Source organism: Schistocerca nitens, chromosome 2, assembly GCF_023898315.1.
Source record: "Schistocerca nitens isolate TAMUIC-IGC-003100 chromosome 2, iqSchNite1.1, whole genome shotgun sequence".
NCBI lineage: Eukaryota > Metazoa > Arthropoda > Insecta > Orthoptera > Acrididae > Schistocerca > Schistocerca nitens.
The window spans coordinates 365,489,383-365,561,471 of record NC_064615.1 but is presented as its reverse complement, the minus strand read 5'-3'; the positions used below and the strand labels follow the sequence as shown (position 1 = coordinate 365,561,471).

General features: G+C 43.7%; 1 protein-coding gene and 1 pseudogene across 1 annotated transcript; both read right to left on the bottom strand.

Annotated features, from left to right (window-relative positions):
* Positions 1 to 22,757: 22,757 nt before the first annotated feature.
* Positions 22,758 to 63,323, bottom strand: LOC126235023 (calcitonin gene-related peptide type 1 receptor-like). Its single transcript, XM_049943759.1, has 7 exons — positions 63,276 to 63,323; positions 62,763 to 62,822; positions 61,669 to 61,749; positions 55,990 to 56,210; positions 47,768 to 48,056; positions 22,929 to 23,057; positions 22,758 to 22,883 (listed from the first exon to the last, which is right to left on the bottom strand). Exons 1-7 carry the CDS (start codon positions 63,321 to 63,323, stop codon positions 22,758 to 22,760), a joined length of 954 nt encoding a protein of 317 aa, XP_049799716.1.
* LOC126238405 (5S ribosomal RNA) lies at positions 48,542 to 48,659 on the bottom strand (annotated as a pseudogene).
* Positions 63,324 to 72,089: the final 8,766 nt, after the last annotated feature.

The window sequence follows — 72,089 nt, the reverse complement described above, 5'->3', positions numbered from 1 at the left end:
AGTCCCCACCTAGGCAAGTTTGGCTGCTGAGTTGCAAGTCTTTTCAATTGACGCCACATTGGGCTACTTGCGTGTCGATGACGATGAAATGATCATGAGGACAACACAACATCCAGTCTCCGAGCAGCGAAACTCTCCGATCCAGCTGGGAATCGAAGCCGGGCTCGTTGCACGCGCTGACCACTCAGCTAAGTGGGTGGACAGAGCACTTTGCTGCGAATGGGCCTCTGCAGGGCGCCTGTGTCATGCATCCATGCTGACTGCTCTTCATCGGCGACCAAGACTGGAATTTGCACGCCAGTACCGCAACTGGATGCGCACTGAGTGCGACGTGCGACCTTTTCATGTAAATCACGCTTTATGCTCCATCGGGCGAGAAGCGTCTAAAGGCAAACAACCTACAACAGTCGTCGGAAGAGGCATCAACACAAGTGTGTGTCTATCAAAAATGGCTCTGAGCACTATGGGACTTAACATCTATGGTCATCAGTCCCCTAGAACTTAGAACTACTTAAACATAACTAACCTAAGGACATCACAAGTATCAGAAAATAAGATTGTCATCACGAGGCAGAGAAAATCCCTAACCCCGCCGGGAATCGAACCTGGGAACCTGGGAACCCGGGCGCGGGAAGCGAGAACGCTACCGCACGACCACGAGCTGCGGACAGTATGTGTCTATCCTTGTGGACCTAGTCCACACCTACATGCAATTTGCTTTTCCTCGGCGCGATGGCATCCACCAGCAGAAGAATACATGTCACGTAGCTCGTAGTGTAGATGCGTGGTTCGAAGAGCACCAGGATGAGTTTATCATATGTTGTGTACATAGTTCCGCGTAGTCAGCGCGTACACAACTTTCCCACTAGAGCGCGCCCCGATAAGCACAACAGCGCAGGTGCAGCGCTCGTCCATCTCCGCACACTAAGGCGCTGTCTTAGAGACGGACCAAATTCTGCTTCCGCCGATCCGCGTATTAATATGTAACGCAGCCAATGAGATTGCTGCTAACGTAGAACCTTTTCTCCTCGCGGATCACACTCGCACAGTGATACCTGAACGAGCGAGGTATTATAACGAGTTTACAGACCTCAGTCTGCATTTATCTGCACCTATCTGTACCAGTCTGGATTAGTCTGTACCAGTCTATAGTCAAGTTTCAGTCTGCGCCTCATAACACTATATATTCCTGTACATAGCCATGAAGAGAAATGTATAGGCACTTTGTCAAGTATCAGAAAATAAGATTAACGTAGCAAGACCAAAGGAACTTCAGACTGTCAATTGTAAATAGCATGCAGAATCAAGTTATGTAAGGTTTATGCTTGTTACTATTTTAATAAATGTGTGTGAAAATTAATCAAGTTCTGTTTAAAGTTGGCCACCGTCAATCTGCTACTCTAAGCGCTCAAGTGGCATTTCTATCGTCTGACCTAACGGCAGAAGATAAACACGCCACGATAAGACCACGAAACGTATTGCTAACACTCGCCTACTTCGCTGGAGCGACAAGTCAAATAATCTGATGGTGTGTGTACCGAAGGTCTTACCGTACGCACACCACACCATACTTCCCTGGCCACCAAATTCCCTATATTTAAACTCAGTTGAGAATCTGTGGAACCACGCTGATCGCGATTTTCGCTCCACCATCAACCAAGAAATCTAGCACAGCCGGCCATGGCAAAAGGGTTCAAAATGGTTCAAATGGCTCTGAGCACTATGGGACTTAACTTCTGTGGTCATCAGTCCCCTAGAACTTAGAACTACTTAAACCTAACTTAAGGACATCACACACATCCATGCCCGAGGCAGGATTCGAACCTGCGACCGTAGCAGTCGTGCGGTTCCAGACTGCAGCGCATTTAACCGCTCGGCCACTCCGGCCGGCGGGTTCAAAATGGTTCAAATGGCTCTGAGCACTATGGGACTTAACTGCTGTGGTCATCAGTCCCCTAGAACTTTGAACTACTTAAACCTAACTAACCTAAGGACATCACACACATCCATGCCTGAGGAAGGATTCGAACTTGCGACTGTAGCACTCATGCGGTTCCGGACTGAAGTGCCTTGAACAGCTCTACCACCGTTGACGGCATGGCACTAGGGTCGACATGGTTCCACGTCACTGCCAGTACCTTCCACAACCTCACTGACACTGTTCCTGCATGTTTGACAGTGGTTCGTAATGGGACAGGTGGTTACATTAATGTGTCTGCACAGTGTTGTATAACTCTGAAAAGGGTTAAGTAAACTAAAACCTAATAATAACAGTGTAGCATTAGGAAAAATAGAGAAAATCCAACAAAGTCAGCTCCCGCGAGCAAAAAGATTTCGCGCTATAGGCACAGTGTACAATTATGTATGTAAAGCTGTGAGGTTATTGCAGAGGATTGTCAGAGGCAAAATTCAAGACGAATTTCTTGGAATAATGGAAGAGTGTTGCGCCACTGAATAATTTCGTTTTACTTGCTTAATTTTTTTTAGATGTCCTGCCCGGCGAGTGTAGAGCTGAGGAGGCTAGCTGGGGGCTGGTGTGCCGATCTGAATGTCAAGAAGACGTACTGCTAGGTAGCGGGTGGCAGAGCTCCAGGCAAGCGTTGCCACCCAACTGAGTGAGGGAAGCAGTAGGGCAAACACCGCAGTGCTACATAACGGAGTAGTATGAAGTAACACTCCAGAACTTCAGCACCAGAGCGGCACTACAATAGTCAAACGTTGCAGAAAGACCCGAACTCGGCGACACAGAATAATTACTGAACTACCACAGCGAGGTAAGAAGCGCTGACGATGCCAATAAACGAGGGCATATTCAACTATATTCTCACAGCCATCACGTCGTAGGCACATGTTCGAGCCTATAAATAACAAAACATTTGGAGCTCAAAGACATCCAGCTTTGCTGCAATTCTCTTCATGCCGCTGGAACCAGTGAATCCACGACTACCTGATCGATGATTGTCTCCCTGCTATCTGCTGGCTGAATTGAACACCAAGACAGAGCCAACTTGATGAAAATCACAGTTGTGGCATCACGGATGGTGTGCGACCAACTGTCCTTCAGTAAAGGTCAGTTCTGGATGGCTTGGAAGTTGTCATCTCCACAACATCCAGGCATGGTGCAGGCGCACAGCCACCTGGCCGACTCGTGAATGTCTGCACCAGTCTTGGTCGATCCATGGTTGATAACAAGGATCTAGTCTTCACAACAACCAAAATCCTGGACCTCACAGTCAGCTGTCCTCACGTAAGCATGCGATGGGCGGTCCGTGAGAGTGCTGAGGTTTGAAGTGCACTGCACCACAGAACGTATGGCCGAGTGACACATTTCCATCTCTACAGTACCATCATCAGAACACGCCATAATGACTCACTAACTATACCTCTGACGTCAGTACTCCTTTGCGCCTGGCGTTTACACCCAGTCTCCGCCCGACACATTGAGGCACTTTACAACTCTGTAAATTAAACCTGGAACTCAACCTCCGGGCGTGAACTGGACTGTGTGACGGTACGTCACGTAAATTGACATTTTAGGAAAAGAAAAAAAGATTTTGGCTTGTGGAACGTGTGAATTAAAAATTATTTCAAGACTGTGTACGTGTGCGCGATATATAAGAAAGATTAAAAAAGTTAGATAATACCACCAAAAATCACATACAGCGATGTGATATATAAAAAAAGAACATTCTTTTTATCTGTGTAATGAAAGTAAACATGACCAAAGACTATTGTTTTATCGAACTCTCTCTCCTGTTTTGTTTCGTCTAGCGGTAGGCCGCCATTGTAGCGCTGGATGATAATTAATGTACGTTTTTTCTGTATTTTTGCAAAATATGATAGAAATTGTTATTAGAAAGTGCGTATTATTGATTTAGATATCACCTCTCATGATCGCAACCATTAATTTTCATTAACCAAGTTTCTACAGAACTTCGTAGTGCAGGGAGCTCATCTCCCCTAGCAGGATTTAATCGGCCATTATGCTGACTGTATTATTTAATTAAAATTTCATGTCATAATATTAAATGTAAACGTGAGAGGTTTCTGTACATTGATCTTACAATAGTTTCAGAGTTAACAGAGTAAAAACAGATGTCGCTTGTTAATATTTAGAATACTGAATGAGTTCAGTATGTTTCGAGTTTGGCTGCCTAACGGCAGATGAGATTCTCTCCAGTTTTTCCTTGCAAATGTTGGACAAGAAATATTGAAAATCATTCCATTCAATAAGCTCCGCTATATCTCAGTTAATCTTTGTGAAATTTGGTACATAAATAACCAGTAGCCCCTGAGATCCATATTAATAATTACAGTTTGCGTAAGAATACGGATATTTTCTTTTCTAAATAGCGGTGCTCACGCAAACTATTTATTAGAAGGCGGTGAGTCGCGCGTTGTGTTTAAAACATATTATATCGTACGTACTTCGGGGCAGCCGATGTCCGTACGAGTGTTATGGCGGTATAAGTTAATTAAAAGTCTCATGCTAGCCAACAATATTTAAACACACCCCAACCAAAATCATCAAATATAACTATAAAAATAAAAGTATATAATTATCCCGTGATAAGTGTCATCCATATACAGTTATATCGTGATAACTGCTCTCCCACACTCAGTGCCTGGTATCCCGCATACATCACAAATCCAGCTTCTTGGTCGCAAAACTACGTCAAATAACGTAATCAGATTAATTCTCGCTAAATTGAGGGTAAGGCATTTCTTCTGCCGATTCCTTCAACTGTTGTACTTCTTAGGAGACAGTAACGTTCTACAGCTCTGGATCTAAAGGTTTTGGGTTTAATGCTGGAGAGGGGAAGGGATTTTTTCTTGTTCCAGTCTCTCCAAGATGATTCTAAGTCCACTCTACCGTATTTCATCTTCTTCGTGTGTTTAATCTTAAACAACATCTTGTGTAAGTATGTTGTCCTTTTCTACAGGTCTATATCTACCTTATATACGACCAAAAGGATTATGTCAAATTCGAATCTTAGCATTGGTACCTGTTCCACTTGCGTTTTCATTCCCCTTTCAAAATTTTCATTCACTTCCTTCACACATGCTTTGATGTACAATAGCTGCTACCTTGTCTTAAACCTTCACAGCCGGCCGGTGTGGCCGAGCGGTTCTAGGCGCTACAGTCTGGAACCGCGCGACCGCTACGGTCGCAGGTTCGAATCCTGCCTCGGGCATGGATGTGTGTGATGTCCTTAGGTTAGTTAGGTTTAAGTAGTCCTAAGTTCTAGGGGACTGATGACCTCAGAAGTTAAGTCCCATAGTGCTCAGAGCCATTTGAAGTCTTCGACTTTCAATATTCCCATGATACATATCACAGTCGATAACATAGATTTTTTTTGCTGTTGGTAATATTTTACAAGATAGCCAAGATCTCCGTGTAAGCTACGGTCATCACGCAAAAATTAAAAAAGCATAGGATAGTAGATTTTATGAAGAAAATGTATAAAATGAATTATTTTGAAATATTACTGAACATTTATCGTTAACGGTGACCCTGGTGGTCTAGTAAGTAGAGCATATGCTGTGGCTCTGGAGGTCATGGGTTCAATCCCAGATACAGAAAGGGATTTTTCCTTGTTCCAGTCTCTAAGACACGATTCTAGATCCACTCAGGTTGGTGTCAAAATAAGTACTGTGGATGTATGCCGGGAGTAAAAGGTAGCACAGGACGATGGTTCCGCCGTCTTCCCCCTCCCAGTAGCATGAAAACAGAAGCTGTACTCTATGTACAGTCAAGCCAATAGCCTGGACACTGGCTCGTACCACAGACTTTACCTTTTTTTTATCCCTAAGTTTGCCACAAATGTTGATATTCATACTATTAATTTGAATTTTTACCAAGCTAGAGATAAACGGCTTTAATATACACTCCTGGAAATGGAAAAAAGAACACATTGACACCGGTGTGTCAGACCCACCATACTTGCTCCGGACACTGCGAGAGGGCTGTACAAGCAATGATCACACGCACGGCACAGCGGACACACCAGGAACCGCGGTGTTGGCCGTCGAATGGCGCTAGCTGCGCAGCATTTGTGCACCGCCGCCGTCAGTGTCAGCCAGTTTGCCGTGGCATACGAAGCTCCATCGCAGTCTTTAACACTGGTAGCATGCCGCGACAGCGTGGACGTGAACCGTATGTGCAGTTGACGGACTTTGAGCGAGGGCGTATAGTGGGCATGCGGGAGGCCGGGTGGACGTACCGCCGAATTGCTCAACACGTGGGGCGTGAGGTCTCCACAGTACATCGATGTTGTCGCCAGTGGTCGACGGAAGGTGCACGTGCCCGTCGACCTGGGACCGGACCGCAGCGACGCACGGATGCACGCCAAGACCGTAGGATCCTACGCAGTGCCGTAGGGGACCGCACCGCCACTTCCCAGCAAATTAGGGACACTGTTGCTCCTGGGGTATCGGCGAGGACCATTCGCAACCGTCTCCATGAAGCTGGGCTACGGTCCCGCACACCGTTAGGCCGTCTTCCGCTCACGCCCCAACATCGTGCAGCCCGCCTCCAGTGGTGTCGCGACAGGCGTGAATGGAGGGACGAATGGAGACGTGTCGTCTTCAGCGATGAGAGTCGCTTCTGCCTTGGTGCCAATGATGGTCGTATGCGTGTTTGGCGACGTGCAGGTGAGCGCCACAATCAGGACTGCATACGACCGAGGCACACAGGGCCAACACCCGGCATCATGGTGTGGGGAGCGATCTCCTACACTGGCCGTACACCACTGGTGATCGTCGAGGGGACACTGAATAGTGCACGGTACATCCAAACCGTCATCGAACCCATCGTTCTACCATTCCTAGACCGGCAAGGGAACTTGCTGTTCCAACAGGACAATGCACGTCCGCGTGTATCCCGTGCCACCCAACGTGCTCTAGAAGGTGTAAGTCAACTACCCTGGCCAGCAAGATCTCCGGATCTGTCCCCCATTGAGCATGTTTGGGACTGGATGAAGCGTCGTCTCACGCGGTCTGCACGTCCAGCACGAACGCTGGTCCAACTGAGGCGCCAGGTGGAAATGGCATGGCTAGCCGTTCCACAGGACTACATCCAGCATCTCTACGATCGTATCCATGGGAGAATAGCAGCCTGCATTGCTGCGAAAGGTGGATATACACTGTACTAGTGCCGACATTGTGCATGCTCTGTTGCCTGTGTCTGTGTGCCTGTGGTTCTGTCAGTGTGATCATGTGATGTATCTGACCCCAGGAATGTGTCAATAAAGTTTCCCCTTCCTGGGACAATGAATTCACGGTGTTCTTATTTCAATTTCCAGGAGTGTAAATATGTAAATAGTCAGAGTACTGCAGTGGAAGGATATGAAAGTTATGGATAATAAATTGGATTAATAAGCAGTTATTGATATCTTCATGTCCTAATGAAATTGTACATGTGAAGGAATGAACAAATAAAAAGAAGTACTTCTTCACAGTGCGTGCTTTCATATATCTTCCACATCACATTTTTCATTTTTATTTTTATTTCATACTTACAGATTCAGGCGTGATGATTTAGCAGAAGTCGTCACTAACATCTACCTGTTGATCGTGCCTTTGAAAACTAAGATAGCGAAATTCCTTGCTGCCTCACATGCACTGACCATGTAAACAGTATTGTTCACCTACCTGGTGCCATACACTTTTCCCAAATAGCACTGACTCAACTTGTAAATGCTGTAAAGAGATACTAGTAAAGGTACTGTACTGTTGGCAAGCATGGCAAATTAAGTGGTATATATTATTGCACACATTCAGTGATTATCATCGAGCGTGCTGTGCCATAGCTGAAGAGTGGGTGATGAGGCAACTGAATATCAAACTATGGTAATCATTTACTGTATCTTGATTTGGATAATGTTCAACGACTGTGATGTGGATTACATCTCGAATCCCAGCTTGACTCTCTGCTTGTTGAATAATTATATGTATGCTACTTACCACGTTTAAAATAAGCATTACGGTAAAAACGAGTAAATTAAACAACAACTGAACACATTTAGCTGTAAGGATATGGACACGGGTGCTTACTTTGTGCTTAAGTGGTTTACATTCATTGGTTCTCAGTGATCAACCATTTATGTAGTTCTGACGTTTTATTACAACCCATCAGTAACATTTTAAGTAAGATTTGTGTGTGTGTGTGTGTGTGTGTGTGTGTGTGTGTGTGTGCATATTATGATCATTCTTATTTCAATAGTTCATCAACACTGATCTTTTACTAAAAATTGGTTGGACGATATGACACAGCTGTCATTTATTTTAAATTTAAATTGGCAGGCTATCATCACTGTCATCATAAGACAACAGTTGTTGTTTGAATTAAATTAAATTTATTTCTAGTTATTTCTTCTAAATACAGGATGATCCAAAGTTGTTACCACTCAAATGGGATCTATCAAGCATGCACCAAATATGTATGATATTCAAATTCAGTACAATAATTAAACTTTATCGCATGGGATACCAAATTATAAATGCTACTACTATAAATGTATCTCTTTCTTATACGTAAGGTTACATACTGTCTGTATGACTGACTTCAAAGACAGGAGATTTGTATCACGTTTGATGAAAGTGTATGGTTCACCAACTATAGATAGTCGAATGTTTTAGGAAGGATTTGCACGTAATCCACTAAGCCGTTTAACAGTTCGCACATTCATCAAAGGTTTGTGGAAACTGGATCAGCGTCAGACAAGTACAGGACGTCCAAGATCCTACTGTCGAGTAGCAAAGTGTAGTGCAGGGTCCTTCGAAGTCAGCCAGCCAGTGCTGTTTTCAAACTGCAGTTCTCACTCAACCGTGTGGTATATCTTGAAATATGACTTTAGATGTGGCTATGTCACTTTCAGATTGTTCAGTCACCAAAAACTGAGCAAGAACGCTTTAGAGTTCAATGCTGTCCGACTTTGGCTGAACAAACAAATATTCAGAAATGACATTTGGAAGGCACTGTATTCAATGAAGAAGCTGATTTTAATACAAGTGGATTTGTTAAGAGTGATTACACCATTTTTTTCGGGCAACGGAAATTCCTTTCAAATTCGAAAAGGTGAACGTCGCTTCCCTATGGGGAATATATGGTGTGCTATGACCGCCACTGGAGTAATAGGGAAACTTTCTCTTTTCTTGGATTCACTTACGATGAGTACAGTCGTGTACTTCATGACGTTGCCAGAGTATGCCACTGATGAAATTTAGCTGCAACTCCGACGAGTGAGTTTCTTCCAATAGATGGGGCACCACCGCATTACGCGAGCACTGTTTGTGAACATCGTGAGCAAATATTTCTCGGTAGACGGATCGGCCGTGGTGGACCAACGCGCACGACCACCGGAGTTGTAGTGTGTGTTTTTTGCTTGTGGGGAATGGTCAAGGAGCATGTGTACAAGAGGAAAATTAACATCAATGACCCCAAGAATGAAATACAAGAAGTGAGTTTATATATTCCCCGTGAAATTTGTGTACATGCTTTACGTGTTGCATTATTTTATTCACGGCTGTAACTTTTAGCAGCTGTAGTGTTATTTTTTCAGGTTAAATTTCAGTCGTCAGTTGTAAATAAATTTTATTATGCTCTACCGGTTTTGACAAATTACTATCTTCAGACGCTTAGTTTAGCATATACATAGATCTGATTCAGTTATTGTAAATTGTCAGAACAGTGTTTAAAATGAATGAAGATAGTAACTGTTCTCGAAGGAACAGATACCACTGATGACCGTACATCTTCTCTAGAATAAATGATAATTAATTAATTGAAACCCTCAGCTGCCGACAGCTGTTGTTGATATACCTCGATGGGGACAGCTGAAAATGCGTGCTCCGACCTAGACTCGAACCAGGGATCTCCTGCTTACATGCCAGACGCTCTATCCATCTGAGCCACCGAGGACACAGATGAATACCGTGACTGCAGGGTCTGGCATGTAAGAGGGAGATTCCGGGTTCGAGTCCCGGTCGGGCACACATTTTCAGCTGTCCCCATCAAGGTATTTCATCAACACTTTTCGGCAGCTGAGGGTTTCAATTAATTATCATTTATTCTAGAGAAGCTGCAAGGTCATCAATGGTATCTGTTCTTTCGAGAACAGTTACTATCTTCATATACAGGGTGTTACAAAAAGGTACGGCCAAACTTTCAGGAAACATTCCTCACACACAAAGAAAGAAAATATGTTATGTGGACATGTGTCCGGAAACGCTTACTTTCCATGTTAGAGATCATTTTATTACTTCTCTTCAAATCACATTAATCATGGAATGGAAACAGACAGCAACGGAACGTACCAGAGTGACTTCAAACACTTTGTTACAGGAAATGTTCAAAATGTCCTCCGTTAGCGATGATACATGCATCCACCCTCCGTCACATGGAATCCCTGATGCGCTGATGCAGCCCTGGAGAACGGCGTATTGTATCACAGCCGTCCACAATACGAGCACGAAGAGTCTCTACATTTGGTACCGGGGTTGCGTAGACAAGAGCTTTCAAATGCCTCCATAAATGAAAGTCAAGAGGGTTGAGGTCAAGAGAGCTTGGACACCATGGAATTGGTCCGCCTCTACCAATCCATCGGTCACCGAATCTGTTGTTGAGAAGCGTACGAACACTTCGACTGAAATGTGCAGGAGCTCCATCGTGCATGAACCACATGTTGTGTCGTACTTGTAAAGGCACATGTTCTAGCAGCACAGGTAGAGTATCCCGTATGAAATCATGATAACGTGCTCCATTGAGCGTAGGTGGAAGAACATGGGGCCCAATCAGGACATCACCAACAATGCCTGCCCAAACGTTTACAGAAAATCTGTGTTGTTGATGTGATTGCACAATTGCGTGCGGATTCTCGTCAGCCCACACATGTTGATTGTGAAAATTTACAATTTGATCACGTTGGAATGAAGCCTCATCCGTAAAGAGAAAATTTGCACTGAAATGAGGATTGACACATTGTTGGATGAACCATTCGCAGAAGTGTACCTGTGGAGGCCAATCAGCTGCTGATAGTGCGTGCCCACGCTGTACATGGTACGGAAACAACTGGTTCTCCCGTAGCACTCTCCATACAGTGACGTGGTCAACGTTACCTTGTACAGCAGCAACTTCTCTGACGCTGACATTAGGGTTATCGTCCACTGCACGAAGAATTGCCTCGTCCATTGCAGGTGTCCTCGTCGTTCTAGGTCTTCCCCAGTCGCGAGTCATAGGCTGGAATGTTCCGTGCTCCCTAAGACGCCGATCAATGGCTTCGAACGTCTTCCTGTCGGGACACCTTCGTTCTGGAAATCTGTCTCGATACAAACGTACCGCGCCACGGCTATTGCCCCGTGCTAATCCATACATCAAATGGGCATCTGCCAACTCCGCATTTGTAAACATTGCACTGACTGCAAAACCACGTTCGTGATGAACACTAACGTATTGATGCTACGTACTGATGTGCTTGATGCTAGCACTGTAGAGCAATGAGTCGCATGTCAACACAAGCACCGAAGTCAACATTACCTTCCTTCAATTGGGCCAACTGGCGGTGAATCGAGGAAGTACAGTACATATTGACGAAACTAAAATGAGCTCTAACATGGAAATTAAGCGTTTCCGGACACATGTTCACATAACATCTTTTCTTTCTTTGTGTGTGAGGAATGTTTTCTGAAAGTTTGGCCGTACCTTTTTGTAACACCCTGTATATAGTTAAGGGCAACCCAGCCATTGATCTTTGTCTGTGCGAATGTGCACAGCTTGCCAGAATCGTACGGGAATCATCACTTCAGTGTGCGCGAGTGATGAGTGAATGGTCAAAGATCTATTAAGTACATTACGTATGTAGATTGTGGACAATTGGGAATGTGGGTCTCACGGGAAGGGTGCAAGGGATAAGTCCCTGCAGTCGGGCCATTCATCTGTGTCCTCATGAATAGAAAGTCAGCTATGTAAGCAAGAGATTACGGGTTCGAGTGCGGGTCGGGGCACACATTTTCAGCTGTCCCCATCGAGGTATATGAACAACACCTGTCGGCAGCTGAGGGTTTCAGTTAAATATCAGTGTTTAAAATAATCACATACAATACGTAAATTTCTGAACATACCATGGCATTATCCTTCTATGAAGAGGATATTGAACTCGGCTAAACTAAGGCTCTGAAGGTGACAAATTAATTTGTAGAAACCGGAAAAGCATAATAAAATTTATTTACAACTGATGACTGAAACTTATCCTGACAAAATGTTAATACACTCCTGGAAATTGAAATAAGAACACCGTGAATTCATTGTCCCAGGAAGGGGAAACTTTATTGACACATTCCTGGGGTCAGATACATCACATGATCACACTGACAGAACCACAGGCACATAGACACAGGCAACAGAGCATGCACAATGTCGGCACTAGTACAGTGTATATCCACCTTTCGCAGCAATGCAGGCTGCTATTCTCCCATGGAGACGATCGTAGAGATGCTGGATGTAGTCCTGTGGAACGGCTTGCCATGCCATTTCCACCTGGCGCCTCAGTTGGACCAGCGTTCGTGCTGGACGTGCAGACCGCGTGAGACGACGCTTCATCCAGTCCCAAACATGCTCAATGGGGGACAGATCCGGAGATCTTGCTGGCCAGGGTAGTTGACTTACACCTTCTAGAGCACGTTGGGTGGCACGGGATACACGCGGACGTGCATTGTCCTGTTGGAACAGCAAGTTCCCTTGCCGGTCTAGGAATGGTAGAACGATGGGTTCGATGACGGTTTGGATGTACCGTGCACTATTCAGTGTCCCCTCGACGATCACCAGTGGTGTACGGCCAGTGTAGGAGATCGCTCCCCACACCATGATGCCGGGTGTTGGCCCTGTGTGCCTCGGTCGTATGCAGTCCTGATTGTGGCGCTCACCTGCACGTCGCCAAACACGCATACGACCATCATTGGCACCAAGGCAGAAGCGACTATCATCGCTGAAGACGACACGTCTCCATTCGTCCCTCCATTCACGCCTGTCGCGACACCACTGGAGGCGGGCTGCACGATGTTGGGGCGTGAGCGGAAGACGGCCTAACGGTGTGCGGGACCGTAGCCCAGCTTCATGGAGACGGTTGCGAATGGTCCTCGCCGATACCCCAGGAGCAACAGTGTCCCTAATTTGCTGGGAAGTGGCGGTGCGGTCCCCTACGGCACTGCGTAGGATCCTACGGTCTTGGCGTGCATCCGTGCGTCGCTGCGGTCCGGTCCCAGGTCGACGGGCACGTGCACCTTCCGTCGACCACTGGCGACAACATCGATGTACTGTGGAGACCTCACGCCCCACGTGTTGAGCAATTCGGCGGTACGTCCACCCGGCCTCCCGCATGCCCACTATACGCCCTCGCTCAAAGTCCGTCAACTGCACATACGGTTCACGTCCACACTGTCGCGGCATGCTACCAGTGTTAAAGACTGCGATGGAGCTCCGTATGCCACGGCAAACTGGCTGACACTGACGGCGGCGGTGCACAAATGCTGCGCAGCTAGCGCCATTCGACGGCCAACACCGCGGTTCCTGGTGTGTCCGCTGTGCCGTGCGTGTGATCATTGCTTGTACAGCCCTCTCGCAGTGTCCGGAGCAAGTATGGTGGGTCTGACACACCGGTGTCAATGTGTTCTTTTTTCCATTTCCAGGAGTGTAGTTGGTTTCAGTGTATTACACATGATGGCAAACAAGTTGACAACCACTATGTAAATGACAAATTATAGCAACTTTCATTTAATTCATGTAAATATAGTTTTCATTGCCAGGAATATATCTGAACCAGGAATCCCACTGCATTTAAATTTTACCAAGTAATAGCACAGAAGGTGTGGGCAAATACACTTTGAAGCTTAAATTGGAAGAAGGAAAGTTGCTGTACATTGAAGCTGTCATTTAGCCTCTGAGGCGTATCTCGATTATTCAAATAAGAGACAAGGACAAGGGCTCGATTCACAGTAGGGTGACAACGTGAAACTGACTGGGATCATTACATTTGATCAAAAAATCACTGTCTTTATTCTTTCTAAAATGTCAGCATAGCGAAGTATGGATGATACTTCTTGCCAGAAAGACAGAGCTACACCTCATTTTCTGCCTATTGTTTAAACACTTACTTGGATGAAGCATCAAATGTTTGTAATATACATTTACATTTATTTTAGACGCAATCACAGAATACGATAACAACCATTACTGTCTTCATACACACACTGGCCGTCTTCAGATTCTGTCATGGATGGCATGCGGTAAACAATGCGACAACATGTGTAGTACTTGTATAACTACTGTCTTGTACTGGATTGTATGTCATCAGCGATGGATTCTCGTTAGGAATGCATGTGTTTGTGCAGCTGAGGACGCAAGGCGAATAAATGGGTGGGATGCAACTTGTACAGCCTGAACAGTTCCAGTCAATGCCTTAGCGAAAAGACAGGAAAGGACCTTGAAAGGGATAAAAGAAAATATTTGACACAGACAAATTTTTATTATGAATTGTTTGAAATGAAATACATCCATTTAAATAGACAAATATTTTGTTTTACGTTTATTACAATGAAAACCAACACTGTAAGCGTAATTTACCCCCACTGTAGAAAATTCGTCATTGTTATTACCATGACTGTAACACAAGCAGAGAAAATAGAGAAACATGTATGTCATTTGCGGTATCCGTCTTCTACCTTTGAAAAGATTAAAGGAAGAAAACAAATAGGATAGTTTTGCTCTCCTACGAAAGAATACTACACCTTCGCCATATTTTGAGAAGGTTGGGACTAACGTCTATCTTGCTCAGTACCTGAATAATTCAAGGATAGGAAATTTGAATGTTTCCTAGGTTTTGTAGTTCACTCACAGCTTGCATTAATTTTCAGTTCAGCATCTACGTATTTTCTTCTTTCCAAAGTACACCAAACAAGGGAGGTTGTAGGCCTGATGCTGACATAAGCATCATCCATCCACATTTGCCTCTCATTATATCTGGGTGATGTTTATGAGTTCCATTACAGTTCAGTACTCACTACATTCTCTCTTAAGTACTTTTGAATATACTAATAGATCACACATCTACTATTCTGCAGATGGAGTAATAATTTCGCTATTTCATGAAAAATCAGCACACGATACATCTGGTCCAACTGATAACTAGTAGAAACTTCTAGATACAGCAACAAAATGTCACCTCATGAAATTCATCGGAAGCGTCGAATCTGAAACGATGATAGCGATATGTAAGTAAGCCTACTATATCTAATTGCAAGGACTTGTCACATTAGTTTAATATACGAGTACTAACTGAGGATTACCATTGGCACTTCAAAATCAAAATACCGTGTTAATAAGAACTCTTTGTTGTAGATGGATGTAGCTTTTCCTGTTACACAGACAAGGAGGAGGAAGGGTCGTTACGGGCGATGTGATGCAGAGGGGTGGCTGCAGACATGTTGGCGTCCTTCGTGGGTAACGAATTTTGGTGCCTCTCTCCCTCACCTAAGAGTCATCTAAATTGTAATGTTACGTAGTTTCGACGAATGATACAATAATTATTATGTACCAAAATGAAAAAGAGAAAGTATTTTTAAATGTTTACAATACTTTTAACATGTATACTGTATTTTTGAATCGGCTATTGGAAATATCCTTCTAGATGACTAGTAACAGTTACATTCAAACGATGCTCATTTACTTAAGTATGCTGTTCTTCTTTAGAACCTGGTTTCAAATTTCTTGCTCTTATCCCTGAATATTTAACTTTTTCAGAATTATTTGTCTCTCTCTTTTGAAACTGTTGAGAAGTCAACTAGTCTCTCCTAGATCATTGAACTTCAGGGCTAACTTTTAGTTAAATTCAACTTGAATGCACATGCAGTAATGTGGGAGACAAAGGCACCAAGAATGTAACGGGACGAAGAACCCGTTTCTTAAAATTTTCTAGATATCCATATAAATTTTGGTATCACCCTCTCTGTTTTTCCCCTTCTCCCATTTCCTGCGACCTACATGGTTGCCCTGGTGGCAAGAAAGAGTAACAAAGATATTACTTGGGTAATTTGCCGTCTTCTGTGAAATTCGAGGTCGTAGAACAGAGAATGGTAGGATAAGTGCGTGGAACAGTTAATCAAGGATTGCATCATCAGAGAGACACCTCACTGAAATTATTAAAGGTTAAGAGGAAGAAACACACTATATTTAAATAATCACCACAAATTCTATCGTGTTGCTTGCGTACCATGCTCGATGTTGCAATTGAAATATATCTTTTAATCAAATAATATGTAATGTTATAAAATTGAAATCTAACAGCTGGGTATTCTTATCGTTCCAGTATATTTATGCAGATAGTTATATGGCAAGAGGTACATCTACGACGGTTTACGGTATTCACATAATGCTGTGGAGACTGATGTGGTACAGTGTAGAAAAGCATATAGCGGAATCTTCCACTGACTGCTTAGCTACTTCCATACTTTGGAAACTGTTCATTAAACGTCATACGAATAACAGGATAAGCTCTATTGAATTTCAATCTCGTTAGGTTGCATTTCGAATTAAAGTCTATTAAAGACGCAGATTGCCGAAGGTAACACACCCATAAACTGACTGCAAAGTCAACGGATAACCTTCTCATACAACGCAGTGGATACCGGTGAATGTCCCCAAAAACCAGTTGTAGTCTGTGTACGAGACGAAAAAATCTGCCATACGTGTAAAGCTTCCAAAGAATGGAAAAGTTAGCTCTTGAGGTTCCTTTGGACTTCGCTTTGTTACAGTGAAGTACGGTTTCATCAGAGTGGACAAATAAGTACTCAAAAAGATGTGAATACATTTAACAGGACGTACAGCGAAAACATGGAAAATAGACTAATAAAATTAATTGGAAGTGCATATTTTAGTGCAGGACAAATGCTCGATTGGCGTGTGTATTGGTGATTTTACAGCCAAGCACCTGACTCTTTTTGACAGTAATAATATCCTGCACTGATAACAATAGAAGATTTGCACTATATATACTAATAACAATGCAAGATGTAGAGGATTTTCAGTCATTGTTCTGTCATTCCTGTGTGAAATGCAAGTCCAGCTGGTGGTGTCATTAATTTCACTACAACCTAGACTGAAAACTAATAAGATATAATCATAGAACCAACATACGTGGCTTACGTGGTCTTAAGTCGAGTTAGTTGGTTAAGGAATGACGTGTTTTAAAATTTCCTCCTGTTCCTAAGTACCGAAGCGTCGGAACTAATCTCAGTTTCTCTATAAATGTTCTTCAACTTGGTGAGCAGCGAAACGTAACGGAATCTTCTTTTTAAAAAAAATGTTTTATTCGCCTAATCTGGTCAGACCAGAGCTTCACAGTTACAGTACTTTTTTATATCATAGTTACTTAAGAAGTTACAATAATTTTAATATTTTTTGTCAGTCATGTCAAAGGAACCATAATGCATTATCTTGTACTCTGTCCAAATTTAAGATTAACTGATCAGCTATTCTATGCAGTGTTAATTCATTTTTATCGAGTTGACTATGTACTTTAATTGTCAACTAACATAGTTTTGTGAATTGCATGAAGATGCATTATTGGTATTTATAGTATAGAATGTCAGTGGATGACATCAACGCTGCTGACAGATTTTCACAGCGGAAGACTAGCCCGGCAGTTATGGAAGAAGAACGACCTAGCAAAAGTAAGCAATGAGTGATCTCACTGTAGTTGGAGACTCAACCGTAATTATAGCATGCAGCCAGATGGCCGAAGCTGTAATAAAACCATGACTGTATCAAGCTGTCCCACCCTTTTCCCTGCTGAAATTCGAACCAAGATACTAGCAATTCGCGGATAGCGCTATCCAATTTGAACCACACGGTATCTCTTTGCGGAATAATACAAAGCTTCAACTTGCCTTGCGCTTCTCCTCATCCGTCGATACTTTGCAGGGAATCGTCTAGGAAGCAATACAACAAGGAAGACAAGGATGATAAAAGGGTGTAATGTCAGGTCCATATCAAACATAGGCTCTTAACTCAGGTGGACAACTGTGCAGTGGTACCCGCCGTCGCGTTGTAGCAAAAACGTATCACAGCCCTCAATTGATTTAGGGAAGTCGTGATCACGATGCTCATGGGAAAATCTAAAATAAACTGCGCGATTTTTCCCGGAAGGCCACGCTGACAAGCCATATCATACTCTGCTAACCGCATCACTGTATGTGGTACAGGGCGACAATTATTGAACTATATGAAATAAACTCGTCATAACTTCTGAACGGTTTGCGTTAGGAGGTTCAAACTGCACCGTTGGCCGCGGGGCACGATGAGAATTAGTATGCGCTTTATGGTTTGGTTAGGCGACGAAGCCCACTTTCATTTGGATGGGTTCGTCAATAAGCAAAAGTGACGAATTTTCGGGATTAAGAATCCGCATATCACAGCCGAGAAGTCTCTTCTCTCTCAACGGGTGACTGTGTGGTCTGCAATGTCCAGTCACGGAATGATCGGTGTGACATTGCATGATGGCACAGTGGCTACCGAACGGTAGGTGAAGGTTTTGGAAGATGATTTCATACCCATTGTTCAAAGTGATCCTGATTTCGACAAGATGTGATTCATGCAAGACGGAGCTCGACCCCATCGAAGCAGGTGTGTGTTTGATATCCTGAAGAAGCACTCTGGGGACCGCATTGTGGCTCTGGGGTTCCCAGAGGCTACTGGCATTGCCCTCAATGGCCGCCTTATTCTCCGTATCTGAACACATGCGACTCCTTTTTGTGGGGCTATATTAAAGGCAAGGTGTACAGAAATAACCCCAAAATCTTTTCTGAGCTGAAAAAAGCCATTCTGAGGTCATCGACAGCATAGATGTCCCGACACTTCAGCGGGTCAAGCAGAATTTTACTATTCGTCCGCGCCGTATCATCGCTTATGATCGCAGGCATATCGAACATATCATAACTTAAAACCGAATATCTGTAGCGTAGTTTATATGTTGAATAAATTGTGTGTACGGTGTAGTTTGTAAACAATTTAAGATTTTTTCATATAGTTCAATAATTCTCATACTGTACGAACGGGCAAGTGGTCTTCTCAGATCTCTCCTAGCCGTTAATTACATCACTACTCGAGGAGCTCCTCAACTGGCCTCCTTTCCACTCACTCCACCCAGTAAGAATTACTGACAATGCTAAGAAACGAACTCGAATCCTCCTCATGGCATACAGACAAGCTCGCTTCCGGTGGCGGACGGCTCTCTACTGTGTCAAAAGACTCACATGTTGTACCTATACCGTTTGTGGAATGCGAGACGCCGTCTGCCGCAGACATCTACCGCTATATGCGTTCTGCACCCCTTGATTTCCCTTAAACGGGTCCGCCTACTTAGCTGGGTGGTAACGTGCTCGCCTCCCAAACAAGCGGGCCCGGGTTCAATTTCCGACCGGGTTGGAGATTTTCTCCGCTTAGGAATTGGGTGTTGTGTTGTCCTCATTATCATTTCATTCTCATTATCGGCGCGCAGGTCGCCCAATGTGGCGTCGACTGAAATAAGACTTGGCGGCCGAACTTCCCGGGATGGGGCCGCCCGGCCAACCATGCCATACGCTAGCTCGCTACGAAGTACGTAGGGATATTACAGTACATGTTAATCGAGTTATTCGTTTTACTTTTTGATATAAGCAAATAGCTACAGTCTGGTTAACTACCCTTACTATTTTTTTTTTACTTAGACAGTTGTGTGCCGGCTATAAATTGGTGTAAAATTGGTTTTAGAAAGATTACCATCGAATGGTAGAGAAATGGCAGAACTGGATGGCTTTTATTTGGTTGAAAAGAATTGAGGTCTGGACAGAGAGATTTCTGGAAAAAGTAGCTGACCCTACCCAGTAACGCGTGGAATGAGTCACACCGGGCATCAACACTTTTCCACCTTTTGGCGTGCTGAGATTTGTTGTTCACCGTACAATTCCACCTGTAGGTACCTTCATTGGATCGATATCGTACTTCAGTTCGCAAGACGCCATTTGTCATTACCGAGGGCGTTTTCATTGGCGATGTCTTTTGCACAAGAACATTTTTTAACAACCTTCACTTACTGACAGAAATGTAATTACTATATTGGCAGCGTATAAAACAGGCGGTATACTAGTTTCTACACGATGACACCAATGATTGGTCCTATACGGCCGAAGAACATCCATGGCTAAATCCTACAATTACTTATCACTAATCTAAAAACTCTTCAAAGTTTTTGTTGAAAGTTCAAGTTTGTGTTCTGTCTCAGGGCAGTTCTGCACATTTTTCTTGAGATTTTAGTTACATGTATTTTATGTGTTGCATTGACATGGGAAAATGATTCTGAAACCAATCTGATTAATTTTTGCTTCTGATAGAAAAACTCCGGAAAATTGCTTTTCAAAGAAACCAAAAGGCATTTATACACACACATGTTTGGTAGGCTGTTTCTGTGACTCTTTAAAGTAAAAATTTAAACACTCTGTAAGCGGTCAATATATTTTAAGTTCTTTGTTGACGACGAGTTTCGGAGTGTTTGCGCCATCATCAGGTGGAAGTTCAATTGTTGACTTAGGGTGGGTTGCTTCCGGGAACCAGCGCTATCCCAATATCTATAATTCAGGGCATCTTCATTCTGTGCTTTTCTCAAGAGCTTTGCATTTGAATTTAACACATTCGCTGTTTACGAACTCTAATGGAGCGTACTTGAAGAAAGTACACATGGAAGATACACAGGACGGCAGATATGCAGACATTGCTGGTTTGGCACAAGTATTGCAGCAGAGGTAAATACTGGAGCTGCCACATGAAGATAGAGCAAATCCTCCGAAAAAAGGTAGTAAAAAAAATTTCTGATTGCTTACGTTACGTTTTGTTAATACACCAAATGATGGCAATCCTGTTCTAAGTAAAGAAGGGAACGCTGAAGTGGCAGGAATATATAAATGATATTTTTACACGGAAAGTTGACTCCGAGACAGTATTACATAGAGAAGAGAGAGTAAATGAAGTTGGGAGGTAAGAAATTACGAGAAGAATTTGATAGAGCACTGAAACATCTCAGCCGAAACAAGGCCCATGGGGTGGACGAAATTCCCTACGCATTATTGAGTTCTTTCGGAGAGCTGGCCTTGAAAGCATGCAGGACTTACTAGACAGCCGAAATACCCTCAGACTTCAGGAAGAATGTAATGAGTCGTAATCCAGAAAGGCAGAACCTGACAAACAAGGAGTGGGAACACACATAACTTCAGTGCTATTTTCAAAAGTAAGGGGAAGTGTAAATAACGCAAATGCAGCGTAAGAAAAAGTGCAAAAAGGCAAAAACTGCCCAGTGTGTATGTGTAACGAAGTTTCTTTCGCCATCAGTCTCTGCTAACTAAGAGGGAAGAAGCTATGGTTTGGTAAATATGTAAAAAAGAGGCAGAAACACCATTGACCACAGAAGATGCTTTGTAAACAAAAGCGAAAAACGTCTGGTGTAAAATTCTCTTTACTTAATTGCGGCAACCTTACGACGGAGGAACCCATAATAATTGAAGTCAGTTTTCAATCTGTAAGTGACTCGACTGAGTTTATGACGAAATAAGGCCAGTCAGCGAAGATTAAAAAAAATCGAATTAATCTGTGCAATCGCAAAATTTTGTACAGTGGTAGGAAGGAGTGCCATGAACTACATACTAGATATCATGACTGATGAAGTCTGAGTGTTGGAGCGGCGGTGCGTTTGAAGGTTACTTTTGTACGTTTTTCTTGGATAAATAGAATACTACGGCCTCTAGAGAAAACGTGTCACAGTACAAAATTTAAATATATAAAATTCCCTACAAAAAGGTTCCGTTCATTTTTCTGTATGATGAACAGTTTGCGTGTAGCAAGCGAGAGAATATGACTGTCTTTAGTGTGGTTTTGAAGGCCAGATATAACATTGCGGGTTGCGTAAAACGACATCAGTAGCGGCAGCTGAATCACCTTCTATAAATGTCACCATAATTTGAAAAGCCAATTTGGATAGTGTTAGAAATTTACATATTCACAATCTAACTGATACAAAAAGAGGATTATATCATTTTTTAGCTCTGAGCATCGTTTCAGAGGTCGTTCTTTTTTACAGCCATTGGAAGACTACAGCATTCCTAAAACTAGTTTCTTCCAGATGATTAAGTGATTCCTGAAGACTGACGCGATCCCGCTGCGGTCGCGGCCCCTAATTTGACGATACTGGACGTACACAACAGCGAGACTGTCTAAGACTTTCATAAATTGTCTTGAGGTCTGGGTGGGAAACTGCAATACGATTTGAGAGTGAGTGAACAGAAATCGTAAGATGATCCATTTCAGACGCGATCCGGAAGCAGTGCAACAGTTTCGTAACGTCTTGGTTGTTTGCAAAAGAAACAGAGCGCCTGTAAAGTTGAAACTCTGAGATGGTTCCTGAGACGCTCTCACCTGTCTCAGCCGAACAGCAGCACAAGCAATAAACATAAGTCTGTGAACACAAACAGTTTCGAGTTGTAGCGAAATTCATCTTAATCAGCTACCTGTCTATATATTCCTAACGTTACATAAGCGGGAACGATGACAATGCACTGTCAGAGAAGTTTATTGTCTGTCTGTCCTAAGGAATCACAAGACGCAGTCACTTGCCAGCGCACCAGAAGCCCCTGTCGAGCTACAAGAATGTCTGTCTGCTACGTTCCAGGCAGGCGCCTCGGCGTCAGACGACGCTGACGGCGTGGTGCAGCAGAGGCGGCGGCGGCGGCGGCGGCGGCGGCTCCGGAGAGCGGAGGCTGCAGTTGCGGCCGCGGCTGGCGCCGCCCCCGCCGCCGGCGCCGCCCCCGGCCTGGCGTCAGATGCGGTGTCGGCGCGCTGGCCGGCGGCGTCAGACGCAGACGTCGCGGCTCTGCGTGTGCATCGAGGCTGCGCGCTGCCGCCCCCACAGCCGGCACAGCAGCGGCCGCAACGCGCCGTGCACGTCCACGTTCGCGAAGCAGAACAGGCACGACACGCACAGGCCCTGCGACAGCACACAGACACAAACAGGACAATATTGAACGGTCCGCCGACCTGTCGATCCGTCATCGGTTGACGACACGAGAAAATGCAACTGAGCTAAACCCAATACGACACATGGGGCAGACGGCATTCCTTGCAGAGAACTATTATGCAAGACATTACGAGATCATAGACTGCTACACGATATGAGCCCTCAGCAGTGGGGATTTAGAAGTGCCAAGGCAACTGAAGACACAGTCAATACAGTCAGTTCCACAAGAAAGTGTACGCCATAATTTTAAATGTAGCGTCCGCACTGACATCTCCGGTATGTTGTTGTTGTGGTCTTCAGTCCAGAGACTGGTTTGATACAGCTCTCCATGCTACTCTATCCTCTGCAAGCTTCTTCATCTCCCAGTACCTACTGCAACCTACATCCTTCTGAATCTCTTTAGTGTATTCATCTCTTGGTCTCCCTCTACGATTTTTGCTCTCTACGCTGCCCTCCGATACTAAATTAGTGATCCCTTGATGCCCCAGAATGTGCCCTACCAACCGATCCCTTCTTCTAGTCAAGTTGTGACCCAAATTTCTCTACTCTCCAGTTCTATTCAATACCTCCTCATTAGTTATGTGATCTACCCATATAATCTTCAGCATTCTTCTGTAGCACCACATTTCCAAAGGTTCTATTCTCTTCTTGTCCATACTATGTATCGTTCATGTTTCACTTCCATACATGGCTACACTCCATACAAATACTTTCAGAAACGACTTCCTGACACTTAAATGTATACTCGATGTTAACAAATTTCTCTTCTTCAGAAACGCTTTCCTTGCCATTGCCAATCTACATTTTATATCCTCTCTACTTCGACCATCATCAGTTATTTTGCTCCCCAAATAGCAAAACTCATTTACTACTTTAAGTGTCTCATTTCCTAATCTAATTCCCTCAGCATCACCCGACTTCATTCGACTACATTCCATTATCCTCGTTTTTCTTTTGTTGATGTTTATCTTATATCCTCCTTTCAAGACACTGTCCATTCCGTTCAACTGCTCTTTCAAGTCATTTGCTGTCTCTGACAGAATTACAATGTCATCGGCTAATCTCCAAGTTTTTATTTCTTCTCCATGGATTTTAATACCTACTCCGAATTTTTCCATACATCCATATAAAAATATTATGCAAGAGATTACGAGATCATAGACTGCTATACGGTATGAGCCCTCAGCGGTGGGGATTTTAAAGTGCCAGGTCAGCTGAAGACACAGTTAATACAGTCAGTTCCACAAGAAGGTGTACGCCATAATTTTAAATGTAACGTCCGCAATGACATATCCGATAATGTTCTCGAATCTGTACTCAGTGCGGTTTTGCACAGAGTGTAGATAAACAGCGCGAGAGTTAAATGTTTTGTGCTGTCGATTGTGTTTTAAAATCAGTGCAAAATACCTAAAGCGCCACGGGGCAGTGTTCCTTGTAAATCATCTTTTTGGGCCTGATCTCCTCTTTCAAAAACCTCGTGTACGAAGCGTGAAAGTTTGCTTCAACGGACTGTCAAGCACCCGTTAAAAGTGCATGTTTGGGGATGTTTATCTAAACGGAGTTTTGTCTATATGCACTCATTTACAGCCCATTTAAACGTTGAAAATATGTACATCTATCAAAAATGCCTTCCGAGATATAATATGCAGATATTTGGTTCAAAAGAGGCAACGTGGGTGCTTCAAGAGGATAATGATCAGAAACATCACAGCCGTCTGTATGAAGCGTGGGAACAACACAATGGGGTGTCCACGATGGACTGGCCTGCAATGTTTCCGAATGCAAATCCGATCGAAAATGTTTGGCCTTATACACTCCTGGAAATGGAAAAAAGAACACATTGACACCGGTGTGTCAGACCCACCATACACGCTCCGGACACTGCGAGAGGGCTGTACAAGCAATGATCACACGCACGGCACAGCGGACACACCAGGAACCGCGGTGTTGGCCGTCGAATGGCGCTAGCTGCGCAGCATTTGTGCACCGCCGCCGTCAGTGTCAGCCAGTTTGCCGTGGCACACGGAGCTCCATCGCAGTCGTTAACACTGGTAGCATGCCGCGACAGCGTGGACGTGAACCGTATGTGCAGTTGACGGACTTTGAGCGAGGGCGTATAGTGGGCATGCGGGAGGCCGGGTGGACGTACCGCCGAATTGCTCAACACGTGGGGCGTGAGGTCTCCACAGTACATCGATGTTGTCGCCAGTGGTCGGCGGAAGGTGCACGTGCCCGTCGACCTGGGACCGGACCGCAGCGACGCACGGATGCACGCCAAGACCGTAGGATCCTACGCAGTGCCGTAGGGGACCGCACCGCCACTTCCCAGCAAATTAGGGACACTGTTGCTCCTGGGGTATCGGCGAGGACCATTCGCAACCGTCTCCATGAAGCTGGGCTACGGTCCCGCACACCGTTAGGCCGTCTTCCGCTCACGCCCCAACATCGTGCAGCCCGCCTCCAGTGGTGTCGCGACAGGCGTGAATGGAGGGACGAATGGAGACGTGTCGTCTTCAGCGATGAGAGTCGCTTCTGCCTTGGTGCCAATGATGGTTGTATGCGTGTTTGGCGCCGTGCAGGTGAGCGCCACAATCAGGACTGCATACGACCGAGGCACACAGGGCCAACACCCGGCATCATGGTGTGGGGAGCGATCTCCTACACTGGCCGTACACCACTGGTGATCGTCGAGGGGACACTGAATAGTGCACGGTACATCCAAACCGTCATCGAACCCATCGTTCTACCATTCCTAGACCGGCAAGGGAACTTGCTGTTCCAACAGGACAATGCACGTCCGCATGTATCCCGTGCCACCCAACGTGCTCTAGAAGGTGTAAGTCAACTACCCTGGCCAGCAAGATCTCCGGATCTGTGTCCCATTGAGCATGTTTGGGACTGGATGAAGCGTCGTCTCACGCGGTCTGCACGTCCAGCACGAACGCTGGTCCAACTGAGGCGCCAGGTGGAAATGGCATGGCAAGCCGTTCCACAGGACTACATCCAGCATCTCTACGATCGTCTCCATGGGAGAATAGCAGCCTGCATTGCTGCGAAAGGTGGATATATACTGTACTAGTGCCGACATTGTGCATGCTCTGTTGCCTGTGTCTATGTGCCTGTGGTTCTGTCAGTGTGATCATGTGATGTATCTGACCCCAGGAATGTGTCAATCAAGTTTCCCCTTCCTGGGACAATGAATTCACGATGTTCTTATTTCAATTTCCAGGAGTGTATTAAGATGAAGCTTAAAGGGAACCCAATATATACTTTGAAGCAGCTGTCATATAAAATTAGGACGATATGCAGATCGTTTCCGAGAGAATATGCAGAAAATCTCGTGAAAAGCATATCAAAAAGGTGCCCAGCTATAATCGATAATGGCGGCGATTGGATTAATTATTATGTATATGTGCCATTAGTAATAACATATACATGTAAACATATATTTGTAAAGGTGTCTTTTACTTCATACAGATAACGGCGTACACTTTCTTGTGGAACTGACTATAAGGCGATTTCGCTGGCGACATATACTCATTCTGCATAAAAAAGGTGATATGTGGTCAACAACTACCTCCCAATCTCTCTTCTGACTGCCTTATCCAAAATTCTTGAAAAAGTAATGTACTGTACAGTAGCTTCACACCTTTGTAGAAATAAAGTTTAAACAAAATGTCAGTTTGGTTTTCAGAAAGGCTTTTCAACGGAAAATGCTGTATGTACTTTCACTAATGAAATATTAAATGCTCCGAGTAACCGGAAGTCACCCTTCGGATTTTTTGTGATCTCTCAAAGGCATTTGATTGTATAAATCATGGAATACTTCTAGATAAGCTCAAGTACTGTGGTATTAATGGGACAGCGCTCAAATGGTTTAAATCATACCTAACTGGAAGAGTGCAGAAAGTTGAAATAAGCAGTTCCCATAATATGCAAAAAACTGGCGATTTCTCAAACTGGGGAACACTCAAGAATGAGATGCCGCAAGGTTCGGTATTGGGTCCTCTGCTGTTCTTAATATATATTAATGACTTGTCATTCTATATTCACGAAGATGCAAAGCTGGTACTTTTTGCCGATGATACAAGTATAGCTATCATACCCAACAGACAAGAATTAACTGATGAAATTGTAAATGATGTTTTTCAGAAAATCATTAAGTGGTTCTCTGCAAATGGGCTCTCATTGAACTTTGACAAAACACAGTACATACAGTTCCACACAGTAAATGGAATGACACCATTAATAAATATAGACTTCGATCATATATCGGTAGCTAAGGTAGAATATTCAAAATTTCTTGGTGCATGCATTGATGAGGGATTGAACTGGAAAAAACACACTGAAGATCTGCTGAAACGTTTGAGTTCAGCTATTTATGCTATTAGGCCATTGCAAATTTTGGCGATAAACATCTCAGTAAATTAGCTTACCACGCCTATTTTCATTCTCTGCTTTCGTATGGCATTATATTCTGGGGTAACTCATCATTGAGTAAAAGAGTGTTCATTGCACAAAAACGTGTAATCAGAATAATAGCTGGAGCTCATCCTAGATCATCGTGCAGACACTTATTTAAAGAGCTAGGGATCTTCACTTTAGCCTCACAATATATATATATATACAACAATCCGAACGAATTCAAAAGTAATAGCAGTGCGCATGGCTACAACACTAGGAGAAAGGATAATCTTCACTACTCAAAGTTAAATCTAACTTTGGCTCAGAAGGGGGTAAATTATGCTGCCACAAAAGTTTTTGGTCACTTACCTAATAGCATCAAAGGTCTGACAGATAGCCATATAGCATTTAAGAGGAAATTAAAAGAATTTCTGAATGGCAACTACTTCTACTCATTTGATGAATTTTTGGATATAGTACGTGCGTAATTTCCCCATCCCCCACCCAAAAAATATTAAGTGTCATGTAATATTTTGTGTGATGTAATGTATAGACACCTTTTATTTACCTAACACGTTCCACATCATTACGAAGTGTCGTATTCATGATCTATGGAACAAGTACTAATCTAATCTAATCTACCTAAGCTCTAGCGATGATGATCGATATTGCTATCGCTTTCCACAACCTATAGTGGCCGTCTTTCTTTGGTCGTCTTAGGAAGTTGGAGTGTCCAGAAGCGGTGTACAAGTGCCTGAGAGATTATTGCCTCGGGCGATATTCTTTTTTAATATGCCCAGGAAAGAAAATAACGAAGACACTAACACTGTACGCCGGGATCAGCGTGTGGACCTAAGTTTTCGAATGCTGCATTGGAGTCCATACTGCAGATGTTACAGACGGCGCCGACGTAAGCAGACCGGTAGCATCTGCAGATGACGTGCTGTACGTTGTTAAGTGGTGACTCCAGAAAACATCACGAACTTGAGTGCTGCCTCACTAAACAACGAACTTACTACTGAAATGAAACCTAGCAAGAAACCTTAAAATAAAATTTAATAATGTAACGATTAGGAGAAGCTCATTCACGAGATAGTGAGGAGTATTTCTGGATGTCGTGCCTTTGCACATCATATACAGGAAGCAGGCACGAGCGTGATGAATCACTTATAATCACTGCAAATAGGTAATTTCGGATTCCTTGAAAACAATCAGAGCACACCACCAATCTCTATTAGCATCAATCGCAGGATATGGTGCGAGCTTTTGGGCTCATAGATTGAGATAGTGTAGCCCGCTTTATTAGTGAGGAAAGTTCAACGAGGAGTGCTATTAAGATTGACGGGCGCCTAATGCGTTACCCCGAATTCTAATTCTAGGAATATACCCATGGAAATTGGGAAAAGGGGAGACTTTTACTGGTAAAAGAAAGGCAATCAAATGTAAGTACGAAAGATGCTTGGAACTGAGGCCGATACAAAAAGGTTGATAAAAGATCACCCATTAAAACTGTAGCAAAAATTAATGGGACACTTCAAGCGCAGGTAGGAGACCATACTAATTTCTCCCTAACATCTAGGAAAGACTAAAAATGAGATTTCTTAGCCTGTCGAGTGGATCGATAAATTACCTGACTGTGGCCCGCATGCTACGTATTTACAGAAAGCCAAAAGATATAGCTGCGCTTGCGGCCGTATGGGTACACCAGAACACTGCGCGTTCTACGAAGATATGGCGCGTAATGGGCGTCAGGCAATAAGGGTGTTGGATCCCAAAGCAGCGCTAAGGAGCCAGTTGAGCTGGCGCATCTCCGACGATTTTGCCGCTGCGGCATCGAGAAAGGCATTCAACTACACGTCCGTTTGTTGCGGTCCCGGCAAGATCACATACTCTGCAGACGAGGAGACGACAGCTGGGATCGGCGACCAACGAATTTAATAGTTTCTCAAGAATGTACACTGCGTTGGTGTAAGTGGTGATGGAAGTGTGGGTTTCAAGACGTAACAGTGATTAGTGGAATCGCTTGTTATAGTGGAAACGTTGCTGTCGTGCTGACCGACGCTCAAGGAATCCAGGAGACAATGAGTGTAGGCCGGAATAGTGTGAGAGCGGATCCAGTTGAGGAAACAACCATCTACAGGTTGAATGAACAAACACAGAACAGATTCTCTAGTGCTTATAGTAGTATTAATAGATGGGTCATCTACATCTACATCTACATGGATACTCTGAAAATCACATTTAAGTGCCTGGCAGAGGGTTCATGGAACCACCTTCACAATTCTCTGTTATTCCTCTCTCGTATAGCGAGCGGAAAGAATGAACACCTATATCTTTCTGTACGAGCTCTGATTTCCCTTATTTTATCTTGGTGATCGTTCCTCCCTATGTAGGTCGGTGTCAACAAAATATTTTCGCATTCGGAGGAGGAAGTTGGTGATTGGAATTTCGTGAGAAGATTCCGTCACAAGGAAAAAGGCCTTTCTTTTAATGATGTCCAACCCAAATGCTGTATCATTTCTGTGTCACTCTCTCACATATTTCGCGATAATACAAAACGTGCTGCCTTTCTTTGAACTTTTTCGATGTACTCCTTCAGTCCTACCTGGTAAGGATCCCACACCGCGCAGCAGTATTCTAAAAGAGGACGGACAAGCGTAGTATAGGCAGTCTCCTTAGTAGGTCTGTTACATTTTCTAAGTGTCCTGCCAATAAAACGCAGTCTTTGGTTAGCCTTCCCCACAACATTTTCTATGTGTTCCTTCCAATTGAAGTTCTTCGTAACTGTAATACCTAGGTATTTAATTGAACTCTCGGCCTTTAGATTAGACTGATTTATCGTGTAACCGAAGTTTAACGAGTTCCTTTTAGCACTCATGTTGATGAGCTCATACTTTTCGTTACTTAGGGTCAACTGCCACTTTTCGCACCATTCAGATATATTTTCTAAATCGTTTTGCACTGATTAAGGATTTTATTGCAATTATGTAGTTTTAGAAATAGTTGCAGTATTACAAAAAATTAAATATGAGAAGTAAATAGAGCTAAAATATAAAAATATTATTATCCAAGAAAATATTATTCGTATGGCTTATTTTAGTTTTTCAGACACTAAGCTGTAACTGTGAAGAATAAATAAATAAATAAATCGCTTGTAGAATTCACCCTGAAGTAATTATCAGATGATCACGTAATTTTACAAACAGGGTTATGAATATAGAACACATTCTGGATAAATTGCAGAATTAATACTCAAGATTTTGTCTAAAACTTAATTTCGAAAAGCGAGAGTACCTGCGTATTGGTAAATAAACAACGGATTTAGTTCACGAAGATGAAAAAATTTAAAAAACGTACAAATCTTTAATATATAGGTTCTATAATATTCAGTGAAAATGAAGGATGGAATATTTTGAGTTTTACGTGCCGTCGACAGCGAGTTTATTGGAGACGGAGCAAAAGCTCGGATCGCGGAAGGATGGGAAGAAAGACGGCCGTGCCCTTCACAGAGGCACCATCCTGCCATTTGCCTCAAGCGATTTAGAGAAATAGCGGAAAGCCTAAATCACTATGGCTGGACGATATTTGAACCGTCGCCCTCCAGAATGCGAGTCCAGTGTGTTAACAACTGTGTCACCTCTACAAATATGAACTTTAAAATGCATACCTTTAAGAGCTATGAACATTTGTTCATCTTCGATAGTGTGAAATACTTCTACTAAACAAGCGCTCATAGGTCGTAAAGTAAGCACTTTAGATCCTATGTTTACTTGACATTTTTTTCCTCTTTTGGTCCATACTGCACCTCTAAAACTATGGAAAGCAAAAAGCTTTCACTAGGAGAGACGCGTCTCTCAGTGGTGAAGATAGCGTCCATAGCTCTTGATATAAACATTCCAGATCCATATCCACTAGACATACATTTAGTCTGTACTATCAACCCTGAAAGTTTATCTGTGGAGTCCTTGTTCACCCTATTTATGAAAGTCCAGGTACGGCACCTGTGAGAAAGATGGGTAAACGAGTGACCAGTCCCTACGTGGACTCATTTGGAGCGATAACATTAGTCATCTGACCAATAAAAGGATATTCCATAGTATTATTGAGAATATATGGTGCAGAAATGTGGCCATTTAGGAATAAAAGCACGGAAAGACCAGGACGGTGGGATTATATTTCGTGAAAGAATGCCTGCTGCTCACCCATGAAGATAACAATAAAGCATTCAAAATATAGCGGAAAATTGAAGCTACGCAGTCTACAACAAACAGACTGGAAGATGACAGTCTTCAGTGGTTTGAGCAGTGACAGGTGGCCTAAGAGGATGTTAATAATGGCTCCGACAGGAACTAAATGAAGACGGCCACTTTGTCATGGGAATTACATATTAATAGAGCAATGGACGAGAAGGAGTTGAAAGTTTTTGACTGGAGTAGCCGAGACTGCTGGAAGTAGAAAACGACTAATCTTTAATGAGAAAAGTCAAATAAGGAGGAGGAAGAGTGTGAGAATAACATAATTATTCCACCAGCTATGCAAGATGTAGATGACAGGTGAAACATCTACACTTCAAGAAGACAGGTGCTGACAGATGTGAATATTACCGAACCCTCAGTTTAATAACCTTTTTTACAAAATACTGACAGGACCTGTTTACAGAAAAATTGAAAGACCGGTAGAAATCGACCTTAGTGAAGATCTGTGTGAGTCCACTAGATATGGAAGAATGCACTAATCAACACTAATCCTACGATGTATCCTAGAAGCTAAGTTGGTGAGAGTCAATCATCAATTTACACCAGCTGTAGATTTAGACAAAACTTTTGACTCTGTTGATTGGAGTACACTCTGTAGTATTATGAAGGTATCAGGATAAAAAGAAAAAAAGCGAGAGATTATGAACAAGTTGTATGTAAGCCAGAACGCAGATATTATAGTAAAAGGGCATGAAAGGGAAGCAGTAGTTGAGAAGAAATGAGACAGTTATGTAGACTATCCCCGACGTTATTCAATGTGTGCAATGAGCGAGCAGTAAAGGTAACCAAGCTGAAATTTAGAAAGGGAAGAAATAAAAACTGCGAGGTTTGCCAATGACACTGTAATTCTGTCAGAAACGGCAAGGGACTTGAAAGATCAGTTTAACGGACTAGATATTGTGTTAAAAAGAGATAATTATATGAACATCAACAAAAGTAAAATATGGGTAATGGAAGTGAGTCTAATAAATTTGGCGATCCTGAGGGAATTAATCCAGAAATGAGACACTAACAGCAGCAGAATAGTAGATCAGTTACAAAATAACTGACGATGGCCGAAGCAGAAGAGACATAAAAAATAGGCTGACGTTAGCAAAAACAGGGTTTATGGAAAACAGAAATTTGTTAACGTACAATATAAATTTAAGTGTTAGGAAGTCTTTCTTGAAGGTATTCATTTTGAGTGTATTATTGTATGGAAGTGAAATGATGATAAGCAGTGCAGTAAACAAGAAAACACAATCATTTGAAATTTGATTTTAAGAATACTGAAGATCGAATAACTAATGATGTTGTACTGAATCTAACTGAGAAGAAATGATATTCATGGTATGTTTTGACAAAGTGTAGGGTGAAGAGAATGTGGAAAGAGACCAAGATCTGACTGCAGTAAATATATTCAAATGGATGTTGGTTGCAGTAACTACCGACAGATGCAGAGACTAATGTAGAATAGAGTAGTGTGAACTTCTGAATAAAACTTGTCTTCCCACTGAAGGCTACAACAGCAACAATAAGAACAACACTTTATAATATCTCTTACAATAGGAGTAAGTTGGTGACTCTATTTTACAGTATGACCCTTATCGTGAAACTAAAGCATTTTAAACAATCGGTCTATTATTTTCGTTTCCAAAACACGTTATTTTGTGCAGGAGAATAGGCCTTGTAAGGTGGCGTGGTCTTCTGATCTTCATTTCTTACATATTCCGTCCTCACAATCGTATTCTGCACACCAAGACGCTTCATTCGAACCCAAACTCGATGAGGTAGAGTCAATTTTGTATGAATTAATGTAAGCGATATGCAAATCTAATAAGTAAATCGCAAGTGCGCACCAAGGTTGAAAAAGTGGAGGCTGGGGTACACAAGATGACGGCCACAGGAATTTTCGTTCTAGGGTGGCGGCCGGCCTGCTGGGAGGCCCGTCCCTTCAGAGGGGTGGGTCGGCGCGCATCTACTTTGGCCGGAACGACCGCCCAGAGAGAGGACACCTTTTGCCAGAGTGAAAGGATAACAACCCCTGTGTTCGACTTAAAAGCAAATTTTGGTACATTGTGTGGGAGCTCCCAGAAGACGCATTTTTTGATGGACTGACTGCGTAGTTACGGAGTTCTCACAGGAGGACAGTATATGCCTAAAGGAGATGTTACATCTTTTTGCATTGGTCGACTTAAACGAAACGTCATTCTCCCGTTTAAAAGAACAACGCTGATTGGCAGAATGTTTCTGACACAAAGAGCCAGAGGAGTGATGGAAGACAGAAAAAGGGGCTATTCCATTGTCGCTCTTCGAGCACGAACACATAACGAGAGCGAGTGCGTTCGTACATGTGCAAAAGAGCGAGGAACAAAGTCTGTCCTCAGTACTTCACTGGGAGAGCACCTCTGTCGTTTGTGAATCGGAGTGATACTCTATATTGAGTCGCTCGCGATTAAGCGTTGTTCACTGTGTTGGCTGCCACACTTATTGTGCAGTGTGAACACGGACAGAGTACTAGTTAAATGCCGGCGAGCGAATATTGAGTGGCATCGCAGTGGACTGGTTATCTGACCGGTGTACCATGCCAATAGTTAGCCTAGGGGCAGATAGGAGTTCTTGACTTGATCAAGGCATAGGGAGAGTTTGATTAGCGAAGGTCATTCCAGATAGAAAGAGATAGTTGGGTTATTTGTCAGCAGCGAGCGACACAGGTAGCAGTCATCACAGCTCACAGTATTGTCCACTACAGTGTATGCAAGTCCTATCTGTCCTCCATAACAGTACACTCCGTTACATTTCTCATGCGACAGCCATGACCGTACCTAGAAAGTTTATTCAAGTTGTGGAGGTGCAGCTCTCAGCCATTCTGCCGAGTAAATAACATTCTTAAAGAAAAGGGAGAAAAGAACCTTTCCATACTTTGTACATTAACAGCATTCCTATCCGTAAGAAGCAATCTACTGTTCCAAAAAGAACCTGGAAATTTATTAATTTATACGAAAAAGTTTCACTTGATTTCTAAGAATTTTTTTGCAGTAAATAATATTTTTCGTTCGTTTAATGTTTTTCTTACACTAACTAGCAATACTCCAGTACCCAAGTAATCCACTACTTACGTAAGAATATACAATATTTTTGTGTCTTTTCCTTACAGTGGACGACTCCAGAAGATATTTGTTATTGAATGTTTTTCAAGCAGTACTTGTTGGTACATTAGGAGCATCTTTCTGACTTCTGTAATAGTGTGAGGTGGAAATTATTTCTTGCAGGAGCCAAAGAATACTTGTTGGGTCAATCCATTGCGCAACTTGGCAAAATAAAACCCACACACTCACAGTCTATAGATTAGAAGGCAGTAACTGAAAGCAGATTCACTTAGGAGTTGTAATTATTTGTAACTAGGTAACATTATGTCGCCAATCCAATTCGGACATTTAAATTTGAAATAAGAGTTAACAATTATTAGGCGTCGGAGATTTATTAGATGAAATGGAACCTTCTAGGATTGAGAGCAGTTTCGCCAAAGCAGCCACTAACAACAGCTTGTGTATGGCTCACTACAGTGAGGTATTAACATACCAGCAAACCTCTCCATCACAAAACTTGGTTTACTGAACCGTTTAACTCTGAAAGTATATCTCTTTGACGATATGTTACAAAGAAATCAGTTTACCTAACGTCTATAACATGGGGGCCCTCTCAATAGCCGGCCGAAGTGGCCGTGCGGTTAAAGGCGCTGCAGTCTGGAACCGCAAGACCGCTACGGTCGCAGGTTCGAATCCTGCCTCGGGCATGGATGTTTGTGATGTCCTTAGGTTAGTTAGGTTTAACTAGTTCTAAGTTCCAGGGGACTAATGACCTCAGCAGTTGAGTCCCATAGTGCTCAGAGCCATTTGAACCATTTGAACCCTCTCAATAGGAAAACACATAATAACATTGATTTGGAATAGTCTTAAAGTAGAAATGCGTTACACGAAGTTAAACCTTTGTGTCAACTGTGCATTCAAGAATGATTTCAAAACATAATGAAATAGTATGTTAGTTATTCTCTTCAATTAATAAATTTACAGTTCCTATTATGCAATCTAAGAAAGACAATCTTTTACTCATATTTAAATCACTTCAGTTACTATTATTAACAAAATCAAATAGTCCTTTTGTGATTAGATTCGACATTATGGACACTTAGATAACTTCAGGGATAAGTAAAGAAGCATCCTAGTACTGGTTACACGACTAAGGTCAATAACAGTCTCGTATCATACCAATATAAACATTTGACAAATCTAATAGATCATATTAAAGAATATACTGATTCATGCTTTTTTACATGTCCAAACAAACAGTAGGTTACGTGTAGGGAGCGGTTATCACTGAAAGAACCGTTTTCGGTTATATGGTATTTTTCCACGTCATTTTAACCCGAAAGTTATAACTGCTCAAATTAACCAGTTTCTGAAATAACCGGTTTTCGGTTTTTTATTCCCATTAATTCCTCTGATAAACGTAGGAATGGAACAAAGGTTGAAAAATTTTGACCGACTCTGTTTCAGGTCACATAGATGTCAAAATATTAAATTAAATAGGCATATACACACATCAAAAAAAGTTTTGCATCACCCTGGTTTCCATAACTCCTGAAGATAGACGTTGACAGTGGATATTGTATCACAGACATAGTCCCTTTGACTGCTCAGAGATGTCACTAAAAGCAACCAAAGATATAAACAACCATACATGAGCGGCGCCTATTAGACAGAGGGAATCCGAAAGCCGATCAGTTCCAGTCATGTCACCAGGAATGAGGTACACGGCTCGTTTTGTCTGTAGTGCAACCATGCCTAGACGGTCAACACCGCGGTTTGGTCGCGTCCGCATTGTTACTTTGTGCCAGGAAGGGTTCTCAACAAGGGAAGTGTCCAGGCATCTCGGAGTAAACCATAGCGATGTTGTTCGGACATGGAGGAGATACAGAGAGACAGGAACTGTTGATGACATGCATTGCTAAGGCCGCCCATGGGCTACTACTGCAGTGGATGACCGCTACCTACGGATTATGGCTCGGAGGAACCCTGACAGCAAATCCACCATGTTGAATAATGCTTTTCGTGCAGCCACAGGACGTTGTGCTAAGACTCAAACTGTGCGTAATAGGCTGCATGATGCGCAACTTCACTCCCGACGTCCATGACGAGGTCCACCTTTGCAACCACGACACCATGCAGCACGATACAAATGGGTCCAACGCCACGCCGAATGGGCGCTCAGGATTGGTATCACGTTCTCTTCACCGATGAGTGACGCATATGCCTTGAACCAGACAACAGTGGGAGACGTGTTTGGAGGCAACCCGGTCAGGATTAACGTCTTAGACACAGTGTCCAGCGAGTGCAGCAAGGTGGAGGTTCACTGTTGTTTTGGGGTGGCATGATGTGGGGCCAACATACGCCGCTGGTGGTCGTGGAAGGTGCCGTAACGGCTGTACGGTACGTGAATGTCATCCTCCGACCGATAGTGCAATCATATCGGCAGCATATTGGCGAGGCATTCCTCTTCATGGACGACAATTCGCGCCCCCCATCGCGCACATCTTGTGAATGACTTCCTTCAGGACAACGACATCGCTTGACTAGAGTGGCCAGCATGTTCTCCAGACATGAAACCTATCGAACATGCCTGGGATAGATTGAAAAGGGCTGTTTTGGGACGACGTGACCCACCAACCACTCTGAGGGATCAACGGTGAATCTTCGTTGAGGAGTGGGACATTGTGGACAAACAGTGCCTTGATGAACTTGTGGATAGTATGCCACGACGAATACAATCATGCATCAATGCAAGAGGACGTGCTACTGGGTATTAGAAGTACTGGTGTGTACTGAATCAGGACCACCACCTCTGAAGGTCTCGCTGTATGGTCGTACAACATGCAATGTGTGGTTTTCATGAGCAATAAAAAGGGTGCAAATGATGTTTATGTTGATCTCTATTCCAGTTTTCTGTACAGTATCCGGAACTCTCAGAACCGAGGTGATGCAAAACTTTTTGATGTGTGTAAAAGAAAATTTAGTCCGTCCACAGTTCGTTGCTTTTCTTGAAAGCTGATAAGTAGTTGAATACTACAAAAAATCAACAGTATTCTCCTATTGATTCTAATTTCTGAAACTCTGTTAAAAATAACGTTAATCGTATTAATTTATCCGTTTTCAAGTGCTACCCGCAGATGAAGGCATATTTTCTAGACACAGGCGGCAGATTGGCTACTTACTGTTTTTTTGTATAATATGAATTAATTGTGAAGTTTTTAATTTACTACTGTTAACATAATTTCCTTTCTCTTTTATTATTTCATAGAAATCGTAGTCAGACTTGAAATCTTTTAAAGTAAATGGAGAACTGTGATTCAATACCACGTCACTTCATAAAAATATTTCCATACAGGGGTTGATGTCATTGTGCAGTACAATGGATGTCTGGTGACGACAGCGAGAAACTACCGTATAGAGCAGTGGGGGTAAGTCTCACACACTGAACGTACACGCGTACCTTAAGCCGTGTCAGACGGCAACCTGGATGTTATTGTCTCAGCAATGCAGTGCCATTTCTTGCGTAACGAGTTTGTTGCTCATCTCTGTTGGCATTATTATTAAAACGGCACTGATCGCTCTACACATTTTCCAAAATAACGCAATATTTCAAACAAAAGCTAGTTTTATGAATAAAAATTATCTAATTTTTTAAATATGGTTTAATTAAAAATGAAAAATGTTAGTACTGCTATTGTCGTTAACTGATATTTCTGTTTCTTACTTGGTTCTTAGCAATAAATAAATAAAACACCTGTTATAACCGACATCAATGAAATACCAAAATACCGGTATTCGGAAATAAAATACAGGTATCAGTTTTAACCACTCAGTTTTCCTATGCCTAATTACGTGGAGGCGACGATGCGTTGAGCTGCAGCGGTGATTGCATCAATTAGTAATGGGAAAGCGTCGGTTATTACACAAACTGCTGTAATACAGATATACAGCATCTCCACTTTCAAAGGTCATAGAGCGTTGTAGAAACTTTCCATGCTTGAATAAGCTGGTAATGCGTCCATCCGTAACTCATTTACAGTGAACCTGCAGATAATTTGGCCTCGCTCCCACTCCATGGTGTTGACAGTGCAAAGACTAACGACTGTTTGGTAGCCATCCCTCTGTTAGCGCGCTCACTACTAGCCCTTAGACCTTTTACTCTGGCTCGCTAACCACCTCATGTACACAGACCGATTTCTCTCCAGCTCATCCTTCCCTAACGATATATTTTTACCAATCAATTCCTACGCATTAATCAGTAATATAATTAACAATTTATCATATAGAAAGTGCACACAGAAAGATTTATCATCACTACAAATAGTGAAAAAATATACACATTTATGCACAGACAGTAATACTATAGCAGCAGTTTTATTAATGACGTAGTGCGTTTATGTCGCAACTTGGCATCACCGAAATAAATACAAGGCGCATCTCAATCGTTCGTTCGGTGCATGGTGTCCAAACCGGAGAAAACAGACACAGGAACAAAATAATAAAAAAATGGCTCTGAGCACTATGGGACTTAACATCTATAGTCATCAGTCCCCTAGAACTTAGAAATACTTAAACCTAACTAACCTAAGGACATCACACAACAAAATAATACGCCCACAAGTAATATTTCAGTCTGCATCAGAGAATGCGCTATTACGAAACTTCCTGGCAGGTCGAAACCGTGCACCGAGCGAGGTGGCGCAGTGGTTACCACACTGGACTCGCATTCGGGAGGAGGACAGTTCAAACCCGCTTCCGGCCATCCTAATTTAGGTTTTCCGTTATTTCCCTAAATCGCTTTAGGCAAATGCCGGGATGATTCCTTTGGTCCCCTCCCCCAAGTCAACCAACTGAAGCTTTGCACAGGACGGGGACTTGAATCCGGAACCATGACTTCACGGGCAATGCTCTTCCTGACTGAGCTTCCCAAGCCCAACTCACGAATTGTCCTCAGGGCTCCACTTCTGTCAGTATCTCTCTATCCTCTCCTACTTTCTGCTCAGCATGAAAAAATGGAATTTCTTTTGCACTTTTAATGGTGACGCCTTTAGTTTTAATTTCACAGGCACCTATTTTGACTGTTTTATAAGCTGCGTATCTCCTTTAGACACTCAGTTCTTTCGATATCTACACGTTTTCTCTGCATCCATTTCGCATTAACTTCCCTGCACGTCTTTCTGATGTTCTACATGACTTGTATTTCTGTGTGTCTTTATTTTATTGATTTTTAAATTTCTTGCCTTCGTCGATCAGTTGAAGCATTTCTTCTGCTACCCACGGTTTACCGCCATTAAATTCGTGATACCTATATTTGTATCTCCAACTTCTGTGATTGTCCATTTTACGGATTTCAGTTACTCTTCAGTTTAACTGAAACTGTGGTATACATTATCGCTTTATCGACAGTCTAAAGAGCTTCAAATGCACTTTGTCATTCCTCAGTACTCCAGTGCTCTGATTTTCGAATCTATGTCTGACCATTATGTAAACCAGATTGAATCCGCCCGTATCTCTATGCCTTTCCCAAGGGTACCTACTCATGTGTACCCATGTAAAGTAATTGCCATTTCCTTAATCTCCTTGTCTTGTTATTCTCAAACTGTGTGCTGAAGTTTGTTTCAGAACTTAAGTAGCTTTTTTCCTCTTTCATTTCTACTACCGAACACGTATTCTGCAGCAATTCTGTCTCATATCTCGTCTCCTGTTAAATCGTCCAAACGCCCTACGATTATTAGATTTACATCTCCCTCTATATATTGAGTTAACGTTCAAGGTCCTTATACACTCTGTCTTATAATCTCCTGCTTATGACGTCGGCAGGTATACCTAGACTAGTGTTACTGATGTTAGTTTGTTCTTGATACTGACAAGAATAACACAATCACTCAACTGTTCACAGCAACTCACGCTATGCCCTAACTTCCTGTTTATAACTGATCTTACTCCCATTGTATAAATTAGTGTCTTCTTTATTTCTGTACATTTTACTTCACAGTTCCTTAGTACGTCTATACTGATGCTCTGCATTTCCCTTTTCAGATTTTATCGCTTTCTTACCATATTCAGACGTCTGGCACTCTATCTCGTAGAATGTTACTCTTTCGTAGTTTATTCAGTCTGTGTCTCGTGGTTGTCCTTTCCTCGGAGATAGCGCTCCAAATATCTGAATTTAGGACTATCCCGGAAACTTTTTACAATGTAAAGGTCATCACGACACTTTCTTTTGAGTTACAGGCCACATTTCCTTGAATACACATAATATTTCTTTAATGGTGTGGTTACCATTGCCTTTTTTTTCCTTACGCTGAATATTGTTGCTGACTGTTCCGCATTCATCTGCTGTTTCCGCATCTCGAGGGCAAGAGAGTGCCCTACCTCTCTAGCCCCTCCTCGGCTCTCTTTACAAGGCCGCTGCCGCATTGAGGGTTACTTCTTACACGAGAAGTCTTCGGTCGTCTTTGCCGAAGATTTTTATTACAATCTAAACATTTTCTGGAAATGAAACCGGGGACTAAGCAGCAGTCGATAAGTTACAATTGTCTCTAAGCTCAGGGCAAATTAATAATCAGCTCAAGTCCTAGAAATTCCATTTTAGCGTGATAATTCAATGTATTTTAGACTGTTTCAACTATGTAACGCACGTTGGTTGGCTATATTGTTGTCGTAAATAGTGAGAAGACAGAAAAAAACAATAAAAGTTACCAAACAATGTAATATCATCCCCATTAAGCATAGATTTCATTGTAGGCCAATTCTCTCAAAGCAATGCGTGATATTTAAATTTATCAGTAACGTAAGTGATATATTGTCAGTTATGCATTTTCACCCTTATCTTACTTCTCTTCTTCTCTAACCAACAAAAAGTGAAACTTCATAGAAATTTGTTTATAGTAAAAGTCGGCGCGCCATAACTTTCAGAAACATAAAAGAAATGGAATGACACTACAAATTTATATTGGAATGAAATCAGGTGATTACATTTTAAAGTTTCGGTTGTCGACGTCTGAATATTCCTCAAGAGGTAGATAAGTAATAAAGGTGTTCACGGAGGAGGGAGGAACAACTGCACAAGTATGCTCTACTATAGAGGGCCAATAGAAAGATTCCAATACCAGTACCATCTCTGCAATGAAGCCGAAAAGAAACAGAATGCAAGACAGAGAGAATGCTTTTCTTTCCACAGACGCCTTTCGACAGCTGTTGGAAAGAGAAGAGCGAAGGCAGTTGCAAGATACCACAGGCAGCTGTTACCCGACGGCTATTGGATATAGCGAATAGTGCCGGTTGCACTAGGCCATTAAGGATCGCAGTTCTCAGTCCGTGCCTAGAACGGAACTGCGCAGTCTTCTTTTTCTGGTGCAGTTTCCTCGGATTACGACCAACAATGCAGCTGTAGTGGTTCCTTCTCCGTAAAAGGAATATAGGGAGCGTCACCAAAAGCGGGACATCTGGCTACTGTAAAGACATAAACGCGATACTCAAGGCATTGAAGCAGGAGAGTCTTTGCATAGTAGTACGTGTGTAATGTACAACACAGCCGACCGCTGTGGCCGAGCGGTTCTAGACGCTTCAGTCCGGAACCGCACTGCTGCTACGGTCGCAGGTTCGAATCCTGCCGCGGGCATAGATGTATGTGATGTCTTTATGTTAGTTAGGTTTAAATGGTTCTAAGTGGAGGGGACTGATGACCTCAGATGTTAAGTCCCATAGTGCGTAGAGTCATATGAATCATTTGAATGTACAACAGACAAAGTAAGAGAAATGCAAGTAACAGGAATCTGTCGCCAACGATGATAAAGTTAGCAGACTGTCTTGCAATTAAACGGAAACGTCGAAAAAGTTAAAGTACAGTGAAAGCAAAGGATCAGAATATTTATTTTTTTATGGGACCCGTAGATACGGTACATGTTAAGTAAGTCAGTGATAATGCTATTTATCAGGCGTACGGTAACACACAGGTGCAATACGCTGAACATTTTTGTCCGAGCCACTTTGACGCAGAATCAAACGGACACTGCATCCAAACTCCCAGTTTCAGCCAGGACGTTTGACATTATTTTAGCGGATGCACAGCAAGTGGCATGACTATGTATTCCCTTCGTCAACAGACGTGAAGCGGATACAATGTGCTTCATGGACAATAAGGTGATTCCCCCTTGTGGTGGTCAGATGTGGTTGACCGGATTCTTGACGACGAGTATGGCTGCCCTCACTTTCCCTTACAGTCCACAGTCGCGTCACTGTTACATCCGAATGCCCCACGAATCTAGATAATGCACAGTTCGACCAACTGGCCAAATGGAGACAGACAATGAGGCCACTTTCAAGATGTGTCAGGTACTTATAGCTCTGTTTCAGACGGTTACGAGGCATTTGCGTGTCCTTCATAGAAATCACTCAGCATCTGACGGTATTCACACCCGTTATACACACTACCAGTCCTGATAACAACACCAAACACGAACAACACCAATGCATTCCGGTGGCCATGTACGTGCCACAAAGAATTACAGTTCTAATGGTTTACATATACGCCGATGGTGTGTAGGTGTATGAAGTTACATTCATATCCGACCATGTGTTCTGGGTGCTACACTTTTTTATCAGGCAGTGTATATGATATGAATCACATGTGCCTACCCCAACACTGATCTTCACTGTGAGTTGTGCCACATCTTGACGCCTATTTTGCCTTATGCAGCGCACTAACAGCTGAAATTCATTTTCTAGGGTGATGGATGACGTGTTTTACTTGCTGCTCGCGCAATTTAGATAGGTATGAGCAAGCGAAGATCGTAGCCAGGCCCAGGATGTGTGATGGTGAGGGACGGGGAGGTGGCGGTAACTTGGGCAGGTATCGCGGTGGACGGCGAAATACTTTTGAGATTGCAGGACAAATGATTCCGACTACATTTGCTACCTGTACTAGTCAGTATGCAATACACGTGCCGCCTTTCTTCAGACTGATACCCAACTGATACACCGGTCTGTGTGGAAGGGCACGATTAGATTTCGGTTTGTGAAAATTATTATTATTATTATTTTTTTTCTATGGGGGAAGGTGTAAGCTACCCCGTCGCCCACCACCCGATTACGCGAGCGTCACGTACCACTCCGATTTCACAAAAAAATGGATTCTGTGGTGTCACCGCCAGACACCACACTTGCTAGGTGGTAGCTTAAATCGGCCGCGGTCCATTAGTACATGTCGGACCCGCGTGTCGCCACTGTCAGGATCGCAGACCGAGCGCCACCACAAGGCAGGTCTCGAGAGACGTACTAGCACTCGCCCCAGTTGTACGGACGACATTGCTAGCGACTACACTGACGAAGCCTTTCTCTCATTTGCCGAGAGACAGTTAGAATAGCCTTCAGCTAAGTTAATGGCTACGACCTAGCAAGGCGCCATTAACCATTTGTAACGTTGCATGTATCTCAAGATAGTCTCACTTGTATCATCAAGAATGCTGTATACCAAAGGACGATATAAAAGTTAAGTGTTCTAGTAGCTACGTTCTTTTCTTTATCACATTCATTACGAATCCTGTTCCAGACTTAACGCCAGACGGCGTGAGTTGACGCGTGCCCTTTCGGCTACTTCACTGTGGACTGGCTGCCTTAACAGATTCAGAAAAATGTACTTTTTACAAAGTGAACTTTTTATCGCCTATTGTGGATATTAATATGAGGTGTGGCTATCCTTCATCTTTATGACACCTTGAATTCTGCTGGAGATATTTTCAGTGATGTGTCTGTCTGTTGTAAGGGATCCATGCTTCCTTACTCAAAGATAAGCATATTTTACTGGTACAGGTCGAGGATAAGCGAAGAACCAATAGTCAAATGCCGAGTGCGTCCAACGAATGCTATTGTTGTAAATCAGTGACTCGCAGTTGAGTCAGTAAAGATGTGACGGCTGTAATGGTGCAGCGGGAGGAATCATATTGTACCGGCTGAGAGCATGTCCCTATCGCCCTGGGTTGACATCCAACAAACCGAATTATACTGACTAGTGACAAGTGTTTACCAAGAAATGATTATAAATATGGAATTCCAATATTAAGCGTTCACGTCTACCGGGCCGGCCAATGGATTGCAGTGAAAGGATAGCACGTGCAGATTTTCACAACGTGTGACGATGTTACAGCATATTTGACCTGTGTTGAGCTTAAACATGGGTAGAAATGTACAATAGTGCAATTGAGTGCCTCCAATTGCGTTTAAAGTGAATATATAACCTTTACTTTTGTAAACGTTTCGCGACTTAATAAAAAATCTCTGTCCTTGGAATACAGCGTAACAGAGCAGCGACAAACGATTGAAACAACTCGCGAAGCGGTCATACCGATTAGCAGTTATCCATTCGGTTAAAATCATTAACAGTAAAGGTTAGGCTGTTAAATTTTTAGAACGCTAATAACACTATTAATTTAATCGTGGGTGTTTCACTTTGGAGGAATGGCATCCCATTCTCCCTCAAAAGCCGATTTCAGAGAAGGCAGTGGTGCTTGGACGCTGGGATGAGGAGCGAAGCTGACCTTCCAAAGGTTTACATTGGGAAGGCCAGTGCATTTCAGGATTGTTATTGTTCACGAGGTATTGTCTCACAGATGCTGTCTTATGACAGTGCGTACTGTCATGCCGTTAAAACGGAACCTTTACTGGATCACTTTTCTTGTCCGTCTGTTAAGACCCATTTCCTCAGGAACGAGTTCATGTAACAGCTTCAGATTTATATCACACACGATGGTCTACGGTACCTTGCCGGTGTAAAAAAGTTAAGATTCTAAGTTATGGAATCAAGAGATATGGGCATTTATGTCACATATTTCGATAGTCGCAAAAAGACTCATCAAACCTTATAGGAAACCATATTTAAGTTCTTATAAAACATGATAAAATCAGATACAGTTTTTAATTTTGCACATACACCGTCAACTTTAAACCATACAAAAATACACTTAGTCTCGTTATCCTTACGAACATTGTGAGTCCTTACATCTCAAGGTATACTGGAACCGAAGTAAGATGTTCCGATGCTCCTATTAAAAACTTCTGACATTTGGAATGTGCGATAAGCAGTGAAGTTCCGCTCGTTGAACCATTGAAGGCCAAGCTTATCCTTAACATTATCACAATGTACAATTACGGCTGCTATCCACCCACAACCATGATGGTCAGTGTCACTCTTCGTGACGTATAGTTCAAAACTCCTCCAACAAAAACAGAAGGCTGCTTTTGCAACGGCATTGAACGACTTACCAGAGATGCCGCGTTACTGGAATCACGAAATTTGTCAAGTAGTAATGATTCACAGTAAAAAGGGGGAAAAGTCCGAAAATGGTTAATTTGTATTATATTACACAAAAGATATATTTTGTCTTTTCTTATCCGATTGTCTGTCTGTTCGTCTGCTACGACCCCTTTCTCTCGAGAACCGGTAGACAGACGTATATCGTGCCAGTATCGATATCGACAACAGGCAAAAATCGTCGAGATTCTCGACTTCCAGGATGGATGAACTATCTATACACTTACATCTACATCTACGTGATTACTCTGCTATTCACAATAAAGTGCCTGGCAGAGGGTTCAATGAACCACCTTCAAGCTGTCTCTCTACCGTTCCACTCTCGAACGGCACGCGGGAGAAACGAGCACTTAAATTTTTCTGTGCGAGCCCTGATTTATCTTATTTTATCGTGATGACCATTCCTCCCTATGTAGGTTGGTGTCAATTGAATGTTTTCGCAATCGGAGGAGAAAACTGGTGATTGAAATTTCATGAGAACATCCCGTCGCAATGAAAAACGCCTTTGTTTTAATTATTGCCACTCCAATTCACGTATCATGTCTGTGACACTACCTCCCCTATTTCGCGATAATACAAAACGAGCTGCCCTTCTTTGTACTTTTTCGATGTCATCCGTCATTCCCACCTGATGCGGATCCCACACCGCACATCAATACTCCAGAATTGAGTGGACAAGCGTGGTGTAAGCAGTCTCTTTAGTAGATCTGTTGCACCTTCTAAGTGTTCTGATAATGTACCGCAGTCTTTGGTTTGCTCTACCCACAATATTATCTGTGTGATCGTTTCAGCTTAGGTTATTTGTAATTTTAATCCCTAAGTATTTAGTTGAATTTACAGCCCTCAGATTTGTGTGACTTATCGCGTAATCGAAATTTAGCTGATTTCTGTTAGTACTCATGTGAATAACTTCGCACTTTACCTTATTCAGTATCAAAAAAGTGGTTCAAATGGCTCTGAGCACTATGGGACTTAACATCTGTGGTCATCAGTCCCCTAGAACTTAGAACTACTTAAACTTAACTAACCTAAGGACATCACACACATCAATGCCCGAGGCAGGATTCGAACCTGCGACCGTAGCGGTCACGCGGTTCCAGACTGAGGCGCCTAGAACCGCACGGCCACACCGGCCGGCCGCTCTGCATCGCGGTGTAGCTTGCTGTCCAGGTTTCGAGAGGGTGCGTTTCTGGATGAGGTACCGAATATGTTGCTTCCGCCTACTTACACCTCCCGAGGAGATCACGAATGTAAAATCAGAGAGATTCCAGCGCGCACGGAGGATTTCCGGCAGTCGTTCTTCCCGCGAACCATACGCGACTGGAACAGGAAAGGGAGGTAATGACAGTGGCACGTAAAGTGCCCTCCGCCACACACCGTTGGATGGCTTGCGGAGTATAAATGTAGATGTAGAGTGGTACCGTGCTGACATACAGGCCCTCTCAGTAAGATAACAAAAGGACGTCACATTGAAGCGAGATAGTGCTGAAAAATAGGGTTCTGTAGCCAAAAAAATGAGAGGAACCAACTTGTTTCCAGATAAAAATGTGTTGTATTACTTACTGAGCGCCCCTCGTATTTAATGTAGCACAAGACTGGTACTTCAGTGTTAGGCCCCTGTGGAGACAGGGGGCTGCGTACCTGTAGCGAGACGAGCACGGCTGAGATGAGCTGGTAGGCGCGCTCGCCCGGCTCGTGCGGCGCAGGCCGGAACGGCAGCAGCACGTGCTGCAGGCCGAACAGCGGCACCAGGATGGCGGCGGCGCGCGCCGCCTTGCGCATCCCCACTGGGGCCGGGTTGGCCGAGTGCGTGTGCAGCTTGGTGAGCAGCACGCGCACCACGTTCACCAGAAAGACGGCGCTCGCCACCAGCGACAGGCACACCGGCACCGTCAGCACCCACTGCGCCGTGCTGTCGTGCATCCAGCACCTGGCCACACAGCAGCTCAGTGAGCGGCGGGCGCGACACATTGCCCTCAGCAGGTTGTGTGCTGACACCATCAACACCCTCTGCACGATGCTGTCAGGCATCTAGCACTTTTGTACACAGACCAGACACGCACGCACACACACACACACACACACACACACACACACACACACAAGCACGCGCGCATCACATGCGTCAGTGAGAATGCGGCAGTCACTTCTCTCAGCTCCAAGTAAAACACTGTCTTGTAGCACTGTGGTAAATACAAGGTGTTTCAGAAGTAGCACTCCGTCTTCAGGACACAAGTGGCCCATCGAGACCATCCGACCGCCGTGTCATCCTCAACTGAGGATGCGGATAGGAGGGGCGTGTGGTCAGCACACCGCTCTCCCGGTCGTTATGATGGTTTTCTTTGAGTGGAGCCGCTACTATTCCGTCGAGTAGCTCCTCAGTTGGCATCACGAGGCTGAGTGCACCCCGCAAAATGGCAACAGCACATGGCGGCCCGGATGGTCACCCATCCAAGTGCCGGCCACGCCCGACAGCGCTCAACTTCGGTGATCTGACGGGAACCGGTGTATCCACTGCGGCAAGGCCGTTGCCCTGTTTCATAAGTGACGGTTAATAATTCACACATGAAAAGTACAGGCCAAAAGTAGCTAAAAAGCTCCTACAAACATGGGTCCACAAATCAACCGCTGACGAGAAACAACACATTTTCTGTTGCGGTTCATCAGTGTCTATGAACATATGGCATCTCTAAGCGTTCAAGTAGGTGCTCGAAAAGTGGTCCATGCGTCTGCATGCAACATTGATCTCGTCTCTGAAATGAGTTGCGAAGCCTCTCATGCAGCCCTGGGGAATTCTGTACATGCTTGAAGGCTGCTTCAATCTGCAAACGTAATTCCTCAAGAGAGTTGACCTCGCTAGCGTAGACCAGGCTTTTGACATGTCCTGACACACTCAAATCCATGGGATTTAAATCCAGAGAACCTTCAACATCGCAGCGCGTCAGCAATCGTTGGTTAATATATTAAAAAACTAAAAACCCGCCTCGATTGCGAAAAAAGCACCTAGTGTTAACCCAGGTTTCGGCGTAGATAACTACACCATCTTCAGAACAACAATAAAACCCACAAGTGCCTAAGAAGACCTTTGTCAATGATTACACCATAGCTACACATTTAAAATACGAAACAGAAAAGGAAAACACAAACAGTACATATGTACAAAGTCAAAACCACTACTTAACTTAATAGTGGTTTTGACTTTGTACATATGTACTGTTTGTGTTTTCCTTTCCTTTTTCGTTTATAAATGTATAGCTATGGTGTTCTTTTAATCATTGACAAAGGTCTTCTTAGGCACTTGTGGGTTTTATTGTTGTTCTGAAGAAGGTGTAGTTATCTACGCCGAAACCTGGGTTAACACTAGGTGCTTTTTTCGCAATCGAGGCGGGTTTTTAGTTTTTTAATATAAATCCAGAGATCTTGGAGGACATGGCACAGGCCGTCCTCTACCTGTCCTATGTTGACCATACGTCCGAGTTAGGAGCCGGCGCACTCGTAAATGAAAATGTGTCGCAGCACCGCCATGCATGAACCACATGTTCAGGCGTCGGTTCAGTGGGACATAGTCACGTACATCTGGAAGTACAGTCTGCAGAAACGGGATGTACCGCTGTCTGGTTAGTCTCTGTGGTAACAAGTGTGATCCAATTATGTGGTCTCCGAGCAGTCCTGCCTAGACGTTCAACGAGTAACGTTGCTAATGTCTTGATACGTGTGTTGAATTACCACTGCCATTGGACCAAATATGATAGTTATGGCAGTTAAAAGTACCTCCACGAATAAATCCCGTCTCACCCGTGAACTGAATAGTGCTTACGCACAGGAGATTCAGGGTACACACTTGTTGTAACCACTGGCAGAAATTCTCTCTAGGAGGAAAAACTGCGGTGTTGAGGGCTTGCACTCGCTGGAGATGATATGGGTAGAGTACTTGCCGACGTAAAATCCGCCTCACATTGCTATGACTGAGGCCACGCTCTTGGGTAGCAATGCCGTCCGCTGTGGCCGAACGGTTCTAGACGCTTCAGTCCGGAACCGCGCTGCTGCTACGGTCGCAGGTTCGAATCCTGTCTCGGGCATGGATGTGTATGATGTCCTTAGGTTAGTTTGGTTTATGTAGTTCGAAGTCTAGGGGACTGATGACCTCAGATGTAAAGTCTCACAGTGCTCAGAGCCATTTGAACCATTTTTTCGGGTAACAATCCCCCTTTTCGAAGTTCTCGGACGTTCGCGTACGAAACTCCCCGTTCTCTAAGGCGCTGATGTAACCGGCTAAATGTACGCCCGTCGGGCTGCGTGCGGAGAGGAAAAGATTTTTCATACAATATTGCAGCCTCAAGGGCACGCCCATGGGCTTTGCCATACATGAAGTGCATGGCAGCGTGCTCTTCATTGGTGTAAGCTCTGTCCATGGTGCCTTCACGTTCGTTACTGATTGTGAAGCCGTTACGGCGCAGTGCACGGAGAGGAAAAAGAAGTAGGTGTGAGAGGTGGCCATTGTCTTTGACAATGGCAATTCTCATTTATATTTCTAACAAAGTAACAATACTTAATGCAACTGATAGTCGTGTTCTTCTGAGAACACGAGTTTGATCCAAATAACATCATTTTTTGATCGTAATAATATCGTTTAATTTACTAAGCACAGACTTACTGTCAGTCTCTGCAAACCAACACCAAGTTATAAAAGAATAACCAGAGGAATCGAACTGTTTTTATTGATTGAATAAGTTAAGAATGCCCACTGTTTCCTATATTTCCTTATACTATTGAGTCCACAGCAGGAGAGTGAAAGAAATGAATGTACGAAAATAATTACAGGAAGAGAGTTTGGGGAGAGAATAAGGATCGAAGGATATTTAGCGATTGTGGATGTACGATAGGGAACAACTAGTTGATAGGCAGCGATTATGGAAGCTCTGAAACTTCAGCCTTTGGCTGTAGCGACGTGTAGGAAGGCTGGATAGTCTGCAAAACTCACGTTTCAGTCTTTGGGAAGAAAAGCGCGGGATATTCCCATTATGTAGAAGGGAGGTTTGACTGGCAACTTTAAACCGGGGAATTTCTCAGCTGATGATTGGTTGGGAGCCGCCCCCACCATGAGCTGTCAAGCGAGAAGAATTGTAGCGTGGGTGCGAGTCGGGACTGCTGCTGAAGACTTGGACGAGAGAGGACGCTTTTCTGAGATGGGTCGAGCCATGCTCGTTTTAAGTGTGGGAAGTGTGCTATATTTATGATTAATGGTTTCATATTAGGTGAACAACCTTTTTTTTGCAGCTAGACGTAAAGTAATATTAAAATTTTGGGGGAACGAAATTTACTTAGGTAGGTAATGTGCGGTAGTAGGTGATGTAAAATTGTTGCTTTCCTTTGTGATAGTAATTTGCAGTTTTGGAGTTCTATAACAATTGCACGGTGAATAAATTAATCTAATTTGTTTGAGAATGCAAGTTCATTAGGAAAAATGAAATATGTAATTGCGTGTGGCAATTTATTTCGTTTTAAACCTGGCACTCACCACGTGGGGTTGATCAAGAATTTTATGCACGAGTGCTAGGGACCTATACCATGTAAGTAGGAAGTGTGTTATTACATGAAATATGCGTGTGAAATTAAGTACTGTTATAAATTTTCAATTTCCTTACGTAGCTGATATCTTGAAAGATTTAGTAACGTGGTTCCTTTGTTGAGGACACGTGGTATCTAGTGTGAAAGCGTGTGTCAAATTTTAGCAAACTTGCTTATTCACGTGTATTGGAATGTAGAGTCACGTGAGGAGATTTTCTGGATAATTAAAATTGCAAAGCGGGGAAAGAGATTCGGAAACTGATAACGTAGCCATGAATTTTGGCTGCAACAAAGTAAGCAGTTCATCTTGAGTGTGTGTATTTTGTATGTGTAACTTTGGAAGCGTTTTCACATTTCAATGGGTGAATTTGTGTCGGGAGTAGCCAGCAGTACAATAGTGGCTATTACAGTGAATGACGAAATAGGCGCGGAAGTTATATGTAATAATTTTGGTTTTCGGTGGAATAATTTTGAGTAGAGATAGTTACTGTATGGTGAATATCGGAACTGGCAACAGCTCGATCCTTACGTTTCTCCTGTGCATATGTTGGTGCAGTAATTGTATGTGCACGTTGATTAATGGATATAGTTGTGGAATATCCTTTTCTTTCGATCCAAAAGTGGGGACTTGTGGTAATAAGAGATACCATTCTGTAGGACACCATAGTTTTAGTAAAAAGTCAGATGCGTTAACGATAAATAAAGATACAAATTCAGATGCGTTAAATTTTACATTGTTAATAAAAAGTCAGATGCGTTTAAATTACATTGTGGAATCTGATGCAATTTCATGCTGTGTAAAGATCAACCGCGTTAATATTTGTTTAAAGAAGTGATTTTTTTGTTCTTATAATTATCTGAAATGCTGAATGAATAAATCAATTTGTTCTATAAAAATTCAAATTTGAGTCGGAACGTTCTTTCTATAAGAACAGACAAACCTTTCATTAATTTGTTTCATTATCAGCTGAAAAAGAAATTTTATTTAATAATTTTACCAAATGTTTGAATGTCAATCATTGGGCCAAGCAAAATTGACATAGCTTTCAAGTTAGGGCATTTATGCAAAGGTCCCGCACATAAATCAGTTGCGCATAATGTTAAACTGAAGCAGTAGTGGGTATCTTGCAGGTGCACAAGCGCAAACAGACAGGCAGTCTATTCCAAACCTTGAGATACCAACGTAGATACCGTGGTATCCAGCGGCTTTTACAGTTGGTTCCCAACTCCAATTAATGCGATACCTCGGCAACTGTTTTATTTGTGGACTCATGTTTATTGGAGCTTTCTTAAGCTACCTTTGGCCTGTACTTTCCACGTGTGAATTCATGACAATCACTTCTGAAACACCTTGTACAGTGATACACAACAAAATAACAGAGACATCATACCCACAATATCTAGCTCTCTATTGTTTTGCAGAATTATAACACTGAGTCTTCATGGCAAAAAACTCTTGAGTATACTGATCCTCAAGCTTGAACAGCAACTGCAAGACAACAGAGGTATCGCAACACCCACCCTGACATTATTGTAGGTGCCCTCGGCCAGACCGAGTTCAGCTGATGCAGGAGAGAAGTAAAAGCTCTCGGCTCACGTCAAGCCTTTCTGAAATAATTTGTATTTGACGGAGTATTCCATTAGTTGTTCACTGTGTCATCTATGATCTGCAAAAGTTCACTGTATAAGATTAAGCCCGTTGCCATACGGTCGGCAGCAGTGAGGCCAGGTATTGGAGACGTCAACCGAAGGAGAAGGTAAAGACCGAACTGTTAGCCAAACTGGGTAGCCGCGCGGTCTACGGTGTCTTGTCACGGTCCGCGCGGTTCACCCCATTGGAGGTTTCAGTCCTCCCGCGGGCAAGTGTGTGTGGGTGTGTTAATTTAAGTTAGATTAAGTAGTGTGTAAGGGCAACGGCCTTGACACAGTGGATACACCGGTTCCCGTGAGATCACCGAAGTTAAGCACTGTTGGGCGCGGCCGGCACTTGGATGGGTGACCATCCAGCCGCCATGCACTGTTGCCATTTTTCGGGGTGCACTAAGCCTCGTGATGCCAACCGACCGAATAGTAGCGGCTTCAGTCAAGAATATCATCATAATGGCCGGGAGAGCGGTGTGCTGACCCCACGCCCCTCCTATCCGCATCCTCCACTGAGGATGACACGGCGGTCGGATGGTCCCGGTAGGCCACTCGTGGCCTGAAGACGGAGTGAAGTAATGTGTAAGCTTAGGGACCGCTGACCTCTGCAGTCTGGGCCCATAAGACCTTTCCACAAATTTCCAAATTTACCGAACTGTTAAATGCAGAGTTCGCTGATGCACCAGACTGGCGGGAATGTCTGCAGGTAAGGGAAGAAAGGACGACCAGATATTCTCCATAATGGAACGTCGACTGCTTTGCTAAGAGGAGCATTACGGAAGGACATGTCTACCCAACACCAGTCCCTCATATGGATTTGAACTCAATGATAAAGAAAGCTGGTTATCACGATTGGAACCGTGAAGGGAATGTATCCCAGCACAATAATGGCGACAACCTGGGGGCCCTATAACGGTAAGTCTCTTCTCGGATATGGTTCACCTAGGTGAAGCTTAGTAGACTTCATGTGACTTCTCTCATCTGCATGACACTTGGACATAGGTGTTAACCCACTCACCTGCTCCAGATGAAAATCATCGCTTCTGGACACTATGATCAGGACACAATGGTGGTGATAGGTGTGAATCACGTCATACTGGCGAGAGTAGGGGGACAAGGGGGTTGTAACCCCAAGAACCTTTATTTAAGATGGCCTACTTCGAGTCTGCTAAATAATTAATAGGTTTCTGGAACCTATCTCCTGGTTGAAAATGGAATTCTGTAGCCATTATTAGTAACTGATAGTTTAGCTGACCTCTAGTTTTAGGCCGTACAAGGCTATATGAATAAACAAATAAACGCAACAGCTGCTGGGACTACATTTATTGATCTCCTGTTGGTTCCCAATTAGTTTCCTGACTATAAAGTCACATCCTTAGGTGCCAAACAACTAACCAAAATAAGATGTTCAAAATTGTTCAAATAGCTCCAAACACTATGGGACTGAACATCTGAGGTCATCAGTCACCTAGACTTAGAACTACTTAAACCTAACTAACCTCAGGACATCACACACATCCATGCCCGAGGCAGGATTCGAACCTGCGACCGCAGCAGCAGCGCGGTTCCGGACTGAAGCGCCTAGAACCGCTCGGCCACAGCGGCGGGCTAAATAAGATGTAAAAAACCTTTTGTTAACCTACGCTCGCTAAACTATATGACAAAATTTTAATTCCACTATAAATAACAAAAGAAAGATCCCGGACCTTTTCAGACGTGGAAGCCGTCTCTCAACAAAACATAGACGTCTCCTACATTCATGATGATCGTAGCGTAAAACAATGGACTACATGTGAGCTGAAACTTAGAAGAAACAGGAATGCTCAGAAATCAGTTATAAAACAATCCGGATAATGCGTAATGATACCCAAGGGAAACTGAGCACTGATTCTAAGAACCCCCAGAAATAAATAGTGCTTACATAATGTGAACTGCGTGTGTCCTTACAGCTAATAGTGTAAGCAGTATTTATTACTGGAGGCTCTTATAATGGATCCTGAGTTTCCCTTCGGTATCATAATGTATCAGTGGGATTCTTTTACAACTGGACTGGATTCAGAGCATCGCTGTTTCCTCTAGGTTACATCTTGCATGTAAGTCAATTTCAAGTTTTCTTGACGGTTTCATTTTTATGCTGTGATCAGCCTGATCATAGGGGACATCTATGTTTTCTTGAGGAACGGTTTCCATGTCTTAAAAGCGCCGTGCTCTTTCTTTTGTTATTTACAATGTAATTAAAAATTTATCATGTAGTTTAGCCAAAGTAAGTTAACAAAAGGTTTTTTGCCTTCTTTAGGTCACTTATTTGGCACCTGAGGATGTGACTTCACAGTCGGAAACTGGTTGTCACCCAATAGTAGATCAATAAATCTTCTCAAGGCAGCTGTTGCAGTTACGTATTTATTCAAATGGATTTCTGCAGCTATGGCTGCCACACTTACCGAGTAGTCTGTGACTGTAAGAACTACCGATAGCTACAGCAGAACAGGTCTGGACAGTGGCTCCATCTGAACAACCATCTAGTGTCCTAGTGTGGAATCAACTTGCCTGTTAGCATTCGGGAAAAGGGCTAATCTATCACGTATGCACTGAAGTAACTAATCTTCGAGCAGTTCTGTTTTGCTTTTGTACTGCGTCACATTTCCGTTACTCACTGCAGCACGTCAGCAGGCCGAGACATGCGGACCCCCACGTAGAGAGCGGCGATGGGCAGCGGCAATCCCCAGCCCACGAGCAGGAACCAGCGCATCGCCGACTCGTCCTTGACAAAGACGACGACCAGCGCCAGGTGCAGGTGGAGACCCTCGCAGAACATCCACAGGTAGTTGGCCAGCATCAGGTACTGCAGCGCCACGTGCAGCGCCTGGCACGCCACCTGTGAACCGTGAAACCGGGTTCTCAACAGTCAGTTCATGGTGACAGAGACGCCCAGCGTCAGGTACAGAGGAGGAGGGACTTGTCAGGGGTAGCTGAGCAGGGCCAGGCAGGCCACTCCTTTGACCCCGCACCACATTGTCGATGACTAACGGAGATTAGATTATATAAGGTGTCACCGCTAATATATGATTGGCTAGTAATTTTTTGAGTTATGCAGGGTATTACAAAAAGGTACGGCCAGACTTTCAGGAAACATTCCTCACACACAAAGAAAGAAAATATGTTATGTGGACATGTGTCCGGAAACGCTTACTTTCCATGTTAGAGCTCATTTTGTTACTTATCTTCAAATCACATTAATGATGGAATGGAAACACAGCAACATAACGTACCAGCGTGATTTCGAACACTTTGTTACAGGAAATGTTCAAAATGTCCTCCTCTACCAATCCATCGGTCACCGAATCTGTTGTTGAGAAGCGTACGAACACTTCGACTGAAATGTGCAGGAGCTCCATCGTGCATTAACCACATGTTGTGTCGTACTTGTAAAGGCACATGTTCTAGCAGCACAGGTAGAGTATCCCGTATGAAATCATGATAACGTGCTCCATTGAGCGTAGGTGGAAGAACATGGGGCCCAATCAAGACATCACCAACATTGCCTGCCCAAACGTTCACAGAAAATCTGTGTTGATGACGTGATTGCACAACTGCGTGCGGATTCTCGTCAGCCCACACATGTTGATTGTGAAAATTTACAATTTGATCACGTTGGAATGAAGCCTCATCCGCAAAGAGAACGTTTGCACTGAAATGAGGATTGATACATTGTTGGATGAACCATTCGCAGAAGTGTACCCGTGGAGGCCAATCAGCTGCCGATAGTGCCTGCACACGCTGTACATGGTATGGAAACAACTGGTTCTCCCGTAGCACTCTCCATACAGTGACGTGGTCAACGTTACTTTGTACAGCAGCAACTTCTCTGACGCTGACATTAGGGTTATCGTCAACTGCACGAAGAATTGCCTCGTCCATTGCAGGTGTCCTCGTCGTTCTAGGTCTTCCCCAGTCGCGAGTCATAGGCTGGAATGTTCAGTGCTCCCTAAGACGCCGATCAATTGCTTCGAACGTCTTTCTGTCGGGACACCTTAGTTCTGGAAATCTGTCTCGATACAAACGTAGCGCGCCACGGCTATTGCCCCGTGCTAATCCATACATCAAATGGGCATCTGCCAAATCCGCATTTGTAAACATTGCACTGACTGCAAAACCACGTTCGTGATGAACACTAACCTGTTGATGCTACGTACTGATGTGCTTGATGCTAGTACTGCAGAGCAATGAGTCGCATGTCAACACAAGCACCGAAGTCAACATTACCTTCCTTCAATTGGGCCAACTGGCGGTGAATCAAGGAAGTACAGTACATACTGACGAAACTAAAATGAGCTCTAACATGGAAATTAAGCGTTTCCGGACACATGTCCACATAACATATTTTCTTTCTTTGTGTGTGAGGAATGTTTCCTGAAAGTTTGGCCATACCTTTTTGTAACACCCTGTATAAGAAGTGATCAAATAGTTTCTCTTTCAAGGCCGTACAGCCGAGAATAGGTATGCCAATTAGGCAAAATCGCCATGAGCATTGAGACAATCATGCCACTGTCTCACCAAGTGGAAGATACCCTTGTGGTAAAACACTGTGTCCTGCTGAGTGCAGAAGTCTGTAACTGCTTAAGGAGAGACCGGGATCAGAGGGTGGTAATAGACAGTCTGAAAACTTGTAAGGGTATTACACGGTTGAGAGAGGACGATTCATCTTCTCACTAATCTCCATATTCAAAGGTACAATTTAATGTTGATATTTCACCCAAGACATCATGTCCAAGAGGCAACAGGAAGTTATCAGCATGAGCAGGCACTGATAGGAGCGTGTACATTGTTAATGCACGCATGATCTTTACAGTGGCTCTCCTTCAAACAGAATTTTTCCAGAGTTGAGAACAAGCAGGCAGTTTAGTCATTTAGATTCTGATAAATATGATAACCATAACCGCTAATGCAGGCTATCAACAACAAACACAGTCAAAGGACAAAATAAATTTAGCAGACGCATGCGGTAGGTAGTGAAGTGGAAGTTTTACTAGTTAAAGTGATTGGTGTCTGGGTGTTAACTCATAGTCGCCTGTCGCCTCCAAAACATACCGCAAGTCCAGTGTAGTCTTGGAATTTGGTGACCGCTGCTAGGATTTGAATTTATGGCACCATTTGTGACCGTCTGATGCAATTTTCGTTACAAGGTTTCTGCATTCCCATGTTGAAATGCAACTGGTGCAGTGTGGTAAATCAGTTTCGCGTAACCATAAGAATTACTGGCTCTAAATACATTGATGATTTGTAAATTCTGTGTGCGTTGTTTGTTTGCATTACTATTTGTTTGTTGTTGTGATTTCTGTGTCACTTGTTAATTGTTCCTGTCGGAGGACAGCGTTATGTTAACGAGTGGGATGGTTGGTTATTACATTTTATCATAGCTTAGGGTTGTCTTTATTTGATATGCGTTCTCAAGAATTTAGAATTAGAGGCTCGTCAGAGAAAATTTCAGAGCAGAGCTGCGCGGCATTACGACGCGGAACAATAGAAATCTCTGGGGAGTAGAAACCTGAATGCGTGATCATTAGAAGCAAGGCACGTTTGCTCCAAAGTAGTGGGAATATTAGAATCTCACCACAAATGGATTAATGTCAGGCTGGTACCACTGATCAAGAGGAAGCTGCGGGGAATTCTCAGTCGAATGTAGTTGCTGACCTTGCAGATATGTCGAACACGGTATTTTCTGATTATGACGAAGAAGCTAAGTCAGACAACGTGAGCGAAGATGAAACGGCTGCAGAGTGCCATGTAGAATCTGTTGGCATGGCAAGACGTACAGTTAGTGAGAGTAGCGGATCAAACTCACGTACAAAACGTCATAGAACGATGGAATCGCATTCGTCTAGTCCTGGAGGTATTAGCGGAGTATCTCGATTTGAGGCCCTCGTGCTACTCATGCAGGAAGCGGAGCAGAAGAGACAAGAGAGGCAGGAGAAAGAGGAGATAACCTCAAAGGAGATGAAGAAGATGAAGGAGACGAAGGAGATACGAATGGTAGCTGAACAGCTCGCTGATAGTATAGAGCACGTTAAGAAGTAAGTAGCGGGTGTTAAGGAATGGGTAGAATGCGTCAAGGAAACATCGACAGAGACGCAAGAGGTCGCGAACGAGGCAAAACGCGATGCCAGGACGCAAGATTAGTAGCCGAAGATGCATGCGAGGACTGGTTTTTAGCTAAAGAACAAGTAAAACAGGCCCAAGCCGAAACGTGCCAAACCAAAAAGGTTCTTGCCACGCTCCAAAAACGCTGAAGATGGATCGTCCAGGAAAAGTAAGAAAAAATTAGTTAGAACGTGAAACGCATCGAACAGATTGAGAACAAACGGGCAGAAATGTCAGAGATTAAAGAAGATGAGACTCGTATCATCTCAGGGCAAAACGATCTAGCAAAAGACGTGCAGCAAGCACATCAGCGGGTTGCGCAATTATAATCACAATCTGGTACGGCAGCAATCGCGCATAATCAGGGAAGGAGTGAAGAGCTTGGATTACGACATTTCGATGTGCATCACCAGCACAAAGGCGAATGATGCAGGAGACCACACCAGACGCCACAAGGCGCACGACACAGCACGCGCCGTTGGAGGCGCAAGAGTATGACAGAAACCCAATCAGAACACAACTGTGTACGTCTTCGGCGGACGAAACAATTACTCCGTGAATCTGACGACACAAGAGGAGGTATTAACAGTGCACAAGGATCGTGTGGACACCGATTTATGGAGATGCATGCTGCAGAAACGAGGGATATTTCGTTCGCGGGAAATGTCGAACCATTCGACCAAAAATATTTCTTATCTATTCACAATTTCCAAGTGTGAAAAGAGAATAACAATACATCACATCCAGAACGTTGGATAGCCAAGCACACTAAAGTGCTAGCAGAATAGTGACCACTGAAATACAAGCTGGAATTTATCTGCGTATTTCTAGAGGGATCGATTGCGGAGCATATGCGCAGTGTTGCTGAGAGTTATCGCTCGTATAAAGAGTACAGGAAGGCGTTCCTTAACACATATTGGTCGCAATACACGCAGGAAAGAATCAAGCAGGAGACGACCAAAGGTTTAGAAGCATCAGGATTCCGTAATCCGGGGAAGTTCTTTGAGTCGCTAATTAAGAAGAATCGGTTTCTGGACCAGCCGTACAGCCTCAAGGAAATTATGAAGCGCTGTTACGTCAAATTACGAGTACTTCTGCACCACCAACAGCTCCTCATCGGAAAGAGCAACGATTCCACTGAATTCTTCAAGAGCGCACTACGTGAATTAGACTGTGTCAACGAGATACAAAATGCAAGAGACAGAAACAATGACTGCAGCTGACAAGGATCGTCAGAAAGGAACGACAACAGACGAAATGGGGGAAATTATCGCTCACAGGAAAACAACAACAACTCGAACTATAGAGAGAGTAACTAGCCACGGTGGGAGAACAGAGTTAGTCTAGGCAATTACAACGATAATAATTACAACGAACGGCAAAAAGGAAATTGGAAAGAACAAGGAAATCCAAACCAGTACCAACGGGATACTGGAGAGCAACAACAGCAAAGAAGCAACTGGGAGATCAACAGTCGATGGCAACAAGAAAACCAAGATCATTATATCCACATTAGGCCACGCAACCTGTCTCAGGGGAAACGTTCAAAAAATGGTTCAAATGGCTCTGAGCACTATGGGACTCAACTGCTGAGGTCATTAGTCCCCTAGAACTTAGAACTAGTTAAACCTAACTAACCTAAGGACATCACAAACATCCATGCCCGAGGCAGGATTCGAACCTGCGACCGTAGCGGTCTTGCGGTTCCAGACTGCAGCGCCTTTAACCGCACGGCCACTTCGGCCGGCAGGGGGGGGAAACGTAGCAGAAGTCTAAGTAGAAACTGAGGGAATCTCTTGGTATTCACTATATCTGTCATGTGAAACCATTTACAGAATAGGTGATTATGGTATATCAGTAGAGTTAATTTGTTCATAGATCTTCAATGGATCAGCAAATTCTAGGTCATGTTGTGTAGCACAGTCCACATTATTCCATTACCGAATTTATGAAACTGAAATATTCATCATTGTCATTTAGTAGCTTGTCGTACGACTGCTTGAGGAACATGGTCAAACGGGTAGTGTGGTTGTTACATCATAATATCAATGTGTTCACTGCCTGCTTGAAAATCAAAGTCAGGGATGAGTAGAAATTCGTCGTCAGTGACTACTCTTCGTGTTAACTGACACCTCTCTGATATGATAACTTCCGCATGTTGACTAATCCAAACTTAGGGTCCTAATTGCATTTACCTTTGTGAAAAATGGCAATTGTTTCTTCAGACCGTTCTGTTGTTGTTCATTGTCGCGCTCCAGGGAGCAGCCAAGAAACGACTGTATTACGAATAACAAATTCAGATTTATAGTTCTCGCAGTAGCGTCTTCAATCATATCACTATGGTCTGTGAAAGTAGTTCTGTCCCTTTCCCGCGGTATCTTATGCTCTGCCTAAGACGCGAGTGTACGTTGCTTTCCGCTGTTAGCGATGACGAGATTGTGGCCATGCCGCTGCTCATGTTTGTCTCGATACTTAGGTGTGTTATGAGTGCATGGAGACGCTAAGTTTGCGGGGATTCTAGGCCATCACCAGTCATGTAATGAAGTCTTTCTCGAGATCTTTGTGTTTTGCTGGCGCCTAGATAGAGCGCCATAGGCAAAGCACACTATGAGGAATGAGCACATGCAGTGCGAGTCATGGTGGTGTGGCGTACCTCAGTTTCAGGAAAAGGAGGGCAGCAGTAAGAAGTGGACAATTGGTGAGGATGAGGACCGGCCTACATTCAAAAACTAACTTAGCTTTTTGTATTTTATTACAGTAGCGATTCAACAAGAGGAAATTGGAGGCGTTTTTTGTAACATGTAGAGTAACAAGTAAGCGGGAACTAATGCCGTTTGTAAGTTACAGATGAGCGAATGCAGGAGCAGGTGTCATGAGACAGAGCATCTATCCCGACAAATGGGAGAATGGTTTCAGACAACGTTGGCACTGGCTGACAATGCTGCCGGAAGTATCAAGAACAGGAGGAGTGTACGTAGCGTAGTCACAATCTAAGAGCAGAGAGGATCTAAAGTTGATGGGTGCTGGGTAAAGGGACTATGGTAATAACTAAGTGTTGTATGGAAAGAGAATGTTGGGTGAAGAGTGGATGCAAGGCTGGCCTATCATTGGGGTAATGCATGTCGGGAAATGGTACTAACACAACTCTCACACACAGACCAGAGACACTTCACGCCATTTATTTAAGACATGTATTGATGTTAAGGATGTCATGTTTAGTCTTTATGATAACACATACTTCCTCTTTTCATTTCTTTGTTATTACAATCACACAAGGAATTATATATACACTTTCAATGTATTTATTCAAACTACGTATTTTTGTGTTGTTAATTTTGTTCGTAAGAAACTATGCACATAGAACTTTGTAAAACATTGGCACTGAAAAGTAGTACAAGGATTGTACAGATTCTGGGAGCTGTTAGACTCTCAATCGATGCATCCGGTGGGACGCTGCAAGGCAACAATTTGTGGCCGGCAACAACGATCACGTGGCAGCCTGAAGGAGAAATCCTGCGGTGGCACAGCGCAGAGATCTGCCTGCTGAGTGGGGGACTGCCGTCAGCGCTGAATGAATGCCGGGATAGCTGGGGGTCTACCTGTCGCCTCCACTGCCCAGCGAAAGTGGAGGGGGAGCTACGCCACGTGCTGCGACTGCTGTAAACCAGCCTTCACCATGTGGCTGTGAATGGAGACGACTCTCGAAACATAGGTTACCCGTCACTAATGCCATGTTACTCCTTCGACAGCCTATCGAAAGAGCCAGGCGCCGAGTAAATGACAGCCGACAGCAACCTCTCACTGAACGGTTGCGAATGGCACCGCCAGTCTGCAGGCTCATCCCTGACATCGCGACACGCCTTCGAACGACCCACAGATGAGCTGGCGCCACGACAAGGCCCAGAGAGATTCCCCAGGCGGACACACCCCATCTCCAGACGGCGTGCAGAACCAGGTGGTCATGATCTGGACGAGTTGCTCCTGCAGTTGTTTACGAGGATACAAACGGGCACCGGCAATGTTGTAGATACCATGAGTTACCTACTGGTACAGTGGGAGAGAGGAATTCCTCACTAGAATTTGGATTGCACGTCAAATGCAACACTCTCACCACCTAATCCAAAGGGAGACTACACTGTATTGAAAGTTGAGACCGGAGTTGAGACGTCACTACCTGAGTTGGAAAGGGTGGGCGCTGTGCAACCACACTGGTGTCTCATCCCTGTCAGTTGCGCTCGACACCGCACCTCACTGCCAATTGCTGCCAGGTTGAGATGATTCCAAAAGCCCAGCTACCTCACTAATGCTGCCATGGCCCAGATGGGGCCAGGGCCATCCACTCGGCTCCTACATCAGGCACTGAGTGAAGAGTGATCCTCACTCTGGTGTGACCTTGCTGAACTCGATGCTCTCGCCAGTCCAGGGACTATTAGGTGTGTTTAATGCCTTATTCTATCTAAGTGTCGTTGTAAATGTAGCGAGTCTCCCCAAGGAGCCTTATGGAGGTAGCGACAGAATGATTTGTGTTTCAGACGTTCATGTAATCCAGTATATTCTGTTATGAAACTAATTTTTTACAGCTAGTCTAGTATAAATAATTTGTCAAGCATTAATGCTAAGCTAACTTAATGAGAACAATTCTCTAATGTCTTGGATGTAGAAGAAACAGTATTACACTGCCCTAGGAAATAAGAGCAACAGATGACAAATGTTACTTATTTGTTTAGATTTTGAAAATGAATGTATTTCTTGACCTATAATCGCTGTCACTTTATGTATCGAGCATGACTGAAAGCTTGTGTATGATTGAGCAGGGGTAATTCAGTGAGCCAGAGAACAGTGCAAAATCCGCGGAACTGTAATATGATTAGGAACATTAGCCATCTCTGAGCTCAGAAATTGTACGAGTGAGTACAAAATACAGCTGCGAAGCCTTTTAAGCGCTTAGTAATTGTCTATCTGTATGCTGGGTGTAGCAACAACTCTGGCGAGCACATGGACCATACTACACTAAGCAACGTTCACGTATACATCTTACAGGCACGCAACTTTGTGTGAATCAGTGACCCCTGAGGTGAATGAGGTCCAGTTTTGACGTTTTTTATGTCCCCCCCCCCCACTTGCATATCATCATTGCGAGATCTCAATATTATTCGATGATTTCCTACATTCGGTGTCACACTGTGACATTTTGCAGTGAGACATAAGACATGAGGAAGTCAACTGTGCTGGAGGGTAGTGAGATAGGACGAGTCACTCTCTCACTATTCTCCATATTCAAGGCTACCATTTGTTGTTGATTTTTCAGCCAACGCATCGTGTTTTTGATATGACAGGAAGTTATCAGCATTAGCAGACACTGATGGGAGTGTGTACGTTGTTAATGCCTGGGGGATCTTAATGGTGGCTCCCCTACGAATAGTACTTTTCTGGATTTGAGGAAAAGCAGGCAGTTGGGTCACTTAACAATCTTGTAGTGGACGATTGGGGCTTGAAAGCCACAAGTAGCTACGAGGGAAAAGAACATCTCACAGCACTTACTGGGGACAGAATGCTAGGCCCAAGAGTTTCTTGCACCTCTATGCAGACAATGTGTTCGGTAGAAAAGGCGAAAGTTACGGCCTACATGGACCTACCTATTAGGTGCTTATTGCAACAGCATTGGCCAGGAGTGCAAGAGAAATCTAGGTCGGCCAGCCAATGCGTTACAGTAGTGTTGTAAACGCCCTTTGTGAATAGCGATGGCAGCCATAAAAAATCCCGAGTTTCCGTTTTCTTCATGGACCAGACGCTCTCAAGCAAGCCACAAGGTGGTGTCGTCCCTCGGCCTACAGAGGTTTTTGGATAGCCTCTGGCATTAAATCTATTTTAGAAGGGACACAATATTTATGACAGGTCAAAAATGATCTACGTTGGGACACAAAAGCACTTCTCTTAGCTTAGCTGGGGTCCCTGGTCAGGGCCCATGTTCGGACACACGGTAATGTTTGGGCCATCCAGATAACGATGTCACTGATAAATGTGTCGTTCACTTCAGAGCTATATAGAAACCCAAAACACGCTGCCTAAAGTGGCTGTGGGAAAACCAAGTCAAGAGGATAATGTCTCCTCCACTCTGCGCGAGAATTGGCTAGGCAGCGACTGGCTGCTTCTCCTGAAAAGAATATTGTTAACTTTGATTGCTATTGGCCAATAGGTAGAACTGACAAGTTAGCGGTGAGACATGGAGCTAGAGAAGTCTTGTGATTGGCATGAAACCCTAGTGGAGGTGGTTGCAGGAGTGCTTTTGTGGAGTTTTCTAAGGTTTGATGGAAAGTGAGGAGGGAAACTTGGTCTTCCGATTCAGACTCTAGTCCACAGTGGATCCTCCAATTCAGACTCTGGTCTGGAGTGGATCTGCTGTTGACTTTTGTTATGAGTTTGTTGTGAGCGCTTGCGGCACTGGTCCTGAGTGTGACTTCGACAAACATTGGTCTTGATTGGGGAGTCTGTGGTGAGAACTTAGCTGTAACGACAGTTTAGACCTCAGTCACCTTGGACAACTCAATGTGCTGAGATCAATCTTATTCCTGACAGGTCTGCCACCACGACATTTGATCTCCTTGTGAACACTGCCGTAAAAATGAGCCAAGTTGGTCAAGAGTATGACTGGCGAACGGGAGTGTCACACACTGGGATCTGCTGAGATTTCAGGGCTCCATTAGAGAGTAATCTCTGTCTGATACTCTGTATATTTCGTGCCCGCAATGGGAAATTACAGGTACCGCACATCGCTGCTCTGCAGACACTCGAATCATGATCATCACCTGAGACAGCGCCACACATTGAGGGTAGGGGAACTGTATTGCTGCTCTGACTTGCTAGGGCAAACAGGATCACAATCTCACCACTTGTTCTCAGCTGCACCAGCGTAGTATAGCTTCTGTTAAGAATAAATCTATCAAATTCTATTCAGGACTAGATAATTTCAGATGGCGTTATCGATATTTTGAGTCAGAGTAAATAGTTCAGTCAGACAAACCTTAATCTTTGCCAACCAGCAGCCACTCAGGGAGTGTTAACTGCTTGTTGCGTATTTGTGCTGATATCAGTTCATGTCCTGTTATGTCATCACACTTAACAAGTAATTGTTACTCCTATTTTATAATCAATAAACCTTTTATAAAATAAATTTTTACTCCTATTTTATAATCAATAAACCTTTTATAAAATATAAATTCAATGTTGATATATTAATCACCCATCAACAGCTGACTGAAATAATGACAGACCCACCATTTTATTAATATTACTTCAGCATTAAAGTTCATTTAGATTCTGATAAATGTGATAACCATAACTGCTAATGCAGGCTATCAACAACAAACACAGTCAAAGGGCAAAATCAGTTTAGCAGACGCATGGGGCAGGTAGGCAAGTGGAAGGTTTACTAGTTGATGTGATTGCTGTCAGTGCGGTAACTCATAGTCACCTGTCGCCTTCCGAAACATACCGCAAGCCCAGTGCCGTCTTGCAGGGTAGGTAGGCTGTGCTGAGGAATTATTGTTAAGAAGAACATGCAATATGTTGCGCTGTTGCAGAGTTCATTAGCATTAAAGGTAGCCAAGCAGGCTATTGTGCGTGAAAATTCAAGTGTCTCACCAGATACAATTAGTGCCCGTTTCTCTCACAGTGCACGAGGCTGCTCAGTCTTCGGCTAAGGTTCGATCGTTAGTACCACCACAAATCCAATTTTTGTACCGTACGATATCGAATTTTTGTATCACTCTCTCTTTCAGTTTCATGAAACGAAACGAAGAACACGTTTGGTGACACCGTCTCTGGTGGGCGCTTGAATTTGCGTGCGCAACGGCCTGGCTGGCTAACCTGAGTGCTAATTAACTCGGAAATCCTGTAACGTATCTAATTTATTTTCTTAACAGTTACCTCTAAGCGCAACGTACCTTGCAACATCCTTATAAGCTTTCCAGGCCGTTTCTGACTACTCTGCAAATGGCGGGTGCTTGAGTGTCTCCCACTTGGCATAACTTACGGCTGGTCTCCAACAATGGCCAGCATGGTGCGTTGAATCGCGACCAGTACGGAACCTGGCGCAGCATTTCACAACAGTGGTTATCGACGGAAATGCTGCGCCATACACATTCTTCAATCTCCAGTGGATACCTATCGGTGTTTCTCCTTAGCAGCCAAGGAAAGAATAACAGCACGTTGGTCCTGTTTGGACGCAATTGGTAATGACGTATAGTTCACATTTCCTTATTTACTTCATGCACATCAGAAAGCCCGAATGTCACACTAATGCCCTTGCCTACATATTTCTGCTTATATACCCGCATCGCAGTCGCAATACCTTGCGTATATGCTGCAGCAAGGACCTCAAACACAAACTTTTTGATCGCTCTTAATGGAAATCAGTACTGGACGCATGTTTTAAACGAAGGTAATATGAATCTCGCCAAAGGAAGCCTAACAGGATCTATAATATTTTCAATGTATGCAAACAATTTGCCAGATAGGACCAGCAGCACTATAAGATTATTTGTTAACAACGCTACTGTCTGTACCCATAGGAATGCGTCATAGTTGGAGGATCGTAAAGGAATGCAGAAACAGTTGTACAAAAGTTCCAGTTGGCATAGCGAATGGCAGCTCTCTTTAAATGCAGATAAATATAGTACACTACCTAAATGGAAACCCAGTCCTAAGCAAAGAAGGGAAAGTAGAAAGGTGGAAGGAGTATATAGAAGGTCTATACAAGGGCGATGTACTTGAGGACAATATTATAGAAATGGAAGAGGATGTATATAAAGATGAAATGAGAGATACGATACTGCGTGAAGAGTTTGACAGAGAACTGAAAGACCTGAGTCGAAACAAGACCCCGGGAGTAGACAACATTCCATTAGAACTACTGACGGCCTTGGGAGAGCTAATCCTGACAAAACTCTACCACCAGGTGAGGAAGATGTATGAGACAGGCGAAATACCCTCAGACTTCAAGACGAATATAGTAATTCCAATCCCAAAGAAAGCTGGTGTCGACAGATGTGAAAATTAACGAACTATCAGTTTAATAAGTCACAGCTGCAAAATACTGACGCGAATTCTTTACAGACGAATGGAAAAACTGGTAGAAGCCGACCTCGGGGAAGATCAGTCTGGATTCCGTAGAAATGTTGGAACACGTGAAGCCATACTGAGCTTACGACTTATCTTAGAGAAAGATTAAGGAAAGGTAAACCTACGTTTCTAGCATTTGTAGACTTGGAGAAAGCTTTTGACAATGTTGACTGGAATACTCTCTTTCAAATTCTAAAGATGGCAGGGGTAAAATACATGGAGCGAAAGGCTATTTACACTTTGTACAGAAACCAGATGGCAGTTATAAGAGTCTTGTGACAGCCAGAGCGAGAGCACCAGCAGCAGCGAGTACTGTTTGTATAAAGCGTTTATTTTGCATTTTGTTTACGACCTTCCACTAAGGAAGGGATTCTATTAGTGTTTATCTGCTCTGCATAGTAACTAACAGTTCTTGATAAAACTTTACGTTGTTTTCGTGTTAGATTTCTTAGTGTTTTCTTGATCGTTTAGAACAGAAAGCGCCCTAAAACCGTCTTTTGTTTGTTTCGCGGCCGTTAGCCACTAGTCACTTGAATCAGCAGTTGTCTTGTGACAGCCAGAGCGAGAGCACCAGCAGCAGCGAGTACTGTTTGTATAAAGCGTTTATTTTGCATTTTGTTTACGACCTTCCACTAAGGAAGGGATTCTATTAGTGTTTATCTGCTCTGCATAGTAACTCACAGTTCTTGATAAAACTTTACGTTGTTTTCGTGTTAGATTTCTTAGTGTTTTCTTGATCGTTTAGAACAGAAAGCGCCCTAAAACCGTCTTTTGTTTGTTTCGCGGCCGTTAGCCACTAGTCACTTGAATCAGCAGTTGTCTTGTGACAGCCAGAGCGAGAGCACCAGCAGCAGCGAGTACTGTTTGTATAAAGCGTTTATTTTGCATTTTGTTTACGACCTTCCACTAAGGAAGGGATTCTATTTGTGTTTATCTGCTCTGCATAGAAACTAACAGTTCTTGATCGTTAGGAGAGAAATTTATTTTGTACTTATTTGCTGCGCTTAGCTTTTAAATAGTTTTTCTGGGAAAACCTAGCGTAGTTTTCGCGTCTCGTATTTCAGTGAGTGTTTCTTGATTATCAGAGTAGCTCATCAGAAGATTATCTTGGGAATTTGTCACCGTATAGAGTAGGGTAAACATAGTCATGTGTAGGGACTGTGGTTGTTGTGAGCGGACGCAAGGAGAATTGGCCACTCTTCGGGGGCAGGTGGAGGCTTTGTCTGTTAGGCTCATCGAGCTCGAGGCGCAGGCGTCGGCTCCTAGTGGCGTTGGGGCAACTGTGGTGAGACCTATGCCTACTTCGGTGGCCTTGGAATCACATGGAACCCCTGATGTCGCTGCGTCTTCCGGCAGTGAGCATCTTACCGGTCAGCCATCACTCCAGGGTGAATGGCGGACAGTGGTGGGCTCGCGCGTGCCTGGCCGAAAGGCGAAGGTGGGATCTGGCCGCGTGGCAGCTGCCTTACCCCTTTCCAACAGGTACGGGGTGCTTCCTAGTGGTGATGACATCGTTTCCGAGCCACCACAGGATGCCTCGCCTGTTGGGCCAGTGGCCGATTCTCCGGCAAGGTCCCGACAGTCACAGAGGGCGGGCCTATTAGTTATAGGGAGCTCCAACGTTAGGCGGGTTATGGAGCCCCTCAGGAAAATAGCGGGTAGGTCGGGGAAGAATGCCAGTGTGCACTCGGTGTGCTTGCCGGGGGGGTCTCGTCCGTAATGTGGAGGAGGCCCTTCCGGCAGCTATTGAACGCACTGGGTGTGACCGGCTGCAGATAGTAGCACATGTCGGAACGAATGACGCCTGCCACTTGGGTTCTGAGGCCATCCTTGGTTCCTTCCGGCGGCTGGCTGATTTGGTGAAGACAACCAGCATCGCACGCGGAGTGCAAGCTGAGCTTAATATCTGCAGCATAGTGCCCAGAGTCGATCGCGGTCCTCTGGTTTGGAGCCGTGTGGAGGGTCTAAACCAGAGGCTCAGACGACTCTGCGACTATAATGGTTGCAAATTCATCGACCTCCGCTATTGGGTGGAGAACTGTAGGGCCCCCCTAGACAGGTCAGGCGTGCACTACACACCGGAAGCAGCTACTAGGGTAGCAGAGTACGTGTGGCGTGCACACGGGGGTTTTTTAGGTTAGAGGGACCCCCCCTTGGGCGAAACGATAAAATACCTGACGGCTTACCAGAGAGAACATCAGCATCGTCGATAAAGAACGTCCGTCCTCAGAGACCAAAAACAGGAAAAGTTAACGTAATATTGGTAAACTGCAGGAGTATCCAGGGCAAGGTTCCTGAGTTAGTATCGCTTATTGAAGGAAATAGTGCGCATATAGTATTAGGAACGGAAAGTTGGTTAAAACCGGAAGTGAACAGTAACGAAATCCTAGACACAGAATGGAATATATACCGCAAGGATAGGATAAACGCCAATGGTGGAGGAGTATTTATAGCAGTAAAGAATTCAATAATATCCAGTGAAGTTACTAGCGAATGCGAATGTGAAATAATCTGGGTTAAGTTAAGTATCTAAGGTGGGTCAGATATGATAGTCGGATGCTTCTATAGACCACCTGCATCAGCAACCGTAGTAGTTGAGCGCCTCAGAGAGAACCTGCAGAACGTCGTGAAGAAGTTTCGTGATCATACTATTGTAATAGGGGGAGACTTCAATCTACCAGGTATAGAATGGGATAGTCACACAATCAGAACTGGAGCCAGGGACAGAGACTCTTGTGACATTATCCTGACTGCCTTGTCCGAGAATTACTTCGAGCAGATAGTTAGAGAACCAACTCGTGAAGCTAACGTTTTAGACCTCATAGCAACAAATAGACCGGAACTTTTCGACTCCGTGAATGTAGAAGAGGGTATCAGTGATCATAAGTCAGTGGTTGCATCAATGACTACAAGTGTAATAAGAAATGCCAAGAAAGAAAGGAAAATATATTTGCTTAACAAGAGTGATAGGGCACAAATCGCAGAATATCTGAGTGACCACCATCAAACGTTCATTTCTGAGGAAGAGGATGTGGAACAAAAATGGAAAAAATTCAGAAACATCGTCCAGTACGCCTTAGATAAGTTCGTACCGACTAAGGTCCAAAGCGAGGGGAAAGATCCACCGTGGTATAACAATCATGTACGAAAGGTACTACGGAAACAAAGAAAGCTTCATCATAGGTTTAAGAGTAGTCGAATCATAGCTGATAAGGAAAAGCTGAACGAAGCGAAAAAGAGCGTAAAGAGAGCAATGAGAGAAGCATTCAACGAATTCGAACATAAAACATTGGCAAACAATCTAAACAAGAACCCTAAAAAGTTTTGGTCATATGTAAAATCGGTAAGCGGATCTAAATCCCCTATTCAGTCACTCGTTGACCACGATGGCACCGAAACAGAGGACGACCGAAGAAAGGCAGAAATACTGAATTCAGTGTTCCGAAACTGTTTCACTGCGGAAAATCGTAACACGGTCCCTGACTTCAGCCGTCGC

Bases quoted from the DNA above. Each gene is read 5' to 3' on its own strand.
- LOC126235023 (XM_049943759.1), bottom strand. From the start codon at position 63,323: ATGTCAGGGATGAGCCTGCAGACTGGCGGTGCCATTCGCAACCGTTCA. The intron at 61,750-62,762 runs GTATATATAATT...TTCGTAATACAG, and splicing joins TGAATAAATACATTGAAAGT to TCGTTTCTTGGCTGCTCCCT. The intron at 48,057-55,989 runs GTGAGTAACGGA...CTGTGTGGCCAG, and splicing joins CGGCCTGCTGACGTGCTGCA to GTGCTGGATGCACGACAGCA.